The 70,927-nt window shown below is 46.4% G+C and overlaps 2 protein-coding genes and 1 long non-coding RNA gene across 7 annotated transcripts; 1 reads left to right on the top strand and 2 right to left on the bottom strand.

Annotated features, from left to right (window-relative positions):
• Positions 1–4,369: 4,369 nt before the first annotated feature.
• Positions 4,370–8,122, bottom strand: LOC134736305 (uncharacterized). The gene is made up of 3 exons (XR_010120235.1): positions 8,036–8,122; positions 6,149–6,315; positions 4,370–5,286 (listed from the first exon to the last, which is right to left on the bottom strand). It is a non-coding gene; the product is annotated as an uncharacterized lncRNA (long non-coding RNA).
• Positions 8,123–14,137: 6,015 nt separating this feature from the next.
• LOC129479346 (lymphocyte-specific protein 1-like) lies at positions 14,138–61,439 on the top strand. Of its 5 annotated transcripts, none has more exons than XM_055272347.2 (10): positions 14,138–14,215; positions 15,261–15,425; positions 17,197–17,338; positions 17,709–17,801; positions 18,057–18,100; positions 18,268–18,349; positions 20,553–20,687; positions 21,058–21,135; positions 37,317–37,420; positions 61,291–61,439. In XM_055272347.2, the coding sequence occupies exons 1-10, from the start codon at positions 14,211–14,213 to the stop codon at positions 61,319–61,321; spliced, it is 879 nt and encodes a 292-aa protein (XP_055128322.1). In that variant the 5' UTR covers positions 14,138–14,210; the 3' UTR covers positions 61,322–61,439. The 5 variants fall into 5 exon arrangements, with proteins under 5 accessions (XP_055128322.1, XP_055128323.1, XP_055128324.1 ...); XM_055272348.2 differs by lacking the exon at positions 61,291–61,439 and adding an exon at positions 52,043–52,061; XM_055272349.2 differs by lacking the exon at positions 37,317–37,420.
• Positions 23,493–25,162, bottom strand: LOC134736304 (uncharacterized). The gene is made up of 2 exons (XM_063637020.1): positions 23,890–25,162; positions 23,493–23,552 (listed from the first exon to the last, which is right to left on the bottom strand). Exon 1 carries the CDS (start codon positions 25,043–25,045, stop codon positions 24,137–24,139), a length of 909 nt encoding a protein of 302 aa, XP_063493090.1. The 5' UTR covers positions 25,046–25,162; the 3' UTR covers positions 23,493–23,552; positions 23,890–24,136.
• Positions 61,440–70,927: the final 9,488 nt, after the last annotated feature.

The following is a 70,927-nucleotide window of genomic DNA, read 5'->3' as shown; positions in this document are numbered from 1 at the left end:
GGCAGGACCAAGGAAGGGCCAGGAGAGGGCCATGGCAGGGTCAGGGCCAGAACAGGGGTACGGCTGGGGCCAGGAATATGGTAGGACCAGGGCTGGGCCCAGGCTGGGACACTCAGGGCAGAGCATGGCCTGTGCAAGGCAGGGCCAGAGCCAGGCCATAGAGATGGGAGGGCAACACCAAGGCAGAGTTAGGGTAGATCCAGGGCTGAGCAGGGTCAGGGCGGCTCCAGAGTCGAGGCAGAGCTAGGGCCCAGGCAGGGCCATGGAAGTGCCAGGGCAGAGGAGGGCAGGGCAATGCAGGACTGGGCCATGGCAGTGCCTGGTCAACTCCAGGGCAGGGCCAGAAGCAGGACAGGGCCAGGGCCAATGCTCAGGCCAGGGACACGGCATGACAGGAAGTGCCAGAGCAGGGCTGGGCCAACGTTGGGGTAGGGCAAATCAGGCCAGGACACCTCCAAGTCCAGCTCTGGCCCTGCCTTGGCCCTGGCCCCTTCCTGGCCTGACCTTGTCCCTGGCCCTGCCCTATCCATGCCCTGTGTGTTTGACCAGTGTTTTATAACCAGAATCCTACGAGAAACTTAAATCAGCTCTTTTTGTGCATTTTTAGTAGAGATGGGGTTTTACGATGTAGCCCAGGCTGATTCCAAACTCCTGAGCTCAAGCCATCTGCCTGCCTTGGCCTCCCAAAGTGCTGGGATTACAGGAGTAATCTGGGCAAGTATTTAACTTCTGTCTGCCTGTTTCCTACGTTTGGAAAATGGGGATGCTTTAAGTACCTAGCACATAGGATTATTGTGAGAATCAATGCCTCACATATTTACATATTGATAAAATTATACTCATAGAACACTACTGGAAGCAAAGATAGTATTAGTTAAAATTTAGTGATTATTTACTGCAAATATTATTACTATTACAAACAACATAGTATAGACATTATTACTGCTACTATAGTTATCTTAAAAATCTAAAATAAAAAATTTTACGTAATAGCCTAATGTAATCTCTCCTGCTCTGCCCTGGCTCAGCCCTAGTGCTGGCTCTGCCCCTAGTCCTACCATATCCCTGGCCCTGACCCTTCCCTGGTCCTGCTGCTGTCCTGGCCCTTCCCATCTTCAGGCCTTACCATGGCCCTACCCTGGTCCTGACTCTGCCCTGGTCTGGTCCTGACCCTGGCCCTACCCCAGAGAAGGGGTATGGCAGAGCCAGGGAAGGGCCGGGGCAAATAAGGGACAGGACACATCCAAATCCAGGAAAGGGCCAGGGCTATGACAGAGCCAGGGTGAGTCCTTGGCAGGGCCAGGTTCCAGGCCAGGGCCAGGAAAGGGTGATGGCAGGGTCACTGTATGGCCAAGGTCCAGGCCAAAGCCAAGGTAGGGGCAGGGTCAGGCCTACATAAGGGCAGGACCAGAGCCAGTGATATGGCAGGGCCAGGGCCAGGACCAGGGCTGTGCCAGAACAGAACAACAGCAGAGCAGGTCAGGACCAGAGCCAGGCCATAGAGAGAGTAGGGCAAATGCCAAGGCAAGGCCAGGGTAGTGCCAGGGCTGAGGCAAGGTCAGGGAAGGTCCAGGACTGAGTCAAGGCTAGAACAAAGACCGGGGCAAAGGCCAGGGCAGATCTAGGGCACAAGCAGGGCAGGCTAGGGCAGGGCAATGGCAAGACCAGGCAATGGCAGGGCCAGTCCAGGATAGAACAGGGCACAGGCAGGGCAGGGCCAGGGCCACGGCTGGGGCAGGACAAGGACCAGGACCAGGGTCCAGGCCAGGGCAAGGGTATCGCCAGGGCAGAGGTAGGGCCAGAGCCAGGGTCTGGGCAGGACCAAGGCATGTCCATTGCAGGGCCAGGGTTCAGACCAGGGCCAGAGAAGGGCTGGGACAGGGCCAGGGCCAGGACCAGGAAAGGGCAATGTCAGGACAAGGGCCATGGCAGGATCAGCAACGGGGCTAGGGCCAGGACAGGGACAGGGTCAGGGCTAGGGCCAGAATAGCATGCCAGGGTAGAGCCAGGCCAAATTAGGGCCAGGACAGGGTCAGGACCAGGGCTGGGCCAGCAAATGGCCTTAAGTAGCGAAGGGCCAGGGCCAGGGTCCATGCCAGTGCCAGTGCCGGTCCAGGGCAGAGGCAGGGCCATGGCCAGGCCTAGGACAAGGCTAGGGCAGGGCCAAGGTCTAGGTCAGGGTCAGCAGAAGACCAGGGAAGAGCCAGTGGAGGGAGAGGGCCATGGTAGGGCCAGGTTAAATCAGGGACAAGACAACTGCAAATCCACTTCAGGGCCAGGGTCAGGGCAGGGCCAGTTCAGGGCCAGGGCCAAGACAGGGCCAGGGCTGTCAGGATCATTGGCAAGGCCAGGGCCATGGCAGGACCAGGGTCAGGAGCAGGGGTCAATACCAGGCCAAGGACAAAGAAAGGACCAGGTCTGTGCTAGGGCCAGTGTGAGGGCCAAGGCAGGGTCAGGGCAAGGTCAAAGGGAAGGCAGGGCCAGGGCAGGGTGGAGCACGCCCAGGGTAGCACAGGGTTAAGGTAGGGCACGACCAACCAGGGCAGGTCTATGGCTGGGGCTGTGGAAGGGCCAGGGCCGGGGCAGGGCAAAGACAGTGGCAGCTCCAGGGCAGGGCCATGGTTAGGACCACGGACATGTCCAAGGCCAGTGCCAGGGCAAGGGCAAGGGCAAGGGCAGGGGCAGGGCCAGAGTCATCTAAGAACCAGGGACAAAGCCAGGCCCAGAGCAGGGCCAGGACAGGTACTTGGCAGGGCTAGGGTCTGGGACAGGGCCATGGCAGGGCCAGGGCCACAACCAGGTCTGTGCTTGGCCAGGTCCAATACGGTGCCCAGGTGAGGCTAGGGTGGAGGCCAAGGTAGGGCCAGGGCAGGGTCAAAGCCAGGCTAGGGCCAAGGCAGGGCCAGGGCAGGAAAGGCAGGGCCAGGAAAGCATAGGGCCAAGACAGGGCAGGGCCAGGCCAGTGCCAAGACCTGGGCAGGGCCTGGGAACAGCTAGGGCAGGGCCAGGGCCAGGGTCAGGGCCATGGCCACGGCCTGGGCAGGACCAGGTTTGGGGCAGGAGCAAAACAAGGGCAAGGACAGTGCAGGATCTTGGCACAGCCAGGGTCCAGGACAGTGTCAGGGCAGGGCCAAAGCAGGGTCTGGGCCATGGTAAGACCAGCAACAGGTCTGGGGCTAGGCCAGTGACAGGACCAGAGTCAGGGCAAGGGCCAGAGCAGTGCAAGGCCAGGGTGGGGCCAGGCATTTCAGGGTCAGGGCCAGGGGAGAACCAGGGCATGGTCTCAAGCAGGGAAGGGCCAGGGCCATGACAGGGCCAGGGGCTGCGTTAGGGCAAGGGCAGAGCCAGAGCAAGGTGAGGGTCAGGGCCAAGGCCAGGGTAGGGACAGGGAAAGAAATATGGCAGGACCAGGGGCAATGCCAAGGCCAAGGCTGGGCCAGGGCTGAGCCAGGGATGAGTCAGAGCAGGGCAGGGCAGGAAGGCGCTGGTAGGGGCAGGGCAGGGACAGGCCAATGCAGAGCCATGTCACGCCAGGGCCAGGACACCTCCAAGTCCACTTCAGGACCAGGGCCAGGGTTAGGGCCAGGTCTGGGCTAGGGCCAGCTCCAGAGCAGGGCCTAGCCAAGACTAGGGTGAGGGCCAAGGTAAGGCCAGGGCAGGGTCAAAGGCAGAGTAGGGCCAGGGCAGGGTGATGACACATCAGAGCACAGCACGGCAGGCTGATGGCAAGACCAGGGGCAGACCACTGCCAGCTCAGGGCCAGGAAAAGGCCAGGGCAGAGCCAGGAAAGGGTCTGGGTCAGGGCCAGGACCTGGTTCTCCCCTGGCCCTGACCCTGAAATGCCTGGCCCCACCCTGGCCTTGCACTGCTCTGGCCCTTGCCCTGACTCTGGTCCTGTCACTGGCCTAGCCCCAGACCTGTTGCTGGTCTTACCATGGCCCAGACCCTGCTTTGGCCCTGCCCTGACACTGTCCTGGACCCTGGCTGTGCCAAGATCCTGCACTGTCCTTGCCCTTGTTTTGCTCCTGCCCCAAACCTGGTCCTGCCCAGGCCGTGGCCATGGCCCTGGCCCTGCCCTAGCTGTTCCCAGGCCCTGCCCAGGTCTTGGCACTGGCCTGGCCCTGCCCTGTCTTGGCCCTATGCTTTCCTGGCCCTGCCTTTCCTGCCCTGGCCCTGCCTTGGCCCTAGCCTGGCTTGGACCCTGCCCTGGCCCTACCTTGGCCTTCACCCTAGCCTCACCTGGGCACCGTATTGGACCTGGCCATAGCACAGACCTGGTTGTGGCCCTGGCCCTGCCATGGCCCTGTCCCAGACCCTAGCCCTGCCAGGTACCTGTCCTGGCCCTGCTCTGGGCCTGGCAGAGCAGGGCCAGGGCCATGGCAGAGTCAGGGCAGGTCCTTGACAGGACCAGGTTCCAGGCCAGGGCCAGGGCAGCAGCAGGGGCAGGGCCTGGATAAGAGCAGGGCTAGGGATATGGCAGGACCAGGGCTAGAGCCAGGGCCAGGCCATAGTGAAGGCAGGGCAAAAGCCAAGGCAGGGTCAGGGCAGGTCCAGGAAGCAGCTAGCACCAAGCAGGGCCAAGGCACAACCAGTGCAGGGTAAGGCAGGGCAATGGCACCACTGGGCCATGACAGGGCAAGGTCAGTGCCAGGAGAGGGCAGAACAGGCAGGCCCATGGTGGGGCCAGGGCAGGGATGGGCCAAAGCAGGGCCAGAATATGTCCAAGGCCAGGTCAGGGCCAGAACAGGAGCAGGACCATGACCATTGGCAGGGCCAGTGCCATGACAGGACCAGGGTCAGGACAAGGGGCAGGGCCAGAGCCAAGCCCAGGCCAGTGCAGGTTCAGGGCAGGGCCAGTGCCAAGGCAAGACCAGGGCAGGGACAGGGTAGCACAGGGCCAAGACAGGGTCAGGATGGGACCAGAACAGGACAGGGCCGAGACAGTCCAGGTAACAGTAGGGCAGGTACAGGGCAAGGCAGGGCAGTACAGGGCCAGATCCACGGCAGGGGCAAGGCAAGGCCAGGCCCATTGCCAATGCACCAGCCCTCCCTACAAGGATCCTACACCTGGCCACTGCTGCAGCCCGTCCATCGCTGTAAGCCTGACCCCCAACCCTGGCTGCAGCCGCCTGCCTTCCTAGCACGGCCGCTCTCCTACTGCTCCGGCACACTACAGTCTCCGTCGCTGCCACCCACCAGCAGCGAGGCGAGCCGTGGTGTCGCAGGCTCTAGGTGTCTCCTCCTCCTCCTGGCATGGAGCAGCTGGGTGGGAAAAGCCAGAAAAGCCTAGAGGTAGATGTGAGGGGTGGAAAGGTTAGAGCCTCAACTTGTCATGCCGGCCACTGAGTGGAAGGGGCCAGTTTCAGCAAAGGCACTCACACCCACCCTCCAAAGTCCAGCCTCTCCTTTTGGCCCAAGCTAGCTGGGAACTGGCGTCTGGGGTGGGTGCTGGAGTCCCCACAGCACCCAGCTCCCCACTCCACAGGAAACATTGGGCCCACTGGGGCTGCACTCCTCGGGGAGCAGGAGAAGCAGAAAAATTCAGACCCAGCCAGCCCTCCGCACCCAGGTGCCAATTCCTGTTCCAGATGCCTCCACGCACAGGGCCCTGTTCCCCGTGGTGTCCCTAGGGGTGCCTGGCAGCCTCTGAGGCACAGACTCAGAGTGCACAGGCCCAGGAACAGGTGGGTGTGGGGGCTCTGCCATGCTCAGGATTCCCACGCAAATGCTGCGCACTTGCCGCACTCCAGTATGACCAAGAGTAGATCGCCCTCTGGAGTGTGGAGTCATGGAGAGGAGAACCACTCCTTCCTTGGATGCCAACTCTGCTGACCACCACCAGCAGTGCAGCCCCTGATAGCATCGAACTCGCTCCCCCTCCACGGCTAGTCCTGCCCTCAATAGCACCCCCTACCTCCATCCTCCAATGCCGCCAGTAGTGTATAACGGATAGTGCCCTAACCTGTCCTCCTCCATGGGCATTGCAGCCCCAGAAAGCGCCCATAAACCCACCCTCCCTGCCGTGGGCAGTGCAGCCCTGTACAGTGCTACCAACCAGTACCCCTAACGCAGGCAAGGACACCCTGGATAGTGCCCCCAACCCACCCCACACTGTGAAAGGTGCAGCCCTGGATAGCCCCTGTCCTACCACTCTGGTCGTGCTGCAGTCTTTGTCACTGCCACCACCAATCACAGTGAGACGAGCCAGTGGGCTGCAGGCTCTAGCACCCAGCAGCCAGGCACGGAGCAGCTCTCGCTGATGGCTGGCTCCTACCACTCTGACCACACTGCTGTCTCCGTGGCCATCTTCTTTGACTACAAAGAAATAAAACTAGGTATCAATAAGAAAAGTAATTTTGGAAACAATACAATCACATGGAAGTTAAACACTACCCTCCTGAATAAATGACTAGTGGGTCAATGAAGATACTAAGACAGAAATTCAAAAATTTCATGAAACAAAGGGTAATGAAAACACAGCATACCAAAACTTTTTACACAGAAAGCAGTACAAAGGCAGAGATTTATAGCTATAAGTGCCTACCATCCAAACAAAAGAAAAACTTCAAATAAACAATACATCTTAAAGAACTAGTAAAGTAAGAACAAACTAAACCGAAAATAAGAAAATAAATAAGATCGTAGCAGAAATAAAATTGAAATAAAAAACACACAAGATTAAACGAAAAGTTGATTTTCTGGAAAGCTAAACAAAATTGACAAACTTTTAACCAGGCTAACTAAGAAAAAAGAGACAAGATTCAAATAAATAAAATCAACAGATTAAAAAAAGGAGACATTACAACTAATACTTCAGAAATTCAAAGGATCATAACTGGCTATTATATGCCAATAAATTGGAAAGCCTAGTAGAAATTGGCAAATTCCTAGATGCATACAACCTACTTAGGCTTAACAATGAAAACATCCAAGACCAGAACAGATTGGTAACAAGTAATGAGATTGAAGCCATCAGAAAAAGTCTCCCAGTAAAGAAAAGCCCAGGAACTGATGTCTTCACTGCTGATGGCTCCACACCAAACAATTTAAAGAGCTAGCACGAATCCTACTCAAACTATTTTGAAAAACAGGAGGGAATACTTCCAAACTTATTCTATGATACCATTATTACTGTGATACCAAAAACAGACAAAGCCATCAAAGAAGGAAACTACAGGCCAGTATCTCTAATATTGATGCAAAAATCCTCAACAAAATACCAGTGACTCAAATTCAGTAATACATTAAAAAGATAATTCATTATGATCAAGTGGGATGTATCCCTGGGATGCAAGGGTCACTCAACATGCAATGTGATACATCATATCAACCAAATAAATGACAAAAACAGTATGATCATGTCAACTGAAATTGAAAAAGCATTTGATGAAATTCAACAACCCTCCATGCTATAAATCCTCAAAGAAACGGGTACAGAAGAAACATACCGCAATGTAATAAAAACTTCAGGAAAGACACCCATAGCTAGGATCATATGGAATGGGGAAAAATGAAAAGCTTTTCCTCTAAGATCTGGAACATGATAAGGATGCCCACTGTGACCACTGTTGTTTAACATAGTACCAGAAATCCTGGCTAAAGCAATTAGCGCAGCCCCTGATATGGCCCCCAACCCACCCTGCCCCCTACCACCAGCAGTGTCGCCCCCCTCCACAATAGCACACCCAACACACCCAAACCGCCCCGCCTCCCCACACCATGGGCATTGCAGCACCCCATAGCGCCCTCAACCCAAAACTGCCACCCCCCCAACAGCCACGCAGTGCAGCCCCGGATAGCACAGTTAGCCCACCTCACTGTTGCCAGCAACATAGTCTAGGATAGTGCCCCCAACCGGCTCCCCGCCAAGGGCAGTGCAGCCCCGGTTTGGGCCCCCAAACCGCCCCCTCTCGTGCAGGCAGCACAGCCCCAGATAGCACACCCAACCAGCCAACCAAGGCGGGCAGTGACGCCTGAGATAGGGCCCCCAACCCATCCCAGGCCACCCGCAGTGCAGCCTGGATAGCGCACTTACCCCGACGCCTTTATACGCTATGGCTGGCTGCAGTGTCCATCGCTGCCACCAACCGCAAACAGGGCTGCAAACAGGAAGAATTTTATTCACCGTTGATGCGGCCCCGAGTTGTCCCAAAGCGAGGCAGTGCCCCAAGGTCTGTGCTGGGCAGAATGCAGCTCCGCCCTCGCGGTGCCCCCGGCCCACCCGGGTTTGTGCTGAGAACACTGCTCCGCCTTCGCTTTATCTCCGAAGTCTGTGCAGAGAACTGAGCTCCGCCCTGGCGATGCTCTCCGGGTGTGTGCTGAGGAGATTGCAGCTCCGCCCTCGCAAAGGCCCACAGCTCCGGCGCAGGCAGGGCCACAGCGCCGGCGCAGGCGCAGAGAGGCCCACAGCGCCGACGCAGAGAGGCGCACAGGAGACCTCAGGCCCAGGCTCCACTCCCCAGCTGTGAAAGGGTAAGAACTGAGGGTGGCTGAGGCTCGGAGTTGTTCAGGGCGGGGTGGGCTCTGGACCCAGCAGGCCCAGCACCCAGGCCAGGGCTCCAGGGGAGGCCAGGTGGGGCGAAGGCAAGAAGGGGCCGGGGCTGGTCAGGAAGGGTTCCTGGTGACCAGAGCACTTTGCCTGAGCCAGCGTGGGAAGGAGCTGGGCTGGATGAGCCAGGGAGGCGCTGGGAGGGGCCTTAGCAGAGGCGACCCCTTCTGTCAGCCCCCAGGCCACTGAACCCTGGGTAGTGAGAACCGGCAGGGGAGGCTGCAGACAGATTAGTGGAGGCTCCTTGGCTTTGGGGGCTCTGAGTAGAAGCATCTAGGGGGTCCCTCAAGAGGCCCCCAAATGCTGCCCCATGGTGAGAAAACAAGGAGAGGCCCTGCAGGGAGCCCCCGGGTTACAAAGGGCTGCCACTCTGAGAAGGCAACGCTGCTGGCTGGGGCTGGGCTTTCTACCTCACCAAGCCTCTTCCCTCCCAAAGGGCCCAGAGAGGGGCAGCTGCCCCCCCAGCAGACACAGCACCTCCTCCCTGTGTGATGGGGTGGGGCCCACAGTCTCCTTTCTCACGGCCTGCCTGGGCTGACCCTGGGTCCCAGCTCGGCCAGGGGTGCTTCGGCATGTAAAGCCCTTGGGGGGCAGAGCCTCCGGTCCCTGCCAGCTTCTGGCTCTCTGTGTCGCCCCCAGCACTGGGCTGGTGCCTTGGAGGGAGGCTTCACCCTCCCCCACATCAACCCGCTGAGGAGTTCTGTCTTCCCAGGGTTGTGAGGGAAGCCCGCTCTGCAGGCTGATGTCCAAGTCCAAGCGCCGCCTCCTCCAGGGAGCCTTCCAGACCTGATCTGTGCAGCAGAGGCCCAGAAGGACCTGGGTGTGGGGATCCTAGCGGGAGGCAGGGGACCCAGCATGAGCAGAGAGGGTCCCAGTGCTTCCTCCTGAGTGAGGTTCACCCATCTGGCTCCGGCTGCACAGAGGCACTCCCTCTGAGCGCTCCTGCTCTCTGCCTTCTTGCATTAGCTCTTGCCTGCACCCGGCCCAGCAAACCCCTGCTCATCTTTCAGACCCAAGTTCAAGGCCTCCTCCCGCTCCGGGTGGCTCATCACCTGGCCTCCCCAGGCAGAGAGGCTAGGGTCCTGCTCACTGGGGCATCTCTCTCGCCCACTGGCGAGGGACTACAAGGAAAGGGGTTGACCCCCATCCTCCCCTGCCATGTCCAGGAGGGTGCAGACACAACTGGGAAGGTGCTAGAGGCCCCGGGGGGAGGCTGGGCCAGCACCAGGCGTTGTGGGGCAGGTTTCCGTCTCTACACCCCAGCCCCAGGCGGATGGCGCGTGCCCCTCCCGCTGCCCCACCTGTCACCCACCTGCTGGTCCCAGGCTGTCTCTGCTCCTGGTTCCCCTCCCAGCTGCGTCCCTAGCTGCCTCTCCAGGGAGGAGTGACAGCTGGCCTGTGCCACACCCTCGAGCCCCTCCCTGGACTACCCCCTCCCTGGGGCAGGACCCCTGCGTGTGGGCACAACCAAGGGGCCTGCTGATGGGGGCTCATGTGAGCAGTGCCCCAGCTGTGGGTATGGGTGCTGCCAGCTGCCATCGCCTTTGCCCTGGCTTCCCAGATAGACCCCGACCCACACTCTGAAGCTGTATCATCAACGCTGTGGTAGGTGGCTGGTGGGGAGCAGGGTTGCTGTCCCACTACCCTCTGGAAGCCTCAGCCACGAAGGGCCCCTGTGGGCACCTTTTCCCAGCACACGGTGCTGTCTCTCCACTCTTGGGCTCTGCAGTGACTTGAGGGGTCAAGTCTATGACCCCAGGGGAGGCTGGGCTCATGAGGGGACCAGAGACCTCAGTGCTGTGCAGGGAGTCCCAAACCACCCTGGTGGAAGGCCCAGCCCAACTCCCCAGGTCTCCTGCCAGCTCCCTGTGGTGTCCAGGAGACCTGTGGTCGGGCCTGGAGGAGAAGCTCCCCCTCCCCTCGACATCCTGCATCCCTTGCTCTTCACCTGAGCCTCCTCACTCCCCAGGACCCCAGAGAGGACTGACCCTCTCCAGCCAACCTCTGGGCTCAGGACAGCCGGGTGGGGCAGCCACAGGAGCTGCCTGCAGGGGGCAGAGTCGGGATGGGGACCGAGCCGGACACCTATTCTGGAAGTGTCTGCACTTCCAGGCAGGGGGAGGATGGCGGTGGGTAGCTGGGAGTGCTGGGCCGAGGATGGGCGTTGTCAGGCCCTCAGTGGGGACTGGGAGGTAGAGGTGGGGGGGTCTGTGGAGGAAGGAGAAGGGCCAGTGTCCCGAGTCGGGGGTGGTTGGCAGTGGACGAGGCCGACAGGAACAGACCTGAACTTGGGGAGCTCCACTCAGAACGAGGCATCTGTCAGGGTTCTGTGCATACTGGTGTCCCTGGCTGAGGGCCAGGACCCGAAGTGGAGCCTGGGACTGTGAGGGTGTGCTGGGGTGGGAGGTGGATGGAGTCCCCCCACCGCCTGGCCCCTTGGGCTGAACCTTGGGCTTCGGAGCCAGAACAGACACAGGAAATCGCCTAATTGCATTTGCGCAGGAACACCAAATCCCTTCCAGCTGCACGGGGTTGAGCCAGGGCCACGGGCGGGGTCAGCCATCCCAGAGTCCTGACAGCTCCACAGTGCATGCCAAGGGGCCTGGGCCGCTGGCCGTGGGGGGCACCTTTCCCAGGCCAGAGGCCCCCACCCCACCCCAGGAGAGCTGTCCCCCTTTCAGTTCCCAGAACGGAGCCCAGCTGTGGAATAGTGAGGAGGTGAGGTCATGGGGAGGGGGCCTGCATGACTCATATAGGGGAAAGGCAGGAGACGGAGAAGGGGCCCAGAGGCCTCCACATCCTCAGCTCTGCTGGGTCAGAGGCCAGGGGCCGGCGGGGCTTCTCTCCAGCGCTGGGTTTTAGGGGAGACACCAGAAGATGCTTACTCTGCACCCCCACTCTCTCCCACAGGCCCCTAGCCAGGGAGAGCTCAGTCAGAGTGATCCTCCAGGGGCCCAGCTCTGCAGGGATGATGTTCCCAGAGTACATACCTGGGCCTCGTGCCAGGGCCGACACCGCCGTTGTCAGGGCAATGGCAAGGCAAGCAGTCAATGTTTGCCTCACTAAAGTGAGGCTGCAGCACCCTGAAGGGATCCCTGGAGGGGGACGTGGTCCCCTTGTTCCCAAGCCTGTCTGCACACGCACGTGGATGTCTAGGGTTCCCGTGTGTGAGCACGTTCATACTGGTGTGTGCATGGGGTGCAGGCATGTGTGCCTGTGTGGCCAGAGCATGGGCTCGTGGAGAACGTGTGTGAGTTGGGTGCACACCTGCGTGTGCCCCAGGCCTAGGGAGTCCCACGCCCAGCCGCACTCCATGTGTTGGGCATGAGCTGTGAGCAGAGTGAGGGCCTTTATGGGGCTGTTGGGGCCCGGACTCATTGCCCTTAGGGGTGGACCTGAGGAAATGTGTGCACACGAGCTTCTGGGGTCTCTGCACCAATGTGTGCTTCCAAGCCTTTCCTCCCCTATGGCTTGGTGGAGGGGGTCTGTGGAGCTGGAGTGAGGGCCCTGGACCCATCGGAAGCCCAGGTCCAAGGAGGAGCTTGGGCTCCATCTCATGCCCCAGGCCCAGGGACACACACCTCAGCTGAGACCTTGCTCACATGGAGGGGCTGGGACATGGGAACACAGGGAGCAACATGGCCAGGCTTCTCCTCCATGGAACCCCTCCACCTCCTCAACACTCTGCCCCAGCTCTGCGCCACCCTCCGCTTGGAGGGGCTGGGGCGTGAGTGAGCACGAGGGCTCCTGCACCCCAGGCTCTGCTTCCCCAGGTGGAACGAGGCCCAGCAGCCCCCAGCCACGCGGAGGCCGGCAGAAGCAGGAAGCTGGGCCTCATCTGCCCAGATGATGGGAGCCAGGTGTGGGGAATTAAGTGGCTTCCTCAGGGGCCTGGAGTTGAAGGCACTTCTGAGGAGCAGGACAGGCAGTTGGATGCGGGGGGCGGGGAGGGGGCGGGTGCACAGGCGGCTGGGTGTGAGTGGCTGGAGTCCCCTGTGGCTTCGGTGGGGGGAGTGGGCCTTGAACTCGGGCCTGTGGAAGGGCCTGGCTTTTGTCTGAGAGGCTTAGGGGAGACCTAGGAGAGATTAGATCACACGCTGGCAGGGCTGTCTGGCCAGGGGACTGGGGCCCAGTGGGGATCAGGCTGCAGGGTCAGGCAGTGGCCACTGGCCGGGAAGAACTGAGACCCCCGCAGGGAGACCCCAGCCCTGCTCCCTGTTCTGGCCTGGGCTCCCTCCCTGGGTCTGGGATAATAAGCCCTGTAGGAGCATAGAGACCCTGGACCTCCTCTCAGGCTCTAGGAGGGTGATGGGAGGCAGGGCTGTGACAGCTGAGTCAGCGGTGTCTGCAGGACCTGGACCATCTGAGAGCTGCTGGGCCGGGACTCTGATGCCCAGGTCCAGGCCAGCCTGCGTCTACCTCTGTCCCCGAGGGGGGGCGTGTGGGACCCCAAGAAGCCATGGTTTCAGGCTCTGAGAGCAGAAGCACTCCCTTACCTCAGTTTCCCCATTTTTGAAATGGCTCAATCGGCTGGGTGCGGTGGCTCATCCCTGTAATCCTAGCACTTTGGGAGGCCGAGGCGGGTGGATCACCTGAGGTCGGGAGTTTGGGACCAGCCTGACCATCATGGAGAAATCCTGTCTCTACTAAAAAATACAAAATTAGCCGGGCATGGTGGTGCATGCCTGTAATCCCAGCTACTCAGGAGGCTGAGGTAGGAGAATTGCTTGAACCCAGGAGGCGAAGGTTGCCGTGAGCCGAGATCACACCATTGCACTCCAGCCCGGACAAGAAGAGCGAAACTCCATCTGAAACAAAAGAAACAGCTCAGAGAGACTCCGCAGAGGGCTCTGAAATAAGGTTGGGTGAGCCGACCCTGTAAGGTGCCCCCAGCTATGGAGTTAGGCCCAGACAGGAGCCCATGGGTCTGCAGGGCTTCTGTGAGCGGGGCTGGTGGTGGGAAGGGAGGTGTCCTGCCTGGACATGCTCAGGCCCTCCTTTCCTCAGCCTTGGACCTCATGCGGGGTCCCCTTTCCCCAACATGCCCTGCCTTTGGGGTGCAGGAGGGAGCACCTGCAGGTGGGGTGGAGGTGCCGCCTGGTGGTGCGCTGTGACCAGTCTCCCTGGACTCCAGTATCTTCTTCCTGGGCCCTCCAGGGTCACCTGGGTCTAGGTCCTGGTTCTACTTAGAGAGAGAGACAGGCTGGGAGAGGGGGACAGAGGGTCTTTTGTCCTGTCCTTGAGTTTCTTCAGGCTTGAATGGGCCTTGGAGTCCCACCTTCATCCCCACAGGGCACAGGTGTGCCCAGATCCTCACAGGGCCCCAGGACCCTCTCCTGGGCCAGAGGGCACCTCATGACCATGTGGGCAGCCTCTGTTTAAAGATGGACAAGGTGAGGCCTGAGGGCCAGCCTGGGACTGCCTTCGTGGACAGGGCTGCCTGCACCATGTGGCCCCAGAAAGGCCTGTGTAGATGGGAAGAATGGGTGCAAAACAGCACTTGTGTCGGCTGTGGCGTGACTCCCTCTGTGTCCCCCACCAGGCCCACTGCTCCTGGAGCGTGGAGGCCGTCTTCGAGCAATGCCAGCATGAGAGAGACAGGCAGCTTCCGGCCCAGGACGAGGACGGAGGTGGCCTTGTCCCCGAGAGGTCGGAGCAGGAGATGCTGTGAGCAGCCCCCTACTGCATGCCTGGGCTTTAGCCCCTATTCGTGTACCCTGGGGCTTGGGCAGAGGGAGAGGTCAAGGGCCTGGGCTTGGGGGTTCCAGTGCAGGATGAGAGCGAGGAAGGGCCCCCAGGAGCATGCGCGGGAGTGGGTGAGTGCTCCTGGGGTGAGGGTGGCCACAGCCCTGGATGAGGGTCTGCCAATACCTGGCTGCCTCCTGGGTGCTGACCCAGGCTCTGTGCCCATGCCCTGGCCCTTGCTCGGACCGCCTCTGACCCCAGCCACGCAGCCTGGCCCAAGCCCCCCACCAGACTCCCCCACCAGACTCCCCCACCAGTGACTCACAGAGGCACGTCCAACTTGGCGGCCAGGCTGGCTTGCTTCCTCCTTGGGCCCAGGAGGCCTCCGCGGCTGGGCTGGGCTGTTTTTCCAATAATGCTTCCCTTCCTCCTGGCCTCTTTTGTTCCATTTTCTCCAAGTCAGCAGCCTTGGGCAGAGTGGAGTTCAGCGGTCACCATAGTCAGGCCCTTGGCCACCCCCACCAAAGGCCCCAGCTATCCCAAGGCTCCCCCTGCCACATAGGAGGCCTGAGAAGTCGGGGCTTAGGAGGTCCTCATGTAGGGACCAGGGCAGCCCTTGGGGAGCCCCAGGATGATGGGAAAAGCACAGCCCTGCTCTTAGGGAGCCACAGGCTAACGGGGGAGGCCCAGCCTTGCCCTAGTGAGTCCCAGAGTGATGGGGGAGGCACAGCTCTTCCCTCAGGTAGCCTCAGACTGATGGAGGAGGCATAGCCCTGCTGAGCCTCAAGGAATCCTGGACTGATGGAGGAAGCACAGTTCTCAGGCTGCCCCAGAACAGACAGGGGAGGCACAGCCCTGCCCTCAGGGATTCTGACCACAGGAGACACAGCCCAGAGCCAGCTCTATGGCAGACAGGGTCTCCCACACTTGGAGTCCAGGGCCTGAGTGGGCGCTGTGAGGTGAGTGTGGGCCCTGGGCAGAGGAGGCAGCAGCCGCCCAGTACTAAGCTCCCTGCTGCTACCCTCAGCCTCAGCCTGAAGCCCTCGGAGGCCCCTGAACTGGATGAGGACGAGGGCTTTGGCAACTGGTCCCAGAGGCCAGAGCAGTGGCAGCAGCACGAGGGGGTACAGGGCACCTCGGACAGCGGAGAGCCCCCCCAGTGCAGGACTCCTGAGGGGGAGCAAGAGGACAGGTGAGTGAGGGCCTCGAGGGCGGGTGCTGGGCAGAGCGGGGCTCCCTCTGGACCTCGAGGGCAGGTGCTGGGCGGATTGGGGCACAGCAGAGCTCCCTTCAGGCCCTCGACCTGCGCCTGAGCAGCCACCCCATCCTCCCCTTTCCAAGCAGCCCCTGAAATGCCCCCATGGCCAGGAAAGGGGGAGAAAGGAGGGAAGGGAGGAAGAGGGCGAGACAGCATGGTGGCCGGCGAGGGGCCACGAGGAAACCTCATTCTGGGGCTCCCCAGGGCCCCTGGGCCTCATTCAGGCAGCTGTGAGGCCAGGCTGGGTGCTGCCACATCAGCACACAGCTGCGGCTGCTTCTGTAATGGAGGCTGAGAGCCCGCCGCCGCCCCTTCCTCCCTTGGGGCTGGCAGATCTCCATTCCCACAAAGGGGAGCAGGTATTTCCAGATGTGCACGCTGGAGAGTTGACTGGGAGGACGCACTTTCCAGATGTGGGGATGTGTGTGCCTGTCTCAACCCCAACAGGCCCGACAGGGGCTGCTCCCGAGCCCCACCTCACTACCCCTGCTCAGGCTCCTTGCCACTCTGTCATCTGCGGCCATGATGGGGCTGACCCCACCTGCCCTGCAGGGCCCGGGCCATCTGGGACCCCAGCCCTGCTCAGGACCCCCTTGCCTTGAGTGGGACCAGAGTTCATGGCTGGGCTGACAGTTCTCCCTGGTCAGGGTTCTTCCTGGCCCCTCTGAGGCCCTAAACCAGCCTGGAGCTCTAGGGACCAGCGTTGCTGAGCGACACTCCCTTGTCCTCCTACAACCAGGCTCCCATTCCCCAAGAGCCACTGGTCCTGGCCTGGTGCAGTGCCCACCGCCCCCCTCCCCAGGCCTCAGTCTCCCCCTACGCGCTTAGGAGTCAGCGGCCCTGCTTTTCTGAGATTGGGCAGCTCCCTTCTCCCTGGCCTCAGGCCTAGGCGGGCAAGGCTGCTCCCACCAGCAGGGGGCGCTTTGACTCTTCCGTGGAGCCCAGCTCTGTGGCTGCCACCCCACCCCCTGCACCTGCCTGGATGCACAGACCTGCTCCTGAATGGCCCCTCTGTGTGGCTGCTGCTGGCTCAGACCCCTACCCACCTTGGGTGGGTGGGTCTGGGTCTTGGCTGGCACGCATACCCAGGGGCCTGAAATCATGGAAAATTCGAGAATTTCCCATCTTCTCCAGGTTCAGTCCTCAAATGCAGAGCTGCTGGAAGCTGCCAGCTGGCTGGCCTCCCCTCCCCCACAGCCGGCAGCCCCTTGGCCCTGCTCCTCAGTGACCTGGCGCCTACCCCTGCCTAGCCCTCCAAATGACCCAGCCTCCAGTCCCCCAAACACCCAAGGGCCCCCACAGGGAGCAGAACAGGAGTGGTGGCCCCGGCAGCCCGGCCCCACAGGGACCCCGCCAGACCAACTGAGTGGCGAGCAGCTGCCAAGCTGAGGCCCAGCCAGAAAGCTGGGGGGTTGAACCCAGCCTCAGTGCCTGGGGGACCCTCAGTCTGTAGAGCCCTGCCTAGTGGGGACTGGGCAGTTCCCCAAGGGCCTCAGGCCCTGACACAGGGGCCCAAGCAGACTGTGCTGGCTCTGAGGCCACTGGACCTTGTTTCCCAATGGGCTTGGGTCTCAGAACCCTTGGCACTCAAGTAGCCTGACTACCTTCATTTTACAGATGGGGAAACTGAGGCTTGGAAAAAGGAAGGGGTCAACCAAGCAATCCAATGGCCTTAGAACGGCTTTGCCTCCCTTTCCACCCACAGGCCCAGCCTGCATGCCTGCGAAAAGGAGGACAGTGACGAAGTCCACCTGGAGGAGTTGAGTCTGAGCAAGGAGGGGCCAGACCCAGAGGACACTGTCCAGGACAACCTGGGGGCCGCAGGGGCTGAGGAGGAACAGGAGGAGGTGATGGCTCCACCTCAGAGGATCTGGGTGTACCCCCACCCCAGGGATGAGCCAGCCTTTGCTGTCTGCACCACTCTGTGGGCCCTGTGGGTCTAGGCCAGAGTGGGTCAGCACCCCACACCCCTGGACCTTGCAGCCCCTTCTGGGCCCACATTCTCAGAGAGGACGAGGCTCAGTGATCCTCTTGCAAGATCCGGAGTCATTTCCCCAGACTCCTTGGTCCCTCCCCACCAGCTCCAAAATGAGCATGTCAGGGCCACAGAGAACCTGGGGCTCGGGGAGGAACAGCATTTTTTCCCACAGGTGCTGGGCAGGGCAGGAGGGGTACAAGCAGGGGTCACCTGGGATGTCTGTTTTTTTTTTTTTCTAGCACCAGAAATATCAGCAGCCCAGGACACCCAGCCCCTTGGTCTTGGAGGGGACCATCGAACACAGCTCGCTTCCCCTGAGCCCTCCCATCAAAGTAGGTCAAGCTGCAAATCCTGCCATCTTCTCCCCTCTCCTGGACTCATACCCAAAAGGCCAATCCCACATGCAAGCCACAGGAAGACCAGGCCCAGGCCTGGCTTTTGTCTGCTATCCCCCCATTGCCCGGAGCTCAGCAAACCCCCATGATATAAGGGTTGGAGGTTGGATTAGTGGATGGAGTAGCTGGGGAGATGGAGGGTGGGCTTTACCTTAGCTGCTGCAGGCCTGTGTCTCTCCCCACCCTCTGCAGCTCATCGACAGGACCGAGTTCCTAAACCGCTCCATAGAGAAGAGGTCTGTCTGTCTGCTTTCTGGGCTCAGATCTTAGGTTTCCCCAAGAGGGGGTTGAAGGGAGTCACAGGGTAAAGATCTGGAGACTGAGGGGGCTCTGAGAGAGGCTTGGGCAGGTTGGGAGAAGCCTTGTGGGAGACATGGGGCCTGACACATCTTCTACCCTCCAGTAACAGTGTGAAGAAATCCCAGCCAGACTTGCCCATCTCCAAGATTGACCACTGGCTGGAACAATACATCCAGGCCATCAAGGTATGACCTGGCTCCCCTCTGCTGTCAGGTCCCTCCTGCATCCTGGCACCATTCCTTAATCCAACCAACGCCCTTCCATCCAATCAATGCCGCCTTATTCAACCTACACCCTATCCAACCAATGCTTCTCCATCCAGTCAGTGCCCCTCTACCCAATCAATGCCCCTCCATCTAATCAATGTCCCTCCAGGTAATCAATGGCCCTCCTTTCAATCAATGCTACTCCATCCAACCAATAATCTCCCATCCTATCAATGCTCCTGCATCCAATTAATGTTCCTTTATACAACCAATACTCCTGCAACCAATACTCCTCCAATTATTCAGTGTTCCTCCATTCAATCAATGCCCCCATCGGAACAATACTCCACCATCCAATCAATGCTCTTTCATCCTATCAGTGCTCCTCTATCCAGCCAATATTCCTCCAGTCAATCAATGCCCCTTTATCCAACCAGTACTCCTTAATTCAATCAATACCCCTCCATCCAATCAAGATTCTTCCATCCATCCAATACTGCTCCATCCAATCAGTGCCTCTCCATCCAATCAATGCCCCTCCATCCAATGTCCCTCCCATCCAATCAATTCTCCTCCATCCATCAATGCTTCTCCATCTGACCAATACCCTCCATCCAACCAATACTCGTCTATCCAATTAATGGCTCACCATGTAACCAATGCCAATCCCACATGCCAGCCCTTCCATTCAATCAGTACCTCTCCATCCAATCATCCAATACTCCTCCATCCAGTCGGTGTCCCTGCATACAACCAATATTCCTTCATCCACCAACCCCCTTCAATCCAACCAATACACCTTCATCCAATCAATACCTCTATTCATTAAGTGCTCCTCCATACAGTCAACTCCTCTCCAGCCAACCAAACAACTTCATCCAATCAATGCCCCTCCATCCAATAATGCCTTGCATCCAATCAGTGGCCTTCTATCCTATCAATTTCCCTCCATCCAACCAAAATAGTTTCACCCAATCAATGCCTCTGCTTCAAATCAGTGCCTTTCAATTCAATGAATACTTCTTTATTTAATAAGGACATCTCCATCTAACCAGTATCTTTCCATCCAACCTATACTCCTTTACTAAATCAGTGCCCCTCCATCCAGCCAGTGCCCCTCCATCAAACCAATACTCTTCTGCTAAATCAGCATGCCTCCATCCACCCAGTACCCCTCCATCCACCCAGTACTCACTTATCCAAGAAGCACTCCTCTATCTTACCAATATTCCTCCGTCCAATCAGTGCTCTTCTTTTCAATTAATGCCCCTCCATCCATACATTACTCCTTCACCCAATCACTGCCCTTCTATTCAACCAATACTTCTGATTTCAATTAATCCCCCTTCAACCAACCAATACTCCTCCATCCAACCAGTACTCCTCCATGCAATCAATGTTCCTCTATCCAACCAACAACGTTCTATCAAACCAATATTCCTCCATCCAATTAATGCCTCTCCATCCAACAAGTACTCCTCCGTCCTATCAATGCTCCTGTATACTATCAATATTCCTCCATCCAAGCAATACTTCCGCATCCAATCAATACTCCTTCATTCATTCACTGCTCCTCCATCCAGTCAGTACCTTTCCATCCTACCAGTGCCCTTCCATCCAACCAATACTCCTTTGCCGATCAATGTCGTTGCATGCAATCAGTGCCCCTTCATTGAACCAATATGGCTCTATCCAACCAATACTACTCCATTCAATCAATGCCCCTCCATCTAACAAATACTCCCTCATGTAATCAGTACTCCTCCATCCAATCAATATTCCTTCATCAACACCTTTCTATAAAACCAATACTCCTCCATCTAATCAATGCTCCTCAATCCAACCAATACTCTGCAATTTAACCACGTCCCTCCATCCATTCAATGTCCCTCCATCCATCCCATGGTCCCCCAGCCCTACCCCATGAGCAGCATGGAGGCAGACCCACATCTGTCCTGTGCGCCATCATCTCCTTGATGCTCTTCAGGACAGGGAGGTGTCTCACAATTGCATCGAATGGAGGAAGGTACATCTTTCCAGTGATCCCCACTATAGGGCTTCACTGGGAAAGCGCTCCCAGGGAAAACACAAACACAAAGCAGAGGGTTGCCCAGTGTGACCCTCTGATGTGACCAAGGTGGCTGTCCACTAAGGTAACCCTGATGCTTTTCCTCCTCTGCAGACCGCTGGCTGGACCCCCAAGCTAGCCCACCAGGCCTCCATAGAGCTGCCCAGCATGGCCGTGGCCAGTACCAAGAGTCGGTGGGAGACCGGTGAGGTACAGGCTCAGTCTGCGGCCAAGACTCCGTCCTGCAAGGTAAGGTCCCCTTCAGGGGCAAGGCTGGGCTGCAGAGCCAGCACCTGGGAGTTTAGTAACAGGCCAGGTTTCCTTGTTAAGACAAGTGTGGGACTGTCCAGGATGAATGTGGACAGACAGAACCCTGAGGTATTGCTGTAGGGTTGGGTTCACCCTTGCTGGTGTAGAAGGCTGTGTTGTCCGAGTGGAGGTGGATGGCACCTTTATTCCTTTCCCTGCCTCTTCCACTGGGATTGCACAGAAAAAGTTTTGGTAGGCAGATCCCAGGCCCCCTGGCCAGGTAAGGCAAGGTAGGAGAGAAGGACCCAGGGCTTCTACTCCCCGAGATCCAGGGGTCTGCCCTTGTGACATACCCTTCTGCTGCCCCCAGGATATTGTGGCTGGAGACATGACCAAGAAAAGCCTCTGGGAGCAGAAGGGAGGCTCCAAGACCTCATCAACAATTAAGGTAGAGCCTAAATGTGGTTGGTGCAGGCAGGAAATACTAACTCATTTCATTGTCACACAAAAACAGAAGACATAAAACAGTTAAAATAGGCCAGGCACAGTGGCTCACACCTGTAATCCTAGCACTTTGGGAGGCCGAGGCGGAGGCGGGTGGATCATGAGGTCAGGAGATCGAGACCATCCTGGCCAACATGGTGAAACCCCGTCTATACTGAAAATACAAAAAAAAAAAAATTAGCCGAGTGTAGGGGCACATGCCTGTAATTCCAGCTACTCGGGAGGCTGAGGCAGGAGAATCACTTGAACCAGCAAGTTGGAGGTTGCAGTGAGCTGAGCTCACACACTGCACTCCAGCCTGGCAACAGAGGGAGACTCAGTCTCAAAAAACAAACAAACAAATAAAAAAAAAGAAAACAACTTGACACACTTAGAAAATGAAGGTTTGTGCTATTGGTTTTCTTTTATTTTAGAAAAATAAAGCATTGTTTAAATATTTCTTACAAGTACAAATATAATTTAAATTTAATAAATTTTCAAAAGTATCTGTAATTAAATTTCATTCAGTAGACATATATTATGTCTAATAGAGAACTTGCTAAGTAAGATATAAAGGATAATTACATGAAAAATCACAAAATTGTCAGTAAGAGTCTTAAAAGTCAATGATAGGACAGTAGTTAAAAGATATCAAATAGTTATTTATTCTTAAACATTAGACAGGATATTAACAGTTGTAATAATCTTGAAGTTTGACAACACTGTAAAAACATTACAGACCACTTTTATTTATGAAAATACATGCAAATAGCAAACAACAGTTGGGCTTAAGTGACAAAGCTGGAATTCAAACCAAGTTTGAGCTATACCAGTACTACTCTTGAAAAGACTTCCTTACACTCAGCTTTCCTTTATTTCTTAAACTCATTTTTTTTTTAAAATTGAGACAGAATCTTGCTCTATTGCCCAGGCGGGAGTGCAGTGACATGATCTTGGCTCGCTGCAACCTCTGCCTCCCAGATTCAAGCAATTCTCATGCCTCAGCCTCCCAAGTAGCTGTGATTACCGGTGTGCATCACCACACCTGGCTAATTTTTGTACTTTTAGCAGAGGCGGTGTTTTGCCGTGTCAGCCAGGCTGATCTTGAACTCCTGACCTCAGGTGATCTGCCTGCCTCGGCCTCCCAAAATGCTGATATAACTAGTGTGAGCCACCATGCCTGGCCAATTTCTTAAACTTTTGATTATACTAAATATGTTCCTTCTGCGTGATAACAGTGTCTTTCCTTTCATAAAATTAATCTCTTAAAATACTTTAAAATTCAAAGTACACTTTTTAGATTCTTTAAAATACTCATTGCCATGTTCATGGCCTTTAGATGTGTGATCATAGCCTATTTGCTTTTCATTGACTTAGTTTCATATTTCTTTGCCTTTTTCCCCCTACTTTTCCTTATAGAACTATTTACTAGTAATGAAATCATTTTAAAGAATACACTTTTTCTTCCTCCTGCTAACTGTTAAGAGAATGTTTTATAATCACTCTGGTCATAGCCTGTAAGTTTCTTTTCTAAACTATCTTTTCAGGATACATATTTATTAACTTGCTTTCAAATGAATATGGTCATGTCTATGCAGCAAGTTTCTTTTCTTTCTTCTTATCTTCTTCTCTTTTTTCTTTTCTTTCTTTTTTAAGGCAAGATTTCGCTCTGTAGCCCAGGTTGAGGTGCAGTTGTAGAAACATGACTCACTGTAGCCTCAACCTCTCTGGCTCAAGTGATCCACCCACTTCAGCCTCCCAACCAAGTAGCTGGGACTACAGGCGTGCACCACCATGCTCCGCTAAGTTAGTTTTTTGTAGACATGGATTCTCAGTGTGTTGCCCAGGCTAGTCTTGAACTCCTGGGCTCAAGCCATCTTCCTGCCTTGACCTCCCAAAGTGATAAGATTACAGGCTTTGAGCCATTATGCCCGACCTCTTTTTCTTTTTCTTTCTTTCTTTTTTTTTTTTTTTTTGAGACAGTCTCGCTCTTGTTGTCCAGGCTGGAGTGCAGTGGCATGATCTTGACTCACCGCAACCTCCACTTCCTGGGTTCATGCAATTCTCCTGCCTCAGCCTCTCGAGTAGCTGGGATTACAGGCATGCACCACCATGCCCGGCTAATTTTGTATCTTTTAGTAGAGACAGGGTTTTTCCATGTTGGTCAGGCTGGTCTGGAACTCCCGACCTCAGGTGATCTGCCCGCCTTGGCCTCCCAAAGTGCTGGGATTACAGGCTTGAGCCACAGTTCCCGGCCCTCTTTATCTTTTTAACTGAGCTTATTTATCTCTTCCCCAGCTTGAGTCTGGGTCCTACTGTCTTGGTCAGAGTATTTTACTATATTGACCTGGACAATTCTGCCATCATAACCATATTCCAAACCTAAATATGTAAGAACATAGAAAGATTATTTTAGAAGGAGAATTTTAACACACACACACTTTATTCTGAAAATTGAGGAACAAAACGAAAGATGAGTTGCGATAGTTGATGTATCAACAAATAGAAGAAAGCCTGTAATCTGTTTCAGAATGCTATTTCTGGGGCTGGTAACATCAAAAATAATCAAATGTTAACCTGCTGACTCATAAGATTTTCTGTAATTTAGAAGTTGGCCTGCCTGCCCGCCCGCCCGCCCGCCCGCCTGCCTGTCTTGTCCTGTCCTGTCCCCGTCCCCCTCCCCTCCCCTCCCCTCCCGTCCCATCCTGTCCTGTCCTACCTCTGTGGCCCAGGCTGGAGTGTAGTTGGCTCGCTGCAGACTCCCTGCTTCCGGTTCCCGTGATTCTCCTCCCCGGCCTGCGGGCTGCCTGGGATTGCCGGCACGCGCCGCCACCCCTCCCTGGCTTTTCTCCTTTGGCTGGAGGCGCCGTTTCGCCATGTGGGCCAGGCTGCTCTCCAGCTCCTGACCTCGAGTGGTCTGCGTGCCTGGGCCTCCTGACGTGCTGGGACTGCAGACGGAGTCTCGCTCACCCGGTGCTCAGTGTTGCCGGGGCTGGAGTGCAGTGGCGTGGTCTTGGCTCGCTGCAGCCTCCGCCTCCCAGCCGCCTGCCTTGGCCTCCCAGCGTGCTGGGATTGCAGCCTCCGCCCGGCTGCCACCCTGTCTGGGAGGTGGGGAGCCTCTCTGCCTGGCCGCCCATCCTCTGGGATGTGAGGAGCGCCTCTGCCCTGCCGCCACCCCGTCTAGGAAGTGAGGAGCGCCTCTGCCTGGCAGCCTCGTCTGGGAGGAAGTGAGGAGTGCTTCTGCCCGGCCACCCTGTCTGGGAAGAAGTGAGGAGCGTCTCTGCCCGGCCGCCCCATCTGGGATGGGAGGAGTGCCTCTGCCAGGCCGCCCCGTCTGGGATGTGAGGAGCGCCTCTGCCCCACTGTCCCGTCTGGGAAGTGAGGAGCGCCTCTTCCCGGCCGCCCCGTCTGGGAAGTGAGGAGCGCCTCTGCCCGGCCACCCATTGTCTGGGATGTGAGGAGGGCCTCTGCCCAGCCGCCCCGTCTGGGAAGACGTGAGGAGTGCCTCTGCCCAGCCGCCGCATCTGGGAAGTGAGGAGCACCTCTGCCCGGCCGGCCCATCTGGGAAGTGAGGAGTGCCTCTCCCCGGCCGCCCCGTCTGGGAAGTGAGGAGCACCTCTGCCCGGCCGCCCATCGTCTGGGATGTGAGGAGCGCCTCTGCCAGGCCACCCATCGTCTGGGATGTGAGGAGCGCCTCTTCCCGGCCGCCCCATCTGGGAAGTGAGGAGCACCTCTGCCCGGCTGTCCATCGTCTGGGATGTGAGAAGCGCCTCTGCCAGGCCGCCCATCGTCTGGGATGTGAGGAGCACCACTGCCTGGCCGCCCCGTCTGGGAGGTCTACCACAGAGGCCAGAAGCAATGTGGGGGCTGGACATGGTGGCTCACGCCTGTAGTGTACTCTGGGAGGCCGAGGCGGGTTGATCACTTGAGGCTGGGAGTTCGGGACCAGCCTGGCCAACATGGCGAAATATATGAAGAATACAACAGACAGACCAACCAACCAACCCAGCGACAACAAGGCAGGTCTACCCTGGAGTCATACTCTAATTTTTTCCATTTTCCTCTCTTTCTGATCCTTTGTCCCACTTTCTTTTTCTTCCTCTTCCTTCTCCTTCTTCTTTGTCAAATAAAGGATTGAGTTATTATCATTGAGCCATACAAAGTCCCTCTCTGATTTATTTTCTTTGATTCCCACCCCCTATTTCTATTCCCCGTCTTCCCATGTGCAACCTTCCTAGTATGTTTGATATGCATCTTTTTGTTTGTATGTATTTTTGGAAAATGTTTGTTGTTTTGTGTGCAAAAAGATTAATTAAAAAAAGAAAAAAAAAAGAAGTTGGAGAACATATATACTCCTATTACCACTTTCCATCTTTCTCAAATACAGTTTTTATAGTTTTCTGTTGGCTTCATCATCGTATTGAAAGATTATTAATCACTTACATATATGTAGTTTTCTGCTAAGTCTTGTTCAATATATTACAAAATTTTGATCTGTGTATGTAATATCAATTAATAAGATGGTGTTAGTTAAGTCAGATTATGTGTTCATTCACTTAGTCATTGTTAATACTTCACAGAATATAAATTGTGTTAATACTTCACAGAATATAAATTTGATAGATGGTTGATTGAATCTGCATAAAGACTGAATTTCTCTCTTAATTCCACATAATTTTCTTAAAATTATGCACCATTTATCGTTAAGAGTGAAAGATTGTGTCATTTATTGTAGTGGTAGAAGAAAATAAAACCAAAACAGAATCCAATCCAAAAGCTTAGGTTTTTGTTGTTACTACAGTAATTACATCTTCATATACTAAGGACAGCACACTATTACTGTCCAAGAATGGTGCCTCAAACAACTGGTTGCTTACACTCTTTTCAGAGATGAAATAGGAACATAAGCAAGCAGGAAGATTTTTGTCTAAATATGAAGCAAGAAAGGCTTAAATGTCTTTATTCAGGGGATTAGGCATCGTAAGTTTTTTTTTAGAGGAATTGTTTTCATGATATTTCCTATCTGCTTTTGTCACTTTACTTTTGTCTAAGTACATAATATTTATAATATTTATAAATTTATTATTTACACGTTAATACCAACATTTTTGATTTATTTTGTTTTATTTATAGGAGCTCTAATTCACTTTTCACAGCCACCTTTGTATAGGCAAAAGAACTGAGAATTTAAAAAAATTTCAAAGGTTAAGGAAAAACAAACTTTCTAGTTTATGGTAATTATTTTTATACTTCTACTTTGTACGTTCTTGCCTGTTTTTTTCCATTTACTGTGATTGAACTTTTATCTTTTAAATCAAATAACATTGAATAACCACACTATTGCAAGGCACTTTGGGATGGAACAGTTGAGTCTATTTTTATTTAGCTGTTAACCTCAGCAGATTTATAATCTAGTAGAATGCAAAAATCCCCTTTATGTGTGTCCACAATACAAGTGGGAAACACTTAGTAGGCACTTAATTATTTTATGTTGTGTGCGTGAATGAAGGCTTCTGCCTTTAGAGGGCTTATCTGGTTTGGGATGAGATAAATTATGAACATTTTGAAAATTAAAAGAGAACAAGACAATAATTATGTCACAGTCCTAATTAAATGAGATTAATTATAGAAGGTGTTTGGTAGAGTACGTGATACATATTAAGTATGCCAAAGTCCTTATTTTCTTGCCTTTTTGCTGAACATTAATATGTCTCATAAAGTGTTAAAAATATGTACATACAGAGGTTTTTTTGTTTTGTTTTTAAATAGAAAATAAATGCTCTTGGAATTCGGGGAAGGGATTACTGTGGTGTGTGTAGGCTCAGACTTGGACATTGGTAGAATCTGAAAATGAAAGGGCATTTGGAGAGGTAGGAGAGAGAAGAGCATAAGCCAAGGCGTGGAGCTGGGAAAGTTCAGGTAGTATCTGAAGACTAATTGTCTACTTATTTTTTTAAAAATATATAATTGTGAGTTTCGTTCCCTCCTTTGCCCACCATCCTCCCCTCTGTTGCCCAGGCTAGAGTGCAGTGGCGTAGTCTCAGTTCACTGCAACCTCTGCCTCCCAAGTTCAAGTGATTCTTGTGCCTCAGCCTCCCGAGTAGCTGGGGCTACAGTTTTGAGCCACCACACCTGGCTAATTTTTGTATTTTTAGTAGAGACGGGGTTTCACCATGTTGCCCATGGCTGGACTCAAACTCCTGTGTTCAAGCGATCCACCCATCTAGGCTTCTCAAAGTGCTGGGGTTACAGGCGTGAGCCACCACGCCTAGCCTAATTGTCTACTTTGACTGGAGCATAGGATGTGTGAGTAGGAATGTGGAAGACAAAACTAGATAGAGGGGATGGGAACAGATTGCCAATAGCTTGTTCCGTTGGGAGGAGTTTGGGCTTTATGTAGTTCCTTAAGATTTATGGATTCATAATTTATACATAAAGACTGAATGTTTTAAATATGGGAAGTGTTGCCTATTGAAGAATACTCCTTTAGAGATTATATACCTATCAACAGATAATCATGTTGGTTTAAAACATGTTAAAAACTCTTTTGGAGCTAACCATAAACAAAATCATACATTATAGAAGACTTATCATTTGCAAGTAATACTTTCTGAGAGCTCTGTAAATCCTCAGATTTTAAGATTAAGACATCTTTTTGTGGAATTCTTTATCTGAGTTATATTTCCATTGAGAGTAATATGTTATGTTTCTTACATGTACACATATTCTACAAGTTAATATCCTTTTCAACTTTAATGAAGGTTTTACTTCACTTGAATCCTTTTTGCTCAGGTTAGAGCATTTTCTGAATTAGTTCAGTGATTTTTGGTGGGGGAGGTATAAAACATTTCTGTTCTTTTTCTGGTTAAGAGCTGCCATTTTCTTAGTCCTTACATTTTTCTTTCTTTGTAGGGGCAGGGAGCATTTTACATCAATAGATTTAGTTTATTTTCTTTTTTCTTTTTTCTTTCAAGAAGGAGTCTCCCTCTGTCACCCAGGCTGGAGTGCAGTAGTGTGATCTCTTCTCACTGTGAGCTCTGCCTCCCAGGTTCATGCCATTCTTCTGCCTCACCCTCCTGAGTAGCTGGGAATACAGGCGACCGCCACCACACCCAGCTAATTTTTTTGTATTTTTAGTAGAGACAGGGTTTCGCTGTGTTAGCCATGATGGTCTTGATCTCCTGACCTCGTGATCTGCCTGCCTTGGCCTCCCAAAGTGCAGGGATTACAAGGTTGAGCCACCGTGCCCAGCCCATTTTTTTTCTTAAACTGTTTAGGGTCATTGCCTTTTAACTTTAATACAAATGCCTGGCTGGGCATGGTGGCACACACCTGTGGGCCCAGCTCCTTGAGAGGCTGAAGCAGGAGAATCGCCTGAGCCCAGGAGGTCAAGACTACAGTGAGCTGTGATTGTGCCATTGCACTCCAACCGTCTCAAGAACACTTCCAAAAACAAATGCTTGGTGTTAGGCTAGACTCATGCATTTAGCCCCTGGATTGGGCCTCTAGCTTCTCCATTTTCTTAACAAAGTATCTTCTGGGTAGCTCTCAAAACAATGGTAACCATGAATGTTAAATCTACGAATGTCATATTGTCTCATACCGTAAATCTGCAGAATTCCTCCCTTGATTGATATCTTATTCTCTCTTTTCTTCTACATATGTGTATATGTACGTATACAGTTATCTTTCAATGTCTGTAGGGGATTGGTTCCAGGAACTCCCCCATCCAATACAAAAAACTGGATGTTCAAGTTCCAATTTTCTTATATAAGGTGGCATAGAATTTGCATATAAACTATGCACACCCTCCCATATACTTTAAATCATCTCTAGGTTATTTATAATACTTAATGTAAATGCTATGAAAATAGTTGTTATATTTTTAAAATTTTGTATTTATTGTTTATTGAGTGTTTTTGATAGATGGTTGATTGAATCTGCAGATGTAGAACTCATGGATATGAAGGGCTAACTGCATATATATATGTGTGTGTGTGTGTGTGTGTGTGTGTGTGTGTGTGTAAGTTAAAAAAAACGGAATTTCTAGCCCTTTGAGCAAACATAAGGAACATTTATAAAGAGTTGAAAGATAGGAAGATGTGCTGAGGGAATTTAACTGGCTGATTCGAGTTCTGAGGGAGCCTTTGGGATCTCAAGAAATCTACTGACATACATTTATTTATAAGCTGCCACAAGGTGATAATGTGGGTGTAATTAATTTAGTGCTTTAAGTGAGAATTTGAGCAGTTGAGGGTTTTCTGTATACAAAAATCTGTTTGCAATCTTGCATTTAGGGATGGAGAGATTGCTTTTGAAAGAATATACCAGTATCTCCTATAGCATTTCAGAAGTAAAATGTTATCTAGGAGGATCACTTGAGCCCAGGAGTTCAAGGCTGTAGTGAACTATGATCATGCCACTGCACTCCTAACCTGGCAGCAAAGAGAGACCCTCATCTCTAAAAAATATAAAATGAAATTTATCTTTATTTTCAATATAATTCATAAGTTCACATCTTACCTTTTTTGAAATGTAACAATAGATAAATAAATAAAATGGTACAGTAATTTTATTAGGAAAATTTCAGGAGACTCACTACTTTGTTAAAATGTAAAACTAGGCCGGGTGCGGTGGCTCACGCCTGTAATCTCAGCACTTTGGGAGGCCGAGGCAGGCAGATCACCCGAGGTCAGGAGTTTGAGACCAGCCTGGCCAACATGGTGAAACCCCGTCTCTACTAAAATACAAAAATTAGCCAGATGCAGTGGCGGGTGCCTCTAATCCCAGCTACTCTGGAGGCTGACATAGGAGAATTGCTTGAACCTGGGAGGCGGAGGTTGCAGTGAGCCGAGATTGCACCACTGTACTCCAGCCTGGGCAACAGAGCGAGAGTGTCTCAAAAAAAAGTAAAACTAGCTGTAGAATAAATACCAGATTAGAATACGGTTTTTAGGCTTGGTGCAGTGGCTTATGCATGTAGTTCTAGCACTTTGGGAGGTCAAGGTGAGAGGATTGCTTGAGGCTAGGGGTTCCAGACCAGCCTGGCAACATACCAAGACCCTGTCTCTACCAAAAAGATTAAAATTAGCTGTATGTGATGGTGTGCACCTATAGTCCCAGCAACTTGGGAGGCTGAGGTGGGAGAATTGCTTGAGTTCAGGATTTCGAGGCTGCAGTGAGCTATGATTGCACTCCAGCATGGGCAACAGAGTGAGACCCTGTCTCAAATAAATAAACAAATAAATGAATAAGCAAGCAAGCAATTTTTAAGTTGAACATCAGTTCTCTACTTGACTCCAGAGTTAAATAGGCATCCAGTTGCTTTTTGTGTTTATTTTTATATTCACTGCTTTTGCCTGCAACCGTGTTTCTGGTTCTAAGTAAATATAACATATGCTACTGGTAAACATACATCTTAGGCAACATGTGTTTCATTCACTGGATTGTTAGCTCTGCTTTGTTTTGTCACTACTTTAGTCCCAGTACCAATAACTATGCCAGGCACAAAGTAGGAGTTTAGTTAATATTGTTAAATGAACAAATACAAATATTTGATTTTATCACTTGAATCCTCATTTATTAGTACTGCACTATCTTTTCTTAGCTGTTTTTGTGAACATACGTGTGCTGGTCTTGTACCCTAAGTAGATTGGAAGTACATTGTGGGTAGAAACTTGGTTTTATTTGTTTTTCCTATATTCTCCTTTACAGCAGTTTAGACCTGATGGGAAGTAGGTATTTCCCAAACATGTGATTGAACTGAAATACATTGGTAGATTTCATTTTATCAGGAGACTGCCAAAAGTATAGTCACAAATAAGGAATTTGGAAGAGAATCAAAAAGCTAGTATGTACTCGTTTGTCAGCTTGAAGGCCTGTATAAGACTCCATACTTCTGTGGAGTAAAAAGGGTAGGGTTCTGGGGCTGGACACGGTAGGTCACACCTGTAATCCCAACACTTTGGGAAAAAAAAAAGAGGGTTCTGGGACTATTTGCCTCTTCTTCTTCTTTTTATTTTTGAGACAGTTTTGCTCTGTCATTCAGGCTGGAGTGCAGTGGCATGATTTCGACTCACCACAACCTCTACCGCTCGGATTCAAGCAGTTCTCCTGCCTCAGCCTCCTGAGTAGCTGGGATTACAGGTGCTTGCCACCACCCCTGGCTAATTTTTTTATATTTTTAGTAGAGATGGGGGTTTTACCATGTTGGCCAGACTGGTTAAGAACTCCTGACCTCAAGTGATCCGCCCGTCTCGGCCTCCCAAAATGCCAGGATTAAAGGTGTGAGCCACTGGGCCCGGCCTCTGGGACTGTTCTTTTCCTTGCTCCTTAACAGACTATTTCCTGCTTTTTGTTTTGTTTTGTTTTGCTTTGTTTTTTGTTTTTGGCCTTCTAACTATGTTAAAAATGGTGTAAGTCAGTGGTTCTCCAAGGCTCGTCCCAGATGAGCAGCATTATCACCTGGGTACTTACTAGAAATGTAAATTCTTGGGCCCCACTCCAGACCTACTGAATGAGCAACTCTGAGGGTAGAACCTAAAAAATTGTGTTTTAATAAGTCATCTGGGTGATTCTGATGGTAAAGTTTGATGTCACCAAATGATAATGACAATTTTTTTTCTTGAGATGGAGTCTCGCTCTGTCACCCAGTCTGGAGTGCAGTGGCATGATCTTGGCTCACTGCAACTTCCACCTCCCAGGTTCAAGCAATTCTCCTATCTCAGCCTCCTGAGTAGCTGAGACTACAGGCACACGCCACCATGCCTGGCTAATTTTTGTATTTTTAGTAGAGATGTGGTTTCATCATACTGGTCAGGCTAGTCTCGAACTCCCGACCTCAGGTGATCCACCTGCCTCAGTCTCCCAAAGTGCTGGGATTACAGGCATGAACCACCGTGCCTAGCCTGATAAAGACACTGTCTTTAAGAGAGAGGGCTAGAGGCAGTGATTATGTGCCAGAGAAAACTAGCAGCCTAGATTTAAGAGGATAATATAATCCAAAGCTTTTCAGAGGGAATAGATATAGTTTATAGAAGGCATTAAGACATAAAGCAGATTATTGAAACTTCATTGTACACTGTAACCATGTAATTGACTTTTACTTATATATTTCCTCTTTTACTTTGAAGTTTGTGTTCAAATCAAAAGATGAGAACCTTAATCAAGCTTTATAATATTTTATTTTAGATTTTTGTAAAAGTGAATGCTTTTTATATTCCATAGCAAGTAACTGAAAAGCTACTGAAAAGTGTCCAACCCAAGAATTGTGTGTATTTTTTATTTTGAATATACTTCTCAGTGATTTCAATTTTGAATTCTAGCCCTTTTAAATTTTAGAATACCAGGTAGCTTAAAATGGCTTCAATAAGGCTGAGTGTGGTGGCTCGCACCTGTAATCCCAGCGCTTAGGGAGACCGAGGTGGGTGGATCACAAGGTCAGGAGTTTGAGAGCAGCCTGACCAATATGGTAAAACCCTGTCTCTACTAAAAATACAAAAATTAGCTGGGCGTGGTGGTGCGCACCTGTAATCCCAGTTACTCAGGAGGCTGAGGTAGGAGAATTACTTCGTCCCCGGGAGGCTGAAGTTGCAGTGAGCCAAAATCGCACCACTGCACTCCAGCCTGGGCGACAGAGCGAGACTCCATCTCAAAAGAAAAAAAAAAGGTGTGGGGGGGGGGCTTTAATAAATTAAGTGGTACATTTTAAATATTTTAATTGTTTATTAGATATTACGTATGCAGATAAACCTGTTTAAATATAGAAGATTTATTTTCCTATTTACATATATCCTTTTGACAAATTAGAATTGAAAATAATATAAAAATAAATTTTCAGCTGGGCGCAGTGGCTCACGCCTGTAATCCCAGCACTTTGGGAGGCCAGGGTGGGTGGATCACGAAGTCAGGAGATCGAGACCATGGTGAAACCCCATCTCTAATAAAAATACAAAAAATTAGCGGGGCGTGGTGGCAGGCACCTGTAGTCCCAGCTACTCAGGAGGCTGAGGCAAGAGAATGGCATGAACCTGGGAAGCTGAGCTTGCAGTGAGCTGAGATGGTGCCACTGCACTCCAGCCTGGGCAACAGAGTGAGACTCCGTTTCAAAAAAAATAAATAAATAAAATAAAATAAAAAATTAAATAAAAAAATAAATTTTCTTTCTGTCATGCAGACTTAGTAAAATATCTTCCTTCTATTATTTTTTATCTTTTTTGTTTATAATGGTTAGGAAGTGAATATCTAATTTTCTATACTACGAAAAATATGTATAAAGTATCACGGAAGTTCAACATTCATTTTCCTTGAAGATAATTCCAAAGTTTTCTTCTCCAGAAATATATCCTGTTGTCATTAGGTTTAGTTGTGCTGGTAAATGGCAGTTGATGATTTGTAATTTTTTAAACATATTTTATTCATAACACTTTTTTTTTTTTTTGAGATGGAGTCTCTGTTGCTGAGGCTGGAGTGTAGTGCTATGGTCTCGGCTCACTGCAACCTCCACCTCCTGGGTTCAAGCAATTCTCTGCCTCAGCCTCCCAAGTAGCTGGGATTACAGGCACCAGCCACCATGCCTGGCTAATTTTTTTTTTTTGTATTTTTAGTAGAGATGGGGTTTCACCATCTTGGCCAGGCTGGTCTTGAACTCCTGACCTCGTGATCCACCCGCCTCGGCCTCCCAAAGTGCTAGGATTACAGGCATGAGCCACTGCGCCCTGCCTTTTTTTTTTTTTTAAGATGGAGTCTCACCATGTTGCCCAGGCTGGAGTGCAGTGATGTGGTCTCTGCACACTGCAACCTCTGCCTCCCGGGTTTGAGTGATTCTTCTGTCTCAGCCTTCCGAGTAGCTGGGAATACAGTGCCTGGCTAATTTTTGTATGTTTAGTGGAGACAGGGTTTCGCCATGTTGGCCAGTCTGGTCTCGAACTCCTGACCTCAAGTGATCCCCCCGCCTCAGCCTCCCAAAGTTCTGGGATTACAGGTGTGAGCCACTGTGTCCAACCTATTTTCCTCTTTATCTTTTTACCTTTTTTCCTTCCCTTTTTTTCTTCCTTTCACTGTTTTCGTCTTTTATGTCTCTCACCCTCGCCCTTCCTCAGTTCAATTCAAAGAGCAATATACTGCCATATCTGGAGAATTTTTAGTGGGAATTTAATCTTTATTTTAAAAGAGTAAGAATTTATACCAATTATTACGTTTTTGACTGAGGTCGTTTTACAGAAGGAATTCTTTTTTTTTATGTAGGAATGTGTTTTAAGACTTTTTGTTTCTAACGTCTAAGTTTTGTAGAGAAAAAAAGGTAAAAGATTGACTATTCTGATAGTCTTTTACTTTTTTCTCAAAGGTCTTAGTTCAGGTCCTAATTTTCTTTCAATTATACTCATTTATTTAACCAGTCTCCTTTAGGTGGTCATTTGGGTTGTATACATATTCTTGTCTGTGTTTCATCAGTCATGTATTATATAATTTCACGTATGTGCAAATATATATTTGAAGGATAACGTTCTAAAATCGCTGAGTTAAAGGGTATATGCATTTACAAACTTGACAGATATTACCAGTTGTCCTCTATAAAGTGAAACTGGTTTACATCACCACAGCTAACATATAAATGTCTGTTTTCTACCATATTATTAAATTACTGAACTTTATCCATCTGATGGAAAAGGAGAAATCTTATTGTACTTCATTTTTTATATTTTTAATTTTTTTATGAGATGTCTTGGTATGTTTGCCAGGATGGTCTCAAACTCCAGCCTCAAGCAATCCTCTCACCTCAGTCTCCCAAAGTTCTGGGATTACAGGCATTAGCTACCATGCCTGGCCCTGATTACCACCCCGCCACCCCCCCACTTTTTTTCTTTGAGACAGGGTCTCACTCTGTCACCCATGTTAGAGTGTGGTGGTGTGATCACTGCTCACTGCAGCCTTGGCCTCCTGGGCTGAGGTGATTCTCCTGCCTCAGCCTCCCAAGTAGCTGGGACCACAGACACATGCCACCATGCCTGGCTGATTTTTTAAATTTTTTGTAGGGACGTGGTCTCGCTATGTTGCACAGGCTAGGCTCAAACTCCTGAGCTCAAGTTATCCTCCCGCCTCAGCCTCCCAAAGTACTGTGATTACAGGCCTGAGCCACTGTGCCCAGCCTCTGATTATACTTTTAATTGTAATTTCTCTTATGCTTGAAGTTGAACATATACAGTAAAGACTTTATGATATTGTAGGCTGAAGTTTCAGAATCATCCAGGACCAATGATGTTAGCAGAAATGCAAAACTAGCCAAGGAGTATCGAGAGGTCAAAATTGATAATTGATATTGTTATTACCTTCAAAGTTTGATTGCATTGATTAGCTTATTATTTTTATTAAAGTCATTTTAAAGAGCATATAAAGTTCTATGCCAAGGCATGTTTGGCCTGACAAGTTAGGCTGTCACTTCCTTTTGACAAGACTTTCATTTTTATCAGCTTTAAATGCATGTGTCATTACTATTCTGATTAGGTAATATAATATCCCACTGCAGAATATATAATTTCAAAAGAGTCTTGTGGATATTTGATGCCTTTTCCTCTGAAAACAATTGAATTGTTTTCAGACCACTTTTATTTCAGTAAGATAAATGTAATCCTTCCTTTAATTGTAATGTAAAATTTAAGAGCACATTGAAATGTAAACAAAAGCTTAACACTACCTACATTTTGAAAGTTATAAGAGACTAGATAAGTTGGATTTTATGTTTCCTGTGGTACCGAATACAAACAAAGGTAAGTTTGAATGAGAATTAAGTTTAATGACTCACTTGCTAAACCTGAGTTGCACAATCCTCACAGTTCCTTAGGGATGTGGCAAGGTCATCCTTAAATGTAAAGTTCTTGCTCACTTAATGGAAAGCACTGTGGATACATAAATAACATTGTTACCTGTCTTAGTGGGTCAGTATAATAGACGGGGGTGGTGGTACATGTGAGAATAGTGAAATTTATAGCTAGTTTTGAGGCCCTTCTGACTTTTAAGAGGTATTATGAGTCACTTTAACAAGTTTGTGTTTGTGACATAGTTTCAACTTCTTATGTGAAAGACAGTATTTCAACTGTAAATGTTCTTTTAATATTCTGGAGAGCTACTCTTTCCTAGCCCTTCTGTTTTACTGACTTTAAAAGTTGTTTACAGCTTGTTTCATGTTCAAATGTAGGGTTTTAGTAATTCCTTGGGGTGGGGGGCAGGAATGGGCAGAAGGCCATTGTCTCTAATTTTCCTTTTCCTGACTTTCTTTTTTCTTTCTTTTTTCTATGGATTACATGTCAAGGTGGGTGAGAAAAATGGTGGGGATTGAGAAAAGGGAGCAGTTTATTGTTTGTAGGGGAGGCCCAAAATAAAGTCACTTAAGGAATCTGTCATAAAATTTAAATGTATGATGAAGCTTGTTCAAGGGGATTATAAGAACTCATTTTACTTTAACCCTTCCTGCTTTATAAAAAGATCTTGTTGATGGCAAAAAGACAGACACTTTAGCAAACTCTACTGTACACCTTGCATTTGTTTGCATTAATATTAGTTGTTTTATTTTATTTTTTGATATGGAGTCTCACTCTGTTACCCAGGATGGAGTACAGTGGCGCAGTCTCGGCTCACTGCAACCCCTGCCTCCTGGGTTCAAGCAATTTTCCTGCCTCAGCCTCCCGAGTAGCTGGGATTACAGGTGCCATCAGGCCCAGCTAATTTTTGTATTTTTAGTAGAGACAGCATTTCACCATGTTGGCCAGGCTGGTCTTGAACTCTTGACCTCAAGTGATCCACCCGCCTCAGCCTCCCAAAGTGCTGGGATTACAGGTGTGAGCCACCGCACCAGGCAGTATTAGTTGTTTTATATTGTAGACTCTTAAATGATGTGGACTATGTGTTGTAAAATCCCTACCCTGAAGTAAAATGCATTTAGATGTCCCCCTCACCCTTTTTAACTTAAATCCTTTTTCCTTCTTGCATTCAGTGCATTTTTATATTTGTACATACTTTGTGAGAAATGTGTAAAGGAAATATTTTTGCATCTAATTGTTCTAACTTCCAAAGGTTCTTTACTGAGTTAAAAAAGCTTTTTTTTTTTTTTTTTGGTCTAAACTGAATTTTGTCTGTCTTTCCCCTACTGAGGCCCAGATTGCCTTCCTACAGGGAGAAAGGAAGGGCCAAGAAAATTTGAAGAAGGATCTTGTGAGGAGGATCAAAATGTTGGAGTATGCTCTTAAACAGGAAAGGTAATTCAGTAAAACGAAAAGTTTTTTTTTGTTTGTTTGTTTTGAGACGGAGTTTCATTCTTGTTGCCCAGGCTGGGGTGCAATGGTCCGATCTTGGCTCACCGCAACCTCCACCTCCTGGTTTCTAGCAATTCTCCCGCCTCAGCCTCCCCAGTAGCTGGGATTATAGGCATGCACCACCACACCCAGCTAATTTTGTATTTTTAGTAGAGTTGGGGTTTCTCCATGTTGGTCAGGCTGGTCTCGAACTCCTGACCTCAGGTGATCTGCCCACCTCGGCCTCCTAAAGTGCTGGGATTACAGGTGTGAGCCACTGGGCCTGGCCAAAATGGTGGTCTCTTAAACGTTGGAATAATTTTTTCATCATTCCTAAAATAAATTGAAATGTCAATACGGCTTGAGTTCAGGTGTGTCTGTAGTAAACATTTGTATGAATGGTTGTAATATGTTAATTTTATTATGAATAGTTTAATAATGATCAAAAAACTGATTTATATGATTTCTTAAAAATGAGCAACATTTTTTTCCTACTCTGCCTATTTTGAAGAAGCAGATATGCTCCCTGAACTGTTAATACCCATTCATTTTAAAGTTGAAATAGTTTTTAATTTTTAAAGGAAGTTTCTATAATGTTTACTCCTTTTCCTGTCTTTTAATATTATTCAATTTGATTTATTTTCTTTAGAAAAAAGTTGTTCTAGCAGACTATGTTGATTCTATATAGACTTTTTTTTTTTTTGAAACAGAGTCTCGCTCTGTCACCCATGCTGGAGTGCGGTGGTGCAATCTCGGCTCACTGCAAGCTCCACCTCCTGGGTTCACACCATTCTCCTGCCTCAGCCTCCCAAGTAGCTGGGACTATAGGCGCCCGCCACCACGCCTGGCTAATGTTTTGTATTTTTAGTAGAGATGGGGTCATGTTAGCCAGGATGGTCTCGATCTCCTGACCTCGTGATCCCCCAATCTCGGCCTCCCAAAGTGCTGGGATTACAGGCGTGAGCCACCGCGCCTAGCCTATAGACTTTTTTTGTGTATTTTGTTCCTTTGCTGTCTGCCGTTACAATCTCTCCAGAAGCTTATCTTACCTTTCTATTTTGCTAGTGTCTAAGATACTCCAGTAACTAAATTTGGGTCACAAGTAAAGGAAAATGGGTCATGAGTGAGATTTTTGGAAGTTATATGAGTTATTTATTTGCTTTAATGAATGGACCTTGGATATTTTGTCGACAATCTGAGTTCATTTGTTTTAGATAACTGAGTACTTATAGGTGATATTGGAATTGTCTATTTTGCTACTTTCTTGCTTTGTTTTTAATGATGCTTGTTTTGTTTTTCTCTTTTTGAAGTTGGTGAATGGGATATTTGCAATAAAATAGCATTTAGATGCAATTAGATAAATAGATGATATTTATGAATAAAGAGAAACAGATAAAATTTGATTAGAACTTATGTTCATCATCATGTAGAATCTTTAAATGGCATAAGAGATTGAAAATAGGTTGACCTCTTAGTGAAAAATACGTGTTTCTTTTCATACTTTGGGAAAGTTGATGAAAAGCCGTATTAGGGACATAGAAAGAAAAAACAATTTTAGGCTGGGCGTGGTGGCTCACGCCTGTAATCCCAGCACTTTGGGAGGCTGAGGCAGGCAGATCACAAGGTCAGGAGGAGATCAAGGCCATCCTGGCTAACACGGTGAAACCCTGTCTCTACTAAAAATATAAAAAAATTAGCCAGGCATGGTGGCAGGCGCCTGTAGTCCCAGCTAGTTGGGAGTCTAAGGCAGGAGAATGGCGTGAACCCGGGAGGTGGAGCTTGCAGTGAGCCGAGATTGCACCACTGCACTCCAGCCTGGGCGACAGAGCAAGAATCTGTCTCAAAAAAAAAATTAAAAAAAAATAAACATAAAAAACATTTTTAAAAATACATAATTTGGGAGTAGTGAGATTTTTTTTTTTTGAGGTGGAGTCCTGCTTTGTTGCCTAGGCTGGAGTGCAGTGGTGTGATCTCGGCTCACTGCAACCTCCGCCTCCCGGGCTCAAGCAATTCTCCTGTCTCAGCCTCCTGAGTTGCTGGGACTACAGGCGCATGCCACCATGCCCGGCTAATTTTTTTGCATTTTTAGTAGAGACAGGGTTTCACCATATTGGTCAGACTGGTCTTGAACTACTGACCTCAGGTAATCCACCGCCTCAGCCTCCCAAAGTGCTGGGATTACAGGCATGAGCCAATGTACCTGGCCGAGTATTTGAGATTTTTTTTTGAGAGGGAGTTTTACTCTGTTGCCAGGCTGGAGTGCAGTGGCACAATCTTGGCTCACTGCAACTTCCACCTCCTGGGTTCAAGCAGTTCTCCTGCCTCAGCCTCCCGAGTAGCTGGGATTACAGGCGCTTGCCACCATGCCCAGCTAATTTTTGTATTTTCAGTAGAGACGGGGTTTCACCATGTTGGCTGGGATGGTCCCGATCTCTTGACTTCGTGATCCGCCTGCCTCAGCCTCCCAAAGTGCTGGGTGGCGTGAGCCACTGTGCGTGGCCTGGAGTGGTTATGTTCATCTGGAAGAGGAAAGTAGAAAGGAGTGCAGAGTAAGAGGAGGTGAGGCTTGAATAGCATCAAATAAGAAGGTGCTTGTCAGACAGACAAGGTGCAGGAAGTAGAGAGAACATGTTTGACATGGAACAAACCAGTTTGGTGTGTTCAGAAATTTGTAATTTTTGTATGTGGAGAGGAGGATGTTGGTTGTGGTTCTCCTCTCAGTTGATGACCGATAATGGTAGAGGCGGCAAGAGTTAGATCACAGAGAGCCTAACCAAGGAGTTCAAACTTTTATCTTACATGTAACAGAGAATGTGGGAGGTTTAAATTTTTTTTTGAGACAGGGTCTTGCTCTGTTGCCCAGGCTGTAGTGCAGTGGCACAGTCATGGTTCACTGTGGTGTCAACCTTCTTGGCACAAGTGATCCTCCCACTTCAGCCTCCCAAGTGGCTGGGAATACAGATATACTCCAGTCCACACTCTGTCGCCCAGGCTGGAGTGCAGTGGCGCAATCTCTGCTCACTGCAAGCTCCGCCTCCCGGGTTCACGCCATTCTCCTGCCTCAGCCTCTCCCAGTAGCTGGGACTACAGGCGCCCGCCACCATGCCCGGCTAATTTTTTTTTTGTATTTTTAGTAGAGATGGGGTTTCACCATGGTCTTGATCTCCTGACCTCATGATCCGCCCCCCTCGGCCTCCCAAAGTGCTGGGATTACAAGCGTGAGCCACCGCGCCCGGCCCATGCAGATAAATTTTTAATTTTTTAGAGAGACAGCGTCTCGCCCTGTTGCCAGGCCTGGTCTGGAACTCCTGGGCTCAAGCAGGCCTCCTGCTGTAGCCTCTCAAAGTGCCGTGATTATAGGTGTGAGTCACCATGCCCAGCCCAAAAAGTTTTATCTAAAATGATCTCAAACTAATAGAGGAGTTGCAAGAATCTTGTATACCCTTTACTCAGATTCACCAATTGAAAATGTTTTGCTATATTTGCTTTATTGTGTTTGCTCTCTGTATAGGTATCATTTTTTCCCCTAAATCATTTGCTAGTTTGTCCCTGACTACCTCTGTGTGTATTTCATAAGAGCAAGGACATTTCCTTATGTGATTATAGTACATTACCAAATTAAAGAAATGTAACATTGATATTCTATTATCTGATATAGTCTATATTCAGATGTTCTAAAAATGATCTTTATAGCATTTTTTTTCCTGGTCCAGGATCCTATCTGGAAATATATACTGCATTTAGTTGTTAAGCACTTGAAAGTTTTAAGCAAGATAGAGTATGAAATACATTTTAGAAAGATCTCCTGACCTCAGTGTGGGGGTGGACTGGAAAGATCTGTAAACACAGGCAGAAAGATTCTAATAGTCTAAGATGAGAAATGATAACACAGTAGCTGCTGAAATGGAGACACATCGACTATAAAAAATTTTAAGTAGAGTCTATGAAATCCGAAGCTTATATAAAAATTTGGAGATGGGACAGTGGGTGAATGAGAAAGATAATTTGAGAATGACTCCCAGGTTCCTGGCTTGAAGGACTATCTGAATTATGAGAGACTTTTAGAAGGTATCAAATGAATTAAAAAGAAGAATTAAAGAGCAGATATGTGAGGGGGATGCATGATGAGAGATATATGTTTGGGAATCATCAGTATTATTGTGAATGAAGTGAAAGGAGTAGTTGATAGAACAAGTATTGTGGAAACAGAAGAGAGAACTAGAAGGAGTGACAGGAACTAGAAATATTTGAAGAGAAGGCAGAGGAAGAAGAGCCAACAAAGAAATAGAGAAGGAAGGAGGAGAGATTAGTATTTTGGAAGTGAGTTAAAGGAGGAAGTTCAATAACTGAAGATGCTAAGTAGACTCCAAGTAAGTTGTATACTGAAAATAGTCATTTGGAGTCGCCAGTTGGAAGCTTACTGGTACCCTTACCAAAGCAGCCTCAGTAAGGCAGCAGGAACATGAGCCAGATCACAGAGGATTGAGGGCTGAGAAGGATGAAGTGGGGAGAGATGGAGTTGCTTATTATTATTATTTTTTTTCTTTGACACAGAGTCTTGCTCTGTCACCAGGCTGGAGTGCAGTGGTGTGATCTCGGCTCACTGCAACCTCCACCTCCTGGGTTCAAGCCATTCTCCTGCCTCAGTCTCCTGAGTAGCTGGGACCTCAGGCGTGTGCCACCACACTGGGCTAATTTTTGTATTTTTAGTAGAGATGGGGTGTCACCATCTTGGCCAGGATGGTCTCGATCCCTTGACCTTGTGATCCGTCCGCCTTGGCCTCCCGAAGTGTTAGGATTACAGACGTCAGCCACCGCGCCTGGCAGAGTTACTTATTTTTTTAAGAAATTTGACTCTGAAGGACAGTAGAGATAAGAGACTGGCTGAATCTAGGGAAGAATTTTTTCTTCTCTTTCTTAACTAAATGGGATTGCTCCTGGAAAAGAGTTCCTGCTTTTGTGTCCTTTTTTTTTTTGAGATGGAGTTTTGCTCTTGTTGCCCAGGCTGGAGTGCAATGGCACGATCTCGGCTCACTGCAACCTCCACCTCACGAGTTAAAGCGATTCTCCTGCCTCAGCCTCCCCAGTAGCTGGGATTACAGGCATGCACCACCACACCCGGCTAATTTTGTATTTTTGGCAGAGACGGGGTTTCTCCATGTTGGTCAGACTGGTTTTGAACGCTCAACCTCAGGTGATCCACCCACCTCGGCCTCCCAAAGTGTTGGGATTACAGGCGTGAGCCACCGCGCCCAGCCTGGTTTTGTATCTTTTGAAGTATATGGAATGATTTGGGATTATTCTTGATGTTATGGCACTATTTGTATAATCTAAGAAATTTTTAAAAAGCATTTATTTGTGGCTTGAATTTTAAATTGAATTTTAAAAAAATTTATTGAGGAAAATTTGAAATATACTCATAGAGAAACTAATGTCTTTTATATACAGCCCCAAGTTTTAACAGTTAATGTTTTTGTCAGTCTTTTTCACCTTGATCTATTTTAATACAATTCCAGATACCTTGTCATTTCACCTGTAAATGCCTAAGTAAAGATCATGATTTTACATGATTTTCTTTGCATGATTTTTACAGATTTTCTAAGCAGTCCCACTTTAGGATCCAAAAGTAAAACTGAATTATTAATGTTACAGAAGAATTACTTACCTAGCAGTGGATTTATCAAAGCATTCCTTAATGTGTGATAAAATTTAATGTAAATTTTCAAGATTACATAGTGTATAATCTGAGGTTGACTTAGGAACATCTATGCTGAGGAACCTCAAATACTATATGAATACAATTCTGAAAAATTTCTACCATTTTTAAAATTTCTCTCTATTCACTGCTACTTTTATCTACCCTACTGTAGTAACTTAAATGTCCTCCTTGCTTCTAGTATTTCCATATTTTAGTTCATCTTCCATATCCATAGAATTCATTTTCTAAAACACAAATATAATAATTCTATTATATCCCTGTTTAAAAATATCTAGCTAATTTCAGGTTCTTAGTAAAGTTCTTCACAACCAGGTCCTTTCTGTCCATTCTCTGTCTCCATTCCTTCCATGCCTTCTGGGTGTAATTATTCTGTTTGCTGTTTTTTGACCCACTGTGTGTTTTTTTTTCTTCCACTTAAGATGTCCCTTCTGACAGAAATGCCCTCTCCATCAATCCATTTTCTGATTGGAAAACTCCCACTGGTATTTTGAGATTTAGCTAAAATCTCACGTGTTACCTTCTTTCTGGTAGCTTTCTTTGACACCAATTTTGACCGAATTAGATAATCCCTTATGTGCATTCTTGTAATACTTGCTAGTAGCCCTTATAGCTCTTAAACAGTATGCTGTAGTTATTTACATTCCTGTCTCTTACGCATACCCTCACCTTCCACCCTTACCTAACTACAAGTTGTAGGTTGTCCCAGCAGCCAGCACAGTGCCTGTAAATCATATGAATTCAGTAATAGTTCACTGAAATTAATCAAATTATTTTTAGCATCCACATTTAAGATACAATTGAGATGCTATTATACTCCTAGCATAATATGTATAATAATAGGCTTTGAAATAAAGCTAAAATTACTCTTCTTTAGTGTATTATAGTTATTAAACAATTTTTATGCTATTTTTATCCAATAAAGGTCATTTATGGAGGGCCTACCTGTGTACCAAACATGGAGTTGATAGATATAAGGTCTGCTTTTTTATCTTACAGGCAGAATTAGAAAAAGAATAGCAAACAAGAAAGATTGGTTAACACAGTGAGCTGAGTGTTAAAACAGTGGAAAATGGTATGAATGAGAAGGTATTTTCACATATTGACTTAAAAAGGAATGCTATTAAGCATAAGGAGGGTTCTGTGAGAAAAATATATTTTAGTGAATGTAACAATTCAGTAGGGAGACCTTGATTTAAGGGACCATAGCTTGTGATAAACACAGAAGTTCTTTACATATTTTGACTTTGTCTAATTTTTAAAATGTTCATAATGTGTCACAATTTTTGTTACATTTATTTTTGTAAAATATTTTCTGTTCCCTTTTTGTAGGTTCTGTTGTAGTTACTCCTGAGACCACTAGAATGCACTATAATGCAGTATTTTGTGTTTCAAATTTTTTTTTAAATTATATTTTAGGTTTTAGGGTACATGTGCACAATGTGCAGGTTGGTTACATATGTATCCATATGCCGTGTTTGTTTGCTGCACACATTAACTCGTCATTTAGCATTAGGTATATCTCCTAATGCTGTCCCTCCCCCATCCCCCCAACCCATAACAGTCCCCAGAGTGTGATGTTCCCCTTCCTGTGTCCATGAGTTCTCATTGTTCAATTCCCACCTATGAGTGAGAACATGCGGTGTTTGGTTTTTTGTCCTTCTGATAGTTTACTGAGAATGATGTTTTCCAGTTTCATCCATGTCCCTACAAAGGACATGAACTCGTCATTTTTTATGGCTGCATAGTATTCCATGGTGTATATGTGCCACATTTTCTTAATCCAGTCTATCGTTGTTGGACACTTGGGTTGGTTCCAAGTCTTTGCTATTGTGAATAGTGCCAAAATAAACATACGTGTGCATGTGTCTTTATAGCAGCATGATCTATAGTCTTTGGGTATATACCCAGTAATGGGATGGCTGAGTCAAATGGTATTTCTAGTTCTAGATCCCTGAGGAATCGCCACACTGACTTCCACAATGGTTGAACTAGTTTACAGTCCCACCAACAGTGTAAAAGTGTTCCTATTTCTCCACATCCTCTCCAGCACCTGTTGATTCCTGACTTTTTAATGATGGCCATTCTAACTGGTGTGAGATGGTATCTCATTGTGGTTTTGATTTGCATTTCTCTGATGGCCAGTGATGATGAGCATTTTTTCATGTGTCTTTTGGCTGCATAAATGTCTTCTTTTGAGAAGTGTCTATTCATGTCCTTCACCCACTTTTTGATGGGGTTGTTTTTTTCTTGTAAATTTGTTTGAGTTCATTGTAGATTCTGGATATTAGCCCTTTGTCAGATGAGTAGGTTGCAAAAATTTTCTCCCATTCTGTAGGTTGCCTGTTCATTCTGACGGTAGTTTCTTTTGCTGTGCAGAAGCTCGTTAGTTTAATTAGATACCATTTGTCAATTTTGGCTTTTATTGCCATTGCTTTTGCTGTTTTAGACATGAAGTCCTTGCCCACGCCTATGTCCTGAATGGTATTGCCTAGGTTTTCTTCTAGGGTTTTTATGGTTTTAGCTCTAACATGTAAGTCTTTAATCTATCTTGAATTAATTTTTGTATAAGGTGAAAGGAAGGCATCCAGTAGCCAGTTTTCCCAGCACCATTTATTAAATAAGGAATCCTTTCCCCATTGCTTGTTTTTGTCAGGTTTGTCAAAGATCAGATAGTTGTAGATATACGGCATTATTTCTGAGGGCTCTGTTCTGTTCCATTGATCTATGTCTCTGTTGTGGTACCAGTACCATGCTGTTTTGGTTACTGTAGCCTTGTAGTATAGTTTGAAGTCAGGTAGCGTGATGCCTCCAGCTTTGTTCCTTTGGCTTAGGATTGACTTGGCGATGCGGGCTCTTTTTTGGTGCCATATGAACTTTAAAGTAGTTTTTTCAAATTCTTTGAAGAAAGTCATTGGTAGCTTGATGGGGATGGAGTTGAATCTATAAATTACCTTGGGCAGTATGGCCATTTTCACGATATTGATTCTTCCAACCCATGAGCATGGAATGTTCTTCCATTTGTTTGTATCCTCTTTTATTTCATTGAGCAGTGGTTTGTAGTTCTCCTTGAAGAGGTCCTTCACATCCCTTGTAAGTTGGATTCCTAGGTATTTTATTCTCTTTGAAGCAATTGTGAATGGGAGTTCACTCATGATTTGGCTCTCTGTCTGTGATTGGTGTACAAGAATGCTTGTGATTTTTGTACATTGATTTTGTATCCTGAGACTTTGCTGAAGTTGCTAATCAGCTTAAGGAGGTTTTGGGCTGAGACGATGGGGTTTTCTAGATATACAATCATGTCATCTGCAAACAGGGACAATTTGACTTCCTCTATTCCTAATTGAATACCCTTTATTTCCTTCTCCTGCCTGATTGCCCTGGCCAGAACTTCCAGTACTATGTTGAATAGGAGTGGTGAGAGAGGGCATCCCTGTCTTGTGCCAGTTTTCAAAGGGAATGCTTCCAGTTTTTGCCCATTCAGTATGGTATTGGCTGTGGGTTTGTCATAGATAGCTCTTATTATTTTGAGATACGTCCCATCAATACCTAATTTATTGAGAGTTTTTAGCATGAAGGGTTGCTGAATTTTGTCAAAGGCCTTTTCTGCATCTATTGAGATAATCATGTGGTTTTTGTCTTTGGTTCTGTTTATATGCTGGATTACATTTATTGATTTGTGTATGTTAAACCAGCCTTGCATGCCAAGGATGAAGCCCACTTCATCATGGTGGATAAGCTTTTTGATGTGCTGCTGGATTCGGTTTGCCAGTATTTTATTGAGGATTTTTGCATCAATGTTCATCAAGGATATTGGTCTGAAATTCTCTTTTTTGGTTATGTCTCTGCCAGGCTTTGGTATCAGGATGATGCTGGCCTCATAAAATGTGTTAGGGAGGATTCCCTCTTTTTGTATTGATTGGAATAGTTTCAGAAGGAATGGTACCAGTTCCTCCTTGTACCTCTGGTAGAATTCGGCTGTGAATCCATCAGGTCCTGGACTCTTTTTAGTTGGTAAGCTATTGATTATTGCCACAATTTCAGAGCCTGTTATTGGTCTATTCAGAGATTCAACTTCTTCCTGGTTTAGTCTTTGGAGGGTGTATTTGTCGAGGAATTTATCCATTTCTTCTGTATTTTCTAGTTTATTTGCGTAGAGGTGTTTGTAGTATTCTCTGATGGTAGATTGTATTTCTGTGGGATCGGTGGTGATATCCCCTTTTTCATTTTTTATTGCATCTATTTGATTCTTCTCTCTTTCCTTCTTTGTCTTGCTAGCGGTCTATCAATTTTGTTGATCTTTTCAAAAAACCAGCTCCTGGATTCATTAATTTTTTGAAGGGTTTTTTGTGTCTCTATTTCCTTCAGTTCTGCTCTGATTTTAGTTATTTCTAGCCTTCTGCTAGCTTTTGAATGTGTTTGCTCTTGCTTTTCTAGTTCTTTTAATTGTGAGGTTAGGGTGTCAATTTTGGATCTTTCCTGCTTTCTCTTCTGGGCATTTAGTGCTATAAATTTCCCTCTACACACTGCTTTGAATGTGTCCCAGAGATTCTGGTATGTTGTGTCTTTGTTCTCATTGGTTTCAAAGAACATCTTTATTTCTGCCTTCATTTCATTATGTACCCAGTAGTCATTCAGGAGCAGGTTGTTGAGTTTCCATGTAGTTGAGCAGTTTTGAGTGAGTTTCTTAATCCTGAGTTCTAGTTTCATTGCACTGTGGTCTGAGAGACAGTTTGTTATAGTTTCTGTTCTTTTACATTTGCTGAGGAGAGCTTTACTTCCAACTATGTGGTCAATTTTGGAATAGGTGTGGTATGGTGCTGAAAATAATGTATATTCTGTTGATTTGGGGTGGAGAGTTCTGTAGATGTCTATTAGGTCCACTTTGTGCAGAGCTGAGTTCAATTCCTGGATATCCTTGTTAACTCTCTGTCTCGTTGATCTGTCTAATGTTGACAGTGGAGTGTTAAAATCTCCCATTATTATTGTGTGGGAGTTTAAGTCCCTTTGTAGGTCACCCAGGAGTTGCTTTATGAATCTGGGTGCTCCTGTGTTGGGTGCATATATATTTAGGATAGTTAGCCCTTCTTGTTGAATTGATCCCTTTACCATTATGTAATGGCCTTCTTTGTCTCTTTTGATCTTTAGTGGTTTAAAGTCTATTTTATCAGAGACTAGGATTGCAACCCCTGTCTTTTTTTTGTTTTCCATTTGCTTGATAGATCTTCCTCCATCCCTTTATTTTGAGTGTATGTGTGTCTCTGCATGTGAGATGGGTTTCCTGAATACAGCACACTGATGGGTCTTGACTCCTTATCCAGTTTGCCAGTCTGTATCTTTTAATTGGAGCATTTAGCCCATTTACATTTAAAGTTAATATTGTTATGTGTGAATTTGATTCTGTCATTATGATGTTAGTTGGTTATTTTGCTCGTTAGTTGATGCAGTTTCTTCCTAGCCTCGACGGTCTTTACAATTTGGCATGTTTTTGCAGTGGCTGGTACCGGTTGTTTCTTTCCATGTTTAGTGCTTCCTTCAGGAGCTCTTTTAGGGCAGGCCTGGTGGCGACAAAATCACTCAGCATTTGCTCATCTGTAAAGTATTTTATTTCTCCTTCACTTATGAAACTTAATTTGGCTGGGTATGAAATTCTGGGTTGAAAATTATTTTCTTTAAGAATGTTGAATATTGGCCCCCACTCTCTTCTGGCTTGTAGAGTTTCTGCCCAGAGATCAGCTGTTAGTCTGATGGGCTTCCCTTTGTGGGTAACCCGACCTTTCTCTCTGGCTGCCCTTAACATTTTTTCCTTCATTTCAACTTTGGTGAATCTGACAATTATGTGTCTTGGAGTCGCTCTTCTCGAGAAGTATCTTTGTGGCGTTCTCTGTATTTCCTGAATCTGAATGTTGGCCTGCCTTGCTAGATTGGAGAAGTTCTCCTGGATAATATCTTGCAGAGTGTTTTCCAACTTGGTTCCATTCTCCTCATCATTTTCAGGTATACACCAATCAGACGTAGGTTTGGTCTTTTCACATAGTCCCAAATTTCTTAGAAGCTTTGTTCATTTCTTTCTCTTCTTTTTTCTGTAAACTTCCCTTCTCACTTCATTTCATTCATTTCATCTTCCATCACCCATACCCTTTCTTCCAGTTGATTGCATCAGCTCCTGAGGCTTCTCCAATCTTCACGTAGTTCTTGAAACTTGGCTTTCAGCTCCATCAGCTCCTTTAAGCCCTTCTCTCCATTGGTTATTCTAGTTATCCATTCGTCTAATTTTTTTTCAAAGTTTTTAACTTCTTTGCTATTGTTTGGAATTTCCTCCCGTAGCTCGGAATAGTTTGATTGTCTGAAGCCTTCTTCTCTCAACTTGTCAAAGTCATTCTCCGTCCAGCTTTGTTCCATTGCTGTTGAGGAACTGTGTTCCTTTGGAGGAGGAGAGGTGTTCTGCTTTTTAGAGTTTCCAGTTTTTCTGTTCTGTTTTTTCCCCATCTTTGTGGTTTTATCTACTCCTGGTCTTTGATGATGTACAGATGGGTTTTTGGTGTGGATGTCCTTTCTGTTTGTTAGTTTTCCTTCTATCAGACAGGACCCTCAGCTGCAGGTCTGTTGGAGTTTGCTAGAGGTCCACTCCAGACCCTGTTTGGCTGGGTGTCAGCAGCGGTGGCTGCAGAACAGCGGATTTTCGTGAGACCACAAATTCAGCTGTCTGATAGTTCCTCTGGAAGTTTTGTCTCAGAGGAGTACCTGGCCGAGTGAGGTGTCAGTCTGTCCCTACTGGGAGGTGCCTCCCAGTTAGGCTGCTAGGGGGTCAGGGACCCACTTAAGAGGCAGTCTGTCCGTTCTCAGATCTCCAGCCGCGTGCTGGGAGAACCACTACTCTCTTCAAAGCTGTCAGACAGGGACATTTAAGTCTGCAGAGGTTCCTGCTGAATTTTTGTTTGTCTGTGCCCTGCCCCCAGAGGTGGAGCCTACACAGGCAGGCAGGCCTCCTTGAGCTGTGGTGGGCTCCACCCAGTTCGAGCTTCCTGGCTGCTTTGTTTACCTAAGCAAGCCTGGGCAATGGCGGGCGCCCCTCCTGCAGCCTCGCTGCCGCCTTGCAGTTTGATCTCAGACTGCTGTGCTAGCGATCAGCGAGATTCCATGGGCATAGGACCCTCCAAGCCAGATGCGGGACACAGTCTCCTGGTGTGCCGTTTTCCAAGCCCGTTGGAAAAGTGCAGTATTAGGGTGGGACTGACCCGATTTTCCAGGTGCCGTCTGTTACCCCTTTCTTTGACTAGGAAAGGGAACTCCTTGACCCCTTGTGCTTCCCGAGTGAGGCAATGCCTCGCCCTGCTTTGGCTCACGCACAGTGCGCTGCACCGACTGTCCTGCACCCACTGTTTGGCACTCCCTAGTGAGATGAACCCAGTACCTCAAAAGGAAATGCAGAAATCACCCGTCTTCTGTGCTGCTCACACTGGGAGCTGTAGACCAGAGCTGTTCCTATTCGGCCATCTTGGCTCCACCCCCCCGAATATATATCATTTTAATATATGTGCAGTTGGCCAGGTGCAGTAGCTCACGCCTGTAGTCCCAGCACTTTGGGAGGTCAAGGTGGATGGATCACTTGAAGTCAGGAGTTTGAGACCAGCCTCACCAACATAGTGAACCCCCATCTCTACTAAAAATACAAAATTAGCCGGGCGTGGTAGCACATACCTGTAATCCCAGCTACTTGGGAGGCTGAGGCAGGAGAATTGCTTCAACCCGGGAGGTGGAGTTTGCAGTGAGCCAAGATTGCGCCATTGCACTCCAGCCTGGGCAACAAGAGTGAAACTTCATCTCAAAAAAAAAAAATGTGCAATTGGTGTCTACATGCAATTTTGTTACGTTTTAAAACTTTTAAATAATTGGAGAACTTTTTGAATTCTCCAAATTTGCAAATATTGCCTAACATATAGTTCATTCATTCATTTATTCATTCATTTATTTGAGATGGAGTCTCACTCTGTCGCCCAGGCTGGAGTCCAGTTGCACAATCTTGGCTTACAGAAACTGCTGCCTCCTGGGCTCAAGTGATTCTCTTGCCTCAGCCTCCTGGGTAGCTGGGACTATAGGTGTGTGCCTCTATGCCTAATTCTTTTGTATTTTTGTAGAGATGGGGTTTTGCCGTGTTGGCCAGGCTGCTCTCGAACTCCTGACTTTGAATGATCTCCCCACCTTGGCCTCCCAAAGTGCTGGGATTACAGGTGTGAGCCACCATGCCCGGTCAACTTTCTTCCATAAAATAATAATGTATTTGAGACAATAAAGAGTAAACAAAGATGGGTTGAGGTTCTGATATCAAGAGGTGGACTAGACTCACCAGCACAGTGCCTGGTTCTTGAATACCACCTTTGAAACTCATATTCAGATGTGTCCCTCAGTAAAATGAAATTTACTACCTGTTTTTTTGGAGGTTGATTATAAGTTGTTTAAACCCAAGGTTTCCAAAGTGGATATATAGCAGCTATTACTTTTGACCACAGAAAGAGAATCTTAAAATGTCTTTGCATACGTATTTTTTAATCTAGATAGTTACAAGAAAACGAGATATTTTCTGATATTTAATAAGTGAATTTTTACTAATGCCCACACTTTGACCTTAAATATGACTTACACATCTTCCTTTTTAAAATAGATGTGTTCTTAGAATGTTAATCTTTTTTAAACAAAAAATGGTTTCATAATGAGCTATCCAAGAGATATTTTCAAAAACTTCAAAGGACCCATAATCTACTCTTCCGAGTAAAGGTGTCATTTTATCAATGAATGAGGAAGTAACTGTTGAGTAAAACCAGCTTATCTATGGCCTTCCCTTGTTGTCTCCCTTATTGGCATCATGATAGGTGAACAGAAGGTGGTTCAGTTTCTCCAGATTACCATAGAAGACAGCTCTGTGGATCCTCCTCAGATGAGATGATTTAATGTGGTACTGGGGAAATGAGAAGCCTTTCAAACACAAGTGCTCCCTGAGGGTGGGCCACCATTCTGGCTCGTAGTCTTCCATAATCGTCGGCTGCAAACTGTAGCCTGGGAACGCTCCAGCCGTATTTCAGCTCGCCTTCAGGGATCGCCGCCTCCGAAACAAGCCGTGCAGTCTGCCTAAGGACCTTCGGACCTTCGCACAGACTCTCAGCGCCTCCCGCCTCTCAGCAGAAACGCCCAACAGAACCATTAGGACCAGCGAGCACGCGCACCTTAGTTGGCCCCGCCTTGCAGGCCTGAGGTGGAGAAACCGCCCTAGCAGCTCTCTCATGGCACCCAGTGCAGGCGGCCGTTGCTGCTCAGGTGCTGCGGGCTGGCGGGGCTCCCTGGTGCGCGACACACACCCTGTCCCAGGGCCTGTTTGACTGTCGCCCGCACGCTCTTCTCTTCCACAAGCTCCTGATGCTCAGAGCCCCCCCACGCGGGGCCCTCTGCAGCCCAGGGATGGGGCTGAGTGGTGCTTCTCCACCTGGTGCCGCCGCTGGGCCCACAGCCCGACTTTGCCACTACGTCGCCCCCAGGCTCCGCGCTGATGGGCGTGAGGCAGGAGGACCGGATCTGGGGTTGCCACCGCTGCAGCCAGTGCACCACTTGCAGTGGCAGCTGCAGCTCGGGCTCCGGCAGGGGCTGGCGGGGCTCCCCTGGGATGGCCCCCTGGGCCCTGAGTGCGCCGCCCATCCGGCCAGAGGGTGCGCGCCTCCTGCACTCCGGGGCTGAAGCCCATGCCTGGCGCTCCTGCCGCAGGCTGCCTGACTTGCCGGGGTCCGTGCAGCTGGAGGCGCCCACCTGGTCGGGGATTCCCAATCCTTGGCGACCCCTGCTCCATGTGCTGGTGGCGGCTGCAACTGCAGCGCCCATGGGCTGACGTGGCTTCCCGGAGCTGCGGCCAGCGACGCCCAAGGGCCCCACAGGCTGCGCTGCCCTTGCCAGCTGCTGCTGACCCATGCCCAGAGCGCAGAACCTGGCGGCTGGCACTCTGCAGCCACGGGGATGAGGCTGAGCACCGGTTCTCGGCCTCGTGGCTCCGCTGGGGCCACAACCTGACTTCACTTACCCGTCGCCCAAGTTGTGTGATGGGCACGTGTAAGGAGGGGCAATCGGGGTTCCCAAGGCTGCTGCCTGCATGCCACTCCGTGGCCACTAGGATAGGGCTAAGGAGCCACCAGGGGATAAGCATGTCGTGGCCATCAGGATGGGGCTGAGAATCTATCTATATCCTGATGCACCTGCTCAGCCAACTTCCCGATAGCCACTACTGCAGCGTCCTGTCAGAGAGTCCTTGCTGTTGGGGCGGGGATGGGGAGGGCATGGAGAATCAGGGATGGTCTGGCCATTGCTGCTGGTGTCTGACGTGCAGGTGGCAGCTGCACCTAGGGCACGGGCTGGTAGGTCTTCTCTTTTGGATGGTTTCCAGGTGGCCCATTGCACCGTGACCAAGCCAGAGGGTCCACTCCACCTTAGCCCACACTAGGAGTCCAGGGGCTACAGGCATGGGTACTGTGTGGCCAACCAGAAGGGGCTCAGCAGCCAGTTCAGCTTTCCTGCCTTTGCAGGGCCTGGTTGACAGTGGTGGTAGTGTCTGGCACCAGAGTCAGTGGTTAGGGTCCTGGTTGGGGAAAGGGGTGGGCAGATGGGGGTTGCCTGGCCACTGCAGCCCAAGGGAGACATGCAGGTGGCAGCCACACTATAGGTGCAAGAGTGGGCTAGCAGAGCTCCCTTGGGATGGTCTCTGGGTCGCTGAGTGTACTGTCAACCTGGCTTAAAAATGCACTCCTACTCGACCCTTGCCTGGAGCATGGACCTTGGCACTGGGCACTCTGCAGCCACACGCATGGGGCTGAGGGGTGGTTTCCTGGGGTGGAGACACAGACCCGCCGACTGCCTGACTTCATGCCATGTGAATAATTGCAACCATGTGAATAATTTCATTAAATGTAAATTAAGCACATATATTAAAAGAACAAAGCTGGAGGCATCACACTACCAGACTTCAAACTATACTACAAGGTTACAGTAACCAAAACAGCATGGTACTGGTACCAAAACAGACATATAGATCAATGGAACAGAACAGAGGCCTCAGAAGTAACACTACACACCTACAATCATCTGATCTTTGATAAACCTGACACAAGCAATGGGAAAAGGATTTCCTATTTAATAAATGGTGTTTGGAAAACTGGCTAGCCATATGCAGAAAAATGAAACTGAACCCCTTCCATGTGCTGGAACACCTTATACAAAAATTATCTCAAGATAGATTAAAGACTTAAATGTAAGACCTAAAAACCATAAAAATCCTAGAAGAAAACCTAGGCAATACAATTCAGGACATAGGCACGGGCAAAGACTTCATGTCTAAAACACCGGAAGCAATGGCAACAAAAGCCAAAATTGACAAATGGGACCTAATTAAACTAAAGAGCTTCTGCACAGCAAAAGAAACTATCACCAAAGTGAACAGGCAACCTACAGAATGAGAGAAAATTTTTAAAATCTATCCATCTGACAAAGGGCTAATATCCAGAATCTACAAAGAACTTAAACAAATTTACAAGAAAAAAACAACCCCATCAAAAAGTGGGCAAAGGATATGAACAGACATTTCTCAAAAGAAGACATTTAAAAAGAATTTTTTTTATTTAACATTTTCTAAAAATACAAACAGATGCATATCAAACATATTAGGAAGGTTGCACATGGGAAGACAGGGAATAGAAATGGGGGGTGGGAATGAAAGAAAAATGAGAGAGGGACTTTATATGGATCAATGATAATAACTCAATCCTCTATGTCTTTGACAAGAAGGAGAAGGAAGAGAAAGAAAGTGGGATAAAGGATCAGAAAGGGAGGAAAATAGAAAAAATTGGAGTATGACTCCAGGGTAGACCTGTTTTGTTGTTGCTGGGTTGGTTGGTTGGTTTGTTGTATTTTTCGTATGTTTCGCCATGTTGGCCAGGCTGGTCTTGAACCCCTAGCCTCAAGTGATCAACCCGACTCGGCCTCCCAGAGTGCTGGCATTACAGGCATGAGCCACCACGTCCAGCCCCCACACTGCATCTGGCCTCCCTGGTAGACCTCCCAGAGGGGGCAGCTGGGCAGAGGCACTCCCACATCCCAGACGGGGCGGCCGGGCAGAGGCGCTCCTCACTTCCTAGACGGGGCGGCCGGGCAGAGGCACTCCCCACATCCCAGAAGATGGGCGGCCAGGCAGAGACGCTCTCCACCTCCCAGACAGGGCGGCGGCCGGGCAGAGGTTGCAATCCTAGCACCCTGGGAGGCCAAGGCAGGCGGCTGGGAGGCGGAGGCTACAGCAAGCCGAGACCACACCACCGCACTCCAGCCTGGGCAACACCGAGCACCGAGTGAGCGAGACTCCGTCTGCAATCCCAGCACCTCGGTAGGCCGAGGCAGGCAGATCACTCGAGGTCGGGAGTTGGAGACCAGCCTGGCCAACATGGCGAAACCCCACCTCCACCAAAAATACAAAAACCAGCCAGGTGTGGTGGCACGCGGCCGCAATCCCAGCCACCCGGCAGGCCGAGGCAGGAGAATCACGGGGGCCCAAGGGCAAGCCGAGACCATGCCGCTACACTGCAGCCTGGGCAACAGAGGGAGACCATTCCAAAGAAAGAAAGACAGAGAGAGAGAGAGGGAGAGAGAGGAAGGGAAGGAAAGGAAAGGAAGAAGGAAGGAAGGAAGGAGAAAGAAAAGAAAGAAAAAGGAAGGAAGGAAAGGAAAGAGAAAAGAAAGAAAAAAGGAAGGGAGGAAGGAAGGCAAAAAGACATTTATGCAGCTAATAAACATGAAAAAATGCTCATCATCACTGGTCATTAGAGAAATGCAAAAAAAATTAGAATGGTGATCATTAAAAAGTCAGGAAACAACAGATGCTGGAGAGGATGTGGAGAAATAGGAATGCTTTTACACTGTTGATGGGAGTGCCAATTAGTTCAACCACTGTGGAAGACAGTGTGGCTATTCCTCAAGGATCTAGAACTAGAAATACCATTTGACCCAGCAATCCCATTACAAGGTATATACCCAAAGGATTATAAATCATTCTACTATGAAAACACATGCACACGTATGTTTATTGTGGCACTATTCACAATAGCAAAGACTTGGAACCAATCAAAATGTTCATCAATGATAGACTGGATAAAGAAAATCTGGCACATATACACCATGAAATACTATGTGGCCATAAAAAAGGATGAGTTTATGTCCTTTGCAGGAACATGAATAAAGCTGGAAACCATCATTCTTAGCAAACTAACACAAGGTGCTGGGATTGCAGGCATGAGCCACCACGCCCAGCCCTATAAACACATTTATAAAACAATTATGTTTGGAATTAAGTAAATGTATGCCCAAAGGTACAAAGATTTCAATTTTGGTCCAAATCTCTGATGGGTCAGCCTTAACGTTTGAAAAGCACACTGTATACATCCATGCCTACTAATAATTAAAATCTCTTCTCAACAGGATATTGACTAGTGTACTAAAGAGGCAAGGCAAATATTGTTTAGGTAGGCATGAATTACAACTAATTGCTGGTGCCCTAAAAAGGAAAACAAAATCCAAATTTGGTAATGGAAAAAGGAATTCTTTCCCCTATCAAAAACCAATAAACAAATCATACTAAATTATGGATTTAGGTAAAGCCCAAAATTTTAATCTCTACGTTATGGAAAAATGTTAGTTTTTCTTTATGTATCTTTCAAAGTTTGCAATGAAAACTGAACCAAGTTCTATACTTGTAAAGAAGTTTTACCATTGCCTTCATTTTCTATAAAATCAACTTTTAATTTTATTTTACTTTTTTGAGATAGAATCTCACTCTGTTGCACAGGCTGGAGTGCAGTGGTGCGATCTTGGCTTACTGCAACCTCTACCTCCCCGGCTCAAGCAATTCTCCTGCCTTAGCCTACTAAGTAGCTGGGATTATAGGCACCTGCCGCCATGCCTGGCTAATTTTTGGTATTTTCTGTAGAGACAGCGTTTCTCCATGTTGGCCAGGCTGGTTTTGAGCTCCTGAACTCAACTGATCTGCCCGCTTTGGCCTCCCAAAGTGCTGGATTACAGGCGTGAGCCACCGCACCTAGCCCAAGTTTTTATTTTTAAAAACCAAGTAAACACATCAAAAACAAAACTACTACTTACATCGTAAGTTATTGAGTCTGCTTCACTGGCCACTGTAAGGCCTGCTAGTTCTCCAAGTCCCAGTTCACTTTCAAGGGCTTCATCTGCTCCCATGATGAATGACTTTCCAGAAGAAGGAGGAAATGTCAATGCTTCCACTGAAGAGGGAAGACAAAGGAAACATTAAAAAATCTCTAAGGAGCCAATATTTAGTCTCATTTGCTTGCATCAAATTTCTTGTAAGTGCACATATACACTTAATTGTTTTTAAATGCTTTTAAACACAATAAAATTTAGTGAGCAGAAAATCCTAAATAATTTATTGCTTTTTCCTTAACTACAGGTAAAGGCATCAACTAATTACAAAAGTAAAACATGAAACAAATCTAAGAATCCACTTTCTTTTTCACTATATAGAAAAATAATGACTTTAGGAAAGTAAGTTTTCCTCATTTGATATTTCATGTTAATTACCTAAACAATTTCTATTAATTACTAAATATATGTAACAAGTGCTGGTCTCATTCAAAATATAATTCATTAATTTTATAACCTAGAAGAATATAGAAAATTTCAAATGAAAATGGGTCAAACTCTAAAATGTGCCTATTTATGTGACAAAATCAATATGTAGTGTTACAAGTCAGGATTACCTCTGTCGGGCAGGAGAGGGGTAGTGATCAAAGAAAGGAAGCAACAACAGGACTTCCAGGGCCCTGGTAATGTTCTACTTGTTAACCTAAGGGGAGGTGACATGGGAGGGTAATAATTCTATCTTGATGACAATTCACTGAGCTGTACCCTTATGATATCAGCACTCTTCTGTAGGTATATTATAGTTCATCTAAAAAGGTTTACTTCAGATTATATATATATATATTTTTTTATGTTTTTTTTTTCTGAGACAGAGTCTCACTCTGTCACCCAGGCTGGAGTGCAGTGGTGACATCTTGGTTCACTGCAACCTCCACCTCCTGGGTTCAAGAAATTCTCCTGCCTCAGCCTCCAGAGTAGCTGGGATTACAGGTGCGTGCCACCACACCTGGCTAATTCTTGTATTTTTAGTAGAGATGGGGTTTCACTATGTTGGGTGGGCTGGTTGCGAACTCCTGACATCAAGTGATCCACCTGCTTTGGCCTCCCAAAGTGCTGGGATTACAGGCGTGAGCCACTGCACCCAGTAAAGAAAATTTTTTACTTGTTTATTTGTTTATTTGTTTTTTAGATGGAGTCATGCTCTGTGGCCCAGGCTGGAGTGCAATGGCATGATCTCAGCTTACTGCAACCTCCGCCTCCTAAGTTCAAGCAATTCTCCTGCCTCAGCCTCCCAAGTAGCTGGGATTACAGGCGCCTGCCAACATGCCTGGCTAATTTTTGTATTTTTAGTAGAGACGGGGTTTCCTCATGTTGACCAGGCTGATCTCAAATTCTGATCTCAGGTGATCCACCCACCTTGGCCTCTCAAAGTGCTGGGGATACAGGCGGGAGCCACCGCGCCCAGCGAGAAAATTTTTTAAAGTGTCCATTTGAATACTTTCATTAGCTTTGAACTGTGCTTCAAAGATGTCAGTTTTACTTTGTGAATAAACTGAAATATCCTATTTTGTAACATTTTGAACACAACAATCCAATTCCTTCAACAACCATCATAGAAAAATCAGTTAAAAGCAAAATGTCAAAATAATGATTTTATTTAATTTGGTCAATAACAAAATGTCACTCTTTATAAATGCAAATTGTTCTGACAAATGTCAGAGATGGTCTTTGAGTAGTTTCCTAGAGGTGGTTACATATGACAAACATTTGTGAGTCAATAAGATGAATTTAGTAGTTCAAACCCTAGTTGCTAAAGGGGTAAATTAATTTTCTTAAAAGAAGTCAACTGTATTGGCTAGTGCATGTACAAGACATTTTTCAGTTTTATATTCAATCATGTCTAATAATAAATACTCATTGAATAAATGAAAGAACTGGCCAGGCTCGGAGGCTCATGCCTGTAATCTTAGCGTTTTGGGATACCAAGGTGAGAGGACCCTTTGGGGCCAGGCGTCTGAGACCAGCCTGGATGACAGGGCGAGACCCCTATCTCTTAAAAAAAAATCTGATACAGGGGTCTCACTCTGTCACCCAGGCTGGAGTGCAGTGGTATGATCTCAGCTCACTGCAACATATGCCTCCCAGGTTCAGGCAAATTCTCCTGTCTCAGCCTCCCAAGTAGCTGAGATTACAGGCACCTGCCACCATGCCTGGCTCATTTTTGTATTTTTAGTTGAGATGGGGTTTTGCCACGTTGGCCAGGCTGGTCTCAAACTCCTGACCTCAAGCGATCCGCCCGCCTTGGCCTCCCAAAGTGTTGGAATTACAGGCGTGAGCCATCATGCCCGGCCTCTACAAAACTGTTTTTAACAATTAACCAAGCACGGTGGTGCATGCCTCTAGTCCTAGCTCCCTAGAAGGCTTCAGGCAGGAGGATCTCTTGAGCCCAGGAGTCTGAGGCTACAGTGAGCTATGACTGCACCACTGCACTCCAACCTAGGCAACAGAGAAAGACCGTGTCTTTAAAAAAATTTAAAAATAGTTACTTGCTTTTAAAAACAGTAGTGACAAACTCTTAGAATCCTCAAAGAACAAAATAGAGCATAAATTAAGACATTATCAAACCACCATACAATACAGTATCAAAAATAAACATAGGTTTTACCCAAAATACCATATATCATCCGAGAAGTTCAAACAACTCTAAACATTTTCTAATGAAGAATGGTTGTTTAAGTTAGAACAGCAATTTTCAGGTCAAAAATATCAGTTGAATGACTCATGTGAGACTATGACGGTAGGTCCTCAGCCAAGTGTTTTTTGTTTGATTTGTTCTCATTTCTAACATTTCCAGATAACTTTGTTCAGGTGTAAAAGACTAAGATTCCTAGGATAGACCATATACATTATATAAGCTAATTCTAACTACTGCTCTACAAATGGCCAAGTAAAACCTGAAAACAAAGAAGGTAACAACTCCTTCCTTACATACCAGTGGACAGCCAGGACACTCCAGGACTGAAGAGGGAGAGCAATAATAAGCATCACTGTTACCTGATTGTTCCTAAGGAGCCTTAGAACTTAAGACTATAGGTCACATTTCCACCTGGCAACTAAACCTTCCTAGCCCTAATCAGCTTTTACCAACAAACAAAACAAAACAAAACCCTGTGCCTTTTAAGTGTGACACTGCCTTCTGATTTTTTTTTAAGACAGAATCTCACCCTGTCACCCAGACTGGAGTGCAGTGGTGTGATGTCAGCTCACCGCAACCTCCGCCTCCTGGGTTCAAGTGATTCTCCTGCCTCAGCCTCCCAAGTAGCTGGGACTACAGGCACACGCCACCATGTGCAGCTAATTTTTGTATTTTTATTTGAGACAGGGTTTCGCCATGTTGGCCAGGCTGGTCTTGAATTTCTGGCCTCAAGTGATCTGCCTACCTCAGCCTCCCAAACTGCTGGGATTACAGGCGTGAGCAACTAAACTGCACCCGGCCCTGCCTTCTGAATTATTAAAATAAAAATAAAGTAACAAAATTATAGAGCACGCACAGCATATGAAAGTTCTTTCTGAAAGTGGACTGAAGACCAAGAAGTATCAGTTATAGACAATTAAATATACAATCTATCTCTTAAATGTTTTTTCTATTTCCAAAAAACCTGCACTGAGGGGGAAGGCTTAGGACCACTGCTGCAGATAGTAAGTTAAACAAACATTCAATGCTTGAGTTTTAAAGTTCCTATGTTTTTTATCAAGGACATCTTCTGTGGCTTATATAATGCTTTTGTACATCTGTCATTTAGTAAATAGTATATATCCTGCCTCTATTATTAGAATTCTGCATAATTCATGTATGGCCTGAGATGAAATCTGATAAACTTTTTGAATTATGAGAATAAGAGAAAAACTAACTTTTCTCCTTATCTAGAACTGATCTTGGGATAAATGCAACTGATTAGAAGACTCATACCTATAATGTCAACAGAATGCATCTCCTAGTGATCAACATACCTACTGAGGACCATGACCTCACATCTGTAATTCAAAAGACATCAAATAAATTTTACATCTAAAGTGTGATGTGTTGATTCTTTGTATGGGTAATAAATTCCAAGTATGCTATAATTGACTCTAACAAATGATTAACCATGTACTGGTCAAAAATTTCACTGAAAAAGTATTCCAATCACGAAAATCTATATACATCTAAATCAAATCAGTTTAAGTCTAAAATGTAATTTATTAAAAAATACAAGAAAAAAACATGATTATGCTGTGGCTTTTTCTCAGGCTGTGTTGATCAATAAATAATAATTTGAAGAGACAGTGCAAATATAGTATTTAAATTCAGGATTGATTTTTTTTAAATAAGTATTTTAAAATATACATTAATCATAATTGCTTTTATGTCATGCTGAATTTTCAGCTAATATAAATATTAGATTGTTTTAAGAGACGGGGTCTCACTGTGTCACCCAGGCTGGAGTGCAGTAGCTATTCACTGACTCAATCATCACACACTACAGTCTCAAACTCCTGAACTGTTGCTGGGTGCAGTGGCTCATGCCTGTAATCCCAGCACTTTGGGAAGCCGATGCAGTTGGATCACTTGAGCCCAGGAGTTTGAGATCAGCCTGAACAACACGGCAAAACCATGTCTCTACAAAAGGCATACAAAAAATTATCTGGGCATGGTGGCATGTGCCTGTAGTCCTAGCTACTCAGGAGGCTGAGGTGGAAGTATCACCTGAACCTGAGAGGTCAAGGCTGTGGTGAGCTGTAATTACGCCACTGCACTCTAACCTGAGTGACAGAGTGACAGCCCGTCTCCAAAAACAAAAAAAACCTCCTGGGCTCAAGTGATCCTCCCACCTCAGCCTCCCAAGGAACCACCAGGCTCAGCTTAAATATGTACTTTAAAATCAATTTCCACATGCAAGCATTGTACACATTTATAAATAGATAAATCAGACCTTGTGTCTAAAAGAAAGAACTGTATTTCTATACCATAAGATTACACTGCAAAAGACTAAAAATAACCTAAATATTCAAAAGGAACAGTTTCATATCAAGTCTACAATATAATATACAATCTTAAAAGTATCAATATGAAAATCATTTGTATGATTTTAAGAACACAGAATTATTATACATGATGTAGAATAATGGATATTTTTATATAGGTATATTCTATACCTGTATAAAAAGTATATACATGTGAGGCCAGCCATGCTGGCTCATGCCTGTAATCCCAGCACTTGGGGAGCCCAAGGTGGGCAGATCACTTGAGGTCAGGAATTCGAGGCCAGCTTGGCCAACACGGCAAAACCCCATCTCTATTAAAAATACAAAAAAATTAGCTAGGCTTGGTGGCAGGTGTCTGTAATCCCAGCTACTCAGGAGGCTAAGGCAAGAGAATCACTTGAACCTGGGAGGTGGAGGTTGTAGTGAGCCAAGGTCGTGCCACTGCACTCCAGCCTGGGCAACAGAGTGAGACTCCATCTCAAAAAACAACAAAAAAAAGTATATACATGTGAACCAAGACTGAAAGGAAACAAGTTAAAACAGCAGAATATGTGACTAGACTTTTAGGTGACTTTATCCCCTTTTTCAATTATCATTAATAAATTGCTTAAATATTTATATGAGTTTCAAAGTAAACATATACTACCAATTTATAGACTGTTAATTTTCCCAATGTTGGAATGGTATATAGGGCCATGGGCATCAGTGGAGCCAGCGGATATTTTAAACGAGAATTTAGAGTTGGTTTAGTGTATGCACCTTCTCAAGTCTTGAAGATTGAAGTTGGAATCAAACTCCCTTGAATGTAAGAAAGCTTGCATTTGGGGAAAACGATGCAGATCTAACATCTGCAGCATAAAGTTCTCTCTGATAGGAGAGGCCTTTCTAATGAATGAATTTAAAGATATACATCCAAGTGCATTTTGTGCTCCAGAGTATCTTAAATACTTACCTTCATCTGCCCTATTAATTTCACGTTCAGGAAGTCTGGAGCTATTGGGTCTGGAAGGTGAACCCACAGATGGCTGCAATGAAGGAATTTCATCAACGTCTCTCAAATTAGCAAGCATATCTTGTAGTTTTGACCTATTGGGCCCTAGCCAAAAAAAGCGGGGGGGGGGGGGGGGAGGAGACAAAAAAGAGAAAAGAGAATTATCCAGCTGCATCAAAATGGTATCATAAGCCTTATTTTCCATCTGTCAATATTTACCTTTAAAAATATTCTACTAGATTAATAAGAATTATTTTCAAGTTTTCAAATTACTGTAAAAGTTTATTTCTTGAAAAGAATTATACTTTTTAAATTAAGCAAATGGGATATCACTATTTACATAAAAAAGAATGCTCGTGTCCAGTGAGACCATGAAAAATAACATTCTTTAACCACTGAATATTGCTCTAAATACAGCCAGATACAGATTGTGAGCCTACTGTGCACTGAATTAAACAATAACATCCCTGTTTGTTTAAATTAAGGTGCATTAATTGCCTTACATCCTGAAGCTATGGCACTCGAGGTAAAGTCTCATGCCCTACCGATTACTTACCTAAACTTTGATTCTTCATTCTCCCACATCCCTGTTTTGACTGTTTTATATAGGATAGAGGCTGAAACAGATCTTCAGTAGTTTTTCCTGTTATAAGTTTAATTAAGAATGGGAAAATCTTACCCAAAGTCTGTTATGGTTTGTTCCTATACCAGCAAAGAATACAACTATTTTTAAGCAATTTTAACTAATGCCTAGAAATATATTTCAAGATGGTATGATTGGAGTACATGATTTGACTGGAAATATCTCTACTAGACCACATTGAAAAGACTCAAACTTTTCTAATGAGTACTAGTTCAATTAAAAAAAAAACTTTATGGTGGTTTATAAGTCAATGCTTTATATATCAATTCAAAGCATGGCTTCAGTTCTATTTTTATCCTAAGTCTTTACTTGTTCTTAGACTGCTATTTTATCAAGATAACATGAACTGAAGACATTAAACAAAATGTGCTGATATGTGCAGTCCCTCTGTCTTCAATGAAAGATGTTAAAATTTCTCCCTTACGGTGTCATTTTTCTTCACCATACTAAAAAAACCATGTGCTAGATGTCTGAACACACTGTAATCCCCCGATTTAAGAAATCCAGTTGCTTCTATTAGTAGGAATATTGTTCCAGTCAAATGGTGCAGTTTCAGTTAAGTGCTAAATTCCAACTACAGCAATGCCTTGATATTTGACAAGAACTGAATAATCAAAGGAAAGGTAGATGGATTGTGCATAAGTCCTGGTTACCTTTCCAACTAAAGGATCTTTTATATTTCAAGACATTCATTTTTGTAGCATAATGACCTAAAGAAATATATCAACATTAAGTTAATCTGGAAATTATTTCTCACATATGACATTCAAATTTTCCTCAAAATTTCAGTTTAACTGGTTTTTTGTCATTACTCTCAAAAGCCATGACAAATCATCTCCCTATGCTTGTTAAGATTAAATTGTCTATCAGTAAGTATATTTGGCTAAAAGGTATGAAATGTGCTTATGTTTTAATATTAATCTTTCTCATTCTGATTTAATCTATATTGAGATAACATTAAACAACATCATCTCTCATTATGTAATGGCTTAACATCAATAGACACTGACTTTTTATCAAATCAAGCTAAACGCTTGTAAATTCTAAAATATTTGAAATAAAGCTTTAAATGCTTTTAAGTAATAAAGTTTAAAAGAATGTCCTAACAGGAATGGACTGGTCTTTAATTAGCTTTAGCATCACTACAGAGAGAGAAAAAGAAAAAGCGTATCTTTCCAGTCTTACGCAACTTTAAAATACATTTCTCGCTAAGTTAGATTTTAATCTCACTTTATACTACCTTAATATCTCAAATAATCAAATTCTTATTACCATAAAAGGGAGGCCCATATTGTCAATGAGGGTAGAAACACAAGGAGGTAATTTAGACTTGTTCCCCTAAGATGATGATTTAAGACTGTTTTCAGGAAAGGTTTGCAAGATTTTGTATTTCCATTTTACATTCTTAACTAGATCCACTGCTAAACAATTTGCATAATGAAATAATTAAACATATATGATTCACAGGGCTAGAAATTTCCTTTTGAGTTTTGTTTTTGATGTGGCACATATTAAAAAGGAAAAAAGGTCATTGGTAATAATGTTATAAATAAAATTGGCCAAAAATGTTTAAATAGAAAATAAGTATTTTTAGAACTTATATATTTGACTCTGTGCCCTGTATAGCATATAGTGGTATGAGCAAATGAATTGCATGTTATGAACACATAGAATATTCAGGGGTAGAAATTAACTTTCTTTATGTCACCAATGTGTAAAATTATAAGCAATAATTTTGGTGGATTGCCAGAGGGTCACACTAAATGAGTTATAAATTGTCACTGAAAAAGAAAAACATTGTTATAATTAAGCACATATACTTTTAAAAACCAAATTATCACTGTGTTTGAATACATAGCCCAACACTCATGAGGCTCTGGATTTATTATTGGGATATAGTATACGTGATTCCATAAGTACATGTGGGTTATTTTCTTTTAAGTTCATAATTAAATAGCTAATCATTTAATTTCAACCCCTGAGAGCAGGTGAAAAGGAAAGAGGTCAGGAGCAGAAATGAAAAAGAGTAAATAGTTTTAGGAAAACATTGAAAAAAAAACTGGGGGATGTAGAGGCAAGATTTATGATTTACAGGTACAATGTTTTCCACTTACTCTTCACCCCCTTTTTCCCCTTTCTCTCCTTTTTGTATTGTTCCTTGAGTTTGGTAATTACTCCCTGGTCCACATTCCAGGCTTCAGGCATAAGACACTGGTCTTCCTTTTCTAAACAGAATGAAACAAATGAAACAGCCTTTTTCAATAAAATATTGAACACTCTGAGTCAATATGTCTGAATGACATAACAACCATTTTCTTTATAGTATCACTAACTTAGAAAAAGTCAGTTTATTCATTTTCTATATATAAGTCACACAAAAAATATAATCACTAAGAAGAAATGATCAGTGAAATTTCCTAGAATCAGTTTCTCTTGAAAGACACACACACACACACACACACGGAAGATTTTATTGATTTTTAGTAAATTAAGCCCAAACACTTTACAATCAAGAACTTCTTGGCCAGGTGGGGTGGCTCACGCCTGTAATTCCAGCACTTTAGGAGGCCGAGGTGGGTGGATCACATGAGGTCAGGAGTTCGAGACCAGCCTGACCAACAGGGTGAAACCCCATTTCTAGTAAAAAAAAAAAAAAAAAAATACAAAATTACCTGGGCATGGTACCTCATGCCTGTAATCCCAGCTACTTGGGAGGCTGAGGCAGGAGTCTCGCCTGAACCTGGGAGGTGGAGGTTGCAATGAGCCGAAATTATGCCATTGCACTCCCGCCTGGCAACAAGAGCAAAACTCTTGTCTCAAAAAAAAAAAAACAAAAACAAAAACAACAAAAAACAGAACTTCTCATTTTCAGAATTCCACTAGGACTAACACGAAAAGACACTTTGTATTAATTTATGTGATGAGAGAAAATTATTATTTAGGGATTGCACAAAATAAACTCCAATGATCTTTTAAAGAATTTTATATTTTTGCCATGTGTTCACTAATAACAGATAATTTTTATTTTACAGGCTTAATACATAGCATTTGTTAAAACTTATTAATCAACCATCATTTAAAATTTACAACTTAAATGATGTTAGTTTATAAATTCTTAAAACAGGAAACTGAGCTTCTAGTAGTAAAGAAAATCAATAATCTTCACTATTTCAAGAGAAGAAAATTTAAAGACTATGTTATGTATTTATATTTACTATAAAACAATGTAAATACTATATAATGCTATGTATATGTTAACTCCGAATGCTAGCTTGAACCTGACTGATATATCCAACTGTTCATTCTACATTTCCATTAGGAAGTCTAATAGATACTTCCAAGCAAACATAACAAAACCAAACACCCAACCTCTCTCCCCATCCAATCTGTTCCATCCAAAGGGTTCCCCACCTGATTTGATGACAATTCCATATGTGCACTTGCTCAGAGCAAAACCCATTCTTTCCCACTCCACATTAAATATATCAGGGAAAACTATTTTCTCTACCTTCACAAATATTCAGAATCTGGCTTCTCAGCGCATCTACTACTACTCTGACCACTATGATCTCTTGCTAGGATTACTACAATAATTGTTCCCTCTTCCCCAAGTCTATTATCAACACTGGTTTCCCTGTGTAGTCTATTCTCAATGTAGCAGCCAGAGATGGTTTAAAATAAAAGATCATGTCACCCTTCTTGCTCAAATCCCTCCCATGGCTCCCCATCTCACCACTGGTCTACATGGCCCAACATGATCTGGTCATTTCTTACTACATTCTCCCTAGAATCACTCTGCTCTAGCCACTCTGGCTCCCTTAAATTTCTCAGGCATGCCAGGGATGCTGCTACCTTAGGGCATTTGTGCCGGCTTTCTTCTTCCTGAACACTCCTTCCCCAGATGGCCAATTGCCTCATCACGTCTTTTACTCAGTTGTTATCTTCTCAATGGGGCTTATCATGGCCACTATATTTTATGGTTTTAATTTTTATATATGTGTGTGTGTGTGTGTGTGTATTTATTTATCCATTTATTTTTGAGGCAGAATCTCATTCTATCAAACCAACTGGGGTGCACTGTCACAATCTCAACTCACTAAAGCCTTGACTGCCTGGGCTCAAGCAATCCTCCTACCTATGCCCCACAAGTAGCTGGGAAAACAGGTGTGTACCACCATGCCCGGCTAATTTTAAAAAAAATTTTTGTGGAGATGAGGTCTCACTATGTGGCCCAGGCTGGTTTCAAACTCCTGGACTCAAGCAATCTTCCCACCTCAGACTCCCAAAGTGCTGGGATTACAGGCATGAGCCACTGCACCCAGCTAACCACTCTATTTTGAATTGTAACCTGCCTTCTCTACCCCACACTGACCCCAGCTTTCTCTATCTCCCTTACTCTGTACTTTTTCTACTTTCCATAGCATTTATCACCTTCTGACATACTATATCCTCTTAGTTGAATGTAAGCACCAGAAGAATAAGGATCTTCACCTAGAAAACCTGGCAAATAGAAAGCACTTGATCAATATTTGTTGAATGAATGATCCGAGGAAAACAAAGTGAATCATAATAAACAGAAATCTGTTTTTAACAATTTGAGTTTCAATCCAGTTTAGAAAACTGTTTCCTGGACCTCTGAATATAATACTATTAAAAATCATTTTAAATAACATTTTTATATACTTAACTAGTATCTATCAATAGGAGAAACATTCTTTATTTTCCCAGAAAGACATAGCAATTAAAATGTTAATTTTCATCAATCAGGTCTTAATAATAAACTAGATGGCTTTTGGGTCCCCAGAATGTCTTCAGGTTTTTGAAGTTAAAATGTAGCCTTATAATCTCACTAGACTCATAAAAACAATAGCAATCATGGAAGATGTATGGTAAAATCTTTTTGCTTGCCAGAATCTAACCAGATTCTCAACCTAAGCATATTCCTCTTTTTTTTTGGGGGGGGGGGGGGGCGGAGGAGGAGTAGAGTAGAAGAGAGATGGAGAGAACCCTTAAAATGGATTAAATGTTCACTCAATTAGACAAGATTTGCAATCTAGTTTTGTTAATTTGTTAACAGTGAACCCTTTGAATCTGAATTATAAAATCCTAAAACATACAGGTCAAACTACTGGTAAAGAAACCTCCAGGGAACTGCAAGACTCCATTTACTCATGCTCACTAACAGAACTATCCAGCACACTACTAAAGAAGGAGACAACTCAGTTGTGAGAACAGTCACGCATGCGACTCATATAATAGGCTAGGTAAAATGTACACACATGTATCACATAATACACTGAGCTATGACTCATACATTAAAGTAAAGGAAGTTACGCAAGGAACAGTGCAGCTGTCCTCAGAGAAAAACCAATCTCCAGTACGCTTGCAATATGATTCACAATTAAAATGACCAATATATCTATGCAGATGTGTGATTCCTCAAAGAAAGACCTCAGTGTGGCACAGCAGATGCAGCTATGTTGGTGGACTTGCCTAAAATATGAGTAACTTGATACACAAGCTCAGTAGGGAATAAGGCAGAATAAAGGCCTGTTTCACTTTAACTTCCCCTTGGTTTCCAGACTTGTTTTCTTGAAAAAAAAGCCAGTCACTAGATAGCCATTGGATTCTTCAATGACTAAGTAAGTATCTTTTATTTACTACAAAAAAAGGAAAAGAAGTGCCATTGGTACCATGACAGAGTCCCTGAAGGTAATGGCAAATTTACATGGTTTAAGCAAAAGTAAAGGCATATGAAAAATTTATTGTGTGCTATGGTTATAAAGTTACTATTGTCAATATTATCACTGCACCAGAAAACTTTTTTTTTTTGAGACAGAGTCTCGCTCTGTTGTCCAGGCTGGAGTGCAAAGGTGCCATCTCGGCTCACTGCAACCTCTGCCTCCCAGGTTCAAGTGATTCTCCTGCCTCAGCCTCCTGAGTAGCTGGGATTTCAGGCACCTGCCCCAATGCCCAGCTAATTTTCATATTTTTAGTAGAGATGGGGTTTCACCAGTTTGGCCAGGCTAGTCTCGAACTCCTGACCTCAGGTGATCCACCTGCCTCGGCCTCCCAAAGTGCTGCGATTACAGGTGTGAGCCACTGTGCCCGGCCCAGAAAACTATTTTTTAATGATTCTTGGGCAAATGAACCTACCAATCATTCTAGAAAGTAATTTTCAACTGAATACTGAGGGCAAGAATAAGTCAGCTGGATGTAGAAGTATAATCAGTTTCTTCCTCTCATAGGAAGCTCCAACATAAAAGCAAAACAATACACTACAGGTGACTATCCCTTACCCAAAATGCTTGGGACTAGAAGTATTTCGGATTTCAAATTATTTTGGATTTTGGAATATTTGTATTATACTGGTTCAGCACCCCCCAATCCAAAAATCCAAAATCCAAAATGCTCCAATGCATATTTTCTTTAAATATCATGTCAGTGCTCAAAAAGTTTCAGAATTTGGAGCATTTCAGATTTCGAATTTCACATCAGGGATAGACAGAAAGCCTTACTTAAGTAACTTACTTAACACCTCAACAAGAAGAGTCATTAAAAGATTCAATAAATGGGCCGGGCCTGGTGGCTCATACCTGTAATCCCAGAGCTTTGGGAGGCCAAGGCAGGCAGATCATTTGAGGTCAGGAGTTCGAGACCAGCCTGACCAACTTGGTGAAAACCTGCCTCTACTAAAATACAAACAATAGCCGGGTGTGGTGGCAGGTGCCTGTAATCCCAGCTACTCTGGACGCTGAGGGAGGGGAACTATTTGAATCCAGAAGGCAGAGATTGCAGTGAGCCAAGATTGCACCACTGCACTCTAGACTGGGTGACAGCGTGAGACTCTGTCAAAAAAAAAAAAAGATTCAACAAATGCCCTTATTATAATGGTTTCTGATAAGT

The sequence above is a fragment of the Symphalangus syndactylus genome, chromosome 3, assembly GCF_028878055.3.
Source record: "Symphalangus syndactylus isolate Jambi chromosome 3, NHGRI_mSymSyn1-v2.1_pri, whole genome shotgun sequence".
Lineage (NCBI taxonomy): Eukaryota > Metazoa > Chordata > Mammalia > Primates > Hylobatidae > Symphalangus > Symphalangus syndactylus.
This window is presented reverse-complemented; position numbering and strand designations above follow the sequence as displayed.

What these genes read in the sequence shown, in the direction of transcription:
- LOC134736304 (XM_063637020.1), bottom strand. Translation starts at nt 25,045, where the DNA reads ATGTCCAGCCCCCACATTGCTTCTGGCCTCTGTGGTAGACCTCCCAGA.
- LOC129479346 (XM_063637018.1), top strand. An exon ending in CCCTGAGCCCTCCCATCAAA is followed by an intron (nt 17,802 to 18,056) that starts GTAGGTCAAGCT and finishes CACCCTCTGCAG; the next exon opens with CTCATCGACAGGACCGAGTT. An exon ending in CCAAGACTCCGTCCTGCAAG is followed by an intron (nt 20,688 to 21,057) that starts GTAAGGTCCCCT and finishes TGCTGCCCCCAG; the next exon opens with GATATTGTGGCTGGAGACAT.